This window comes from Galendromus occidentalis, unplaced genomic scaffold, assembly GCF_000255335.2.
Source record: "Galendromus occidentalis unplaced genomic scaffold, Mocc_1.1 scf7180000077442, whole genome shotgun sequence".
NCBI classification, from domain to species: domain Eukaryota; kingdom Metazoa; phylum Arthropoda; class Arachnida; order Mesostigmata; family Phytoseiidae; genus Galendromus; species Galendromus occidentalis.
The window spans coordinates 822466-893337 of NW_003805430.1; the positions used below are offsets into that span (position 1 = coordinate 822466).

The 70872-nt window shown below is 52.7% G+C and overlaps 2 protein-coding genes across 2 annotated transcripts in view; one reads left to right on the forward strand and one right to left on the reverse strand.

The window, feature by feature from the left end:
• The first annotated feature begins 1474 nt into the window (after window positions 1–1474).
• On the forward strand, window positions 1475–48230 carry LOC100902021 (beta-1,4-galactosyltransferase galt-1). The gene is made up of 11 exons (XM_003743282.2): window positions 1475–1697; window positions 1918–2341; window positions 6814–6960; window positions 23814–23973; window positions 28821–28973; window positions 38464–38584; window positions 43060–43241; window positions 44179–44274; window positions 44517–44640; window positions 47581–47663; window positions 47817–48230. Exons 2-11 carry the CDS (start codon window positions 2022–2024, stop codon window positions 47964–47966), a joined length of 1536 nt encoding a protein of 511 aa, XP_003743330.2. The 5' UTR covers window positions 1475–1697; window positions 1918–2021; the 3' UTR covers window positions 47967–48230.
• A 15052-nt stretch (window positions 48231–63282) lies between these two features.
• Window positions 63283–70872, reverse strand: part of C3G (C3G guanyl-nucleotide exchange factor) — a 7970-nt gene continuing 380 nt past the window's right edge. The window contains exons 2-13 of the mRNA XM_029111478.1: window positions 69696–69877; window positions 68735–68907; window positions 68399–68629; window positions 67993–68139; window positions 67342–67761; window positions 67059–67264; window positions 66548–66888; window positions 65708–66066; window positions 65198–65380; window positions 63847–64401; window positions 63553–63693; window positions 63283–63403 (exon numbers count right to left, since the gene is read on the reverse strand). Of these exons, the coding sequence (XP_028967311.1) occupies window positions 63283–63403; window positions 63553–63693; window positions 63847–64401; window positions 65198–65380; window positions 65708–66066; window positions 66548–66888; window positions 67059–67264; window positions 67342–67761; window positions 67993–68139; window positions 68399–68629; window positions 68735–68907; window positions 69696–69877 (3059 nt within the window). The remainder of the gene's footprint in view (window positions 63404–63552; window positions 63694–63846; window positions 64402–65197; window positions 65381–65707; window positions 66067–66547; window positions 66889–67058; window positions 67265–67341; window positions 67762–67992; window positions 68140–68398; window positions 68630–68734; window positions 68908–69695; window positions 69878–70872) is intronic.

Below are 70872 nucleotides of genomic sequence, written 5' to 3' on the forward strand. Positions count from 1 at the left end.
CTGAGTTTTGAAAAAAAGTTTATTTTCAAAACATCGTAACTCCAAAGACTCATTTCTCCGCGTGTAGCCACAGAAGGAGAGGGAGGACGGTGTTATATTTTTTTTCTGAAAGCTCTCACCAAGAGCTTTCGAAAATGGCCCCACAAGCCAGGATCGGTATCCTGTGGGATAAACTACAGGGGGAAGATTGTTTTTGGGTGTTTTTCCAGAGTGGAGTTACGATGTTTCGGAAATAAACGATTCAATTCAGAGTGGAAGCAATCGGTCCATCGAAACAACATTCACAAGCGCACTATCTCTTCCTGTGGAACTGGGAAAAGGACCCGAATCAGCCACCTCGAACGCCTCTGCCCCGATCCTAGGCACACGCATGGGACCAGAGCTCTCCCGGACATGTCGAACGATTGGGGGCGAGCCCATCAATCAGAAGAGACACGGTCTCCGTTCCCGGAAATTCCCGAGAGATTGACTTCATCATTGTCCGCAGTCTCATCAACTCATCACCGTCCGCTGTATCCGTCCGGATAAGTCAGGTCCCACTTTCTGAGATACATATAACCTGCCTCATTCGACTGCTCCTATGCTCTGACGCATGGCGAGGAAGGAGGCGGAATGGCATCGACGAAGCCTCGAGAGATGATATGCGCGAAGAGACAGCGCATGACGAATCGCAAGCCCGATATTCCTTGCCGATCTAACGCACCTTCCTCTGGATGGTGGGTCTTGACGCCAAGACCGAAGATCAAGCTCCGCTCACATAACCCTACTTATTACGTAAAGGGAAACGTGAGGCAACCTTACGGGACTCGCGTATGACCTTGTTGAGATTTTTCGCCGGCATTCTACCTCACAGATAAGTCTTCGAACGTCATCAGCTTACTTCTTTCGACCCCGGGGCCAACCCGCCTGGAAGGATCATTGGGAAAATCATGTGTGTGTATATTAACGGATATGCTGCATACGATGATGCTGTGAATCCGTTCCGCATACTAATTTCTGCGGAATGAGTATCGTCGTCTGGAATTAATTGTCCGAGGGGATCACCTGGGGGCCCACACAGTTGTGAGCTCTGGCCCCGAATGAGACTGAGTGAGTTGCCTGTTGACGGATCGTAGTTCACCAGGTACTTCAAGCTAGACTTTTGCTCCGCAGACTCAACAGTGTATACGAATCGGCGGATAGATAAACAGCGGTAAGCGTAGGAGTAAGGCGAATGGAACATAAACTGCAGGAGACCGCAGACAGTCACATGGATCTGCTCGGCGGCTCCGTCTAATTCTTCTGCTGCCAGAATGTCATCGCTGAACACATATGTGTCCAAAGTTTTAAATGAGTGATCCCCTCGTGGCTCGGCGAAGGGGTATAGACTTCTGATTACGGATCTGTTCGGAATGAATGTGAGTTCGACGCTTCGGTTTCTGTTCGATCGTACCTCGTCCGTTCTCAGTCGTTCCGCGTTTTTTCGGTGATTGATCATTCAATCGACTCGAATCGAGTTTCTGAGGGATCGGGGACCAATGACGAATTCCGAGCTGACTAATTTGCCCGAGACAAGTCAGGACTAAGGAACCTGCGTCTTCAATAATCGAGCGAGCTGAACGAGAGCTTGTGCTAGCATCGCAGACTCTCAACGGCCGTACCCTCCTCCACTCCGACGGGCTCCTGGTCCCTTCAAGGGGCTCGAGGGAGGGTGTGGGGTGCGTGAGCCCTTGCCTTTCGGGCCCTTTCTCAGAGCTCATATTAAACCAAACAAACATGGCTGCGCCCAGTATGGCCCTGCATTGAAGCAGCTGTTGTTGGTGGAGGTGCACCACGGCTGCGGCTCTGCGCCCCGGTTGATTCCGCCTGATTTGTAGCCTTCGTTTCCGCGTAGGCCTTGGTTATCCCACCGATCTAAAGATGGGAATCTGCATAAAGATTTACAGTGCTCAAACTCGTGTTGCGTGATCGAAGGTGCTGAGATGGGACTTGGAATCGAATGAAGCTTTCGTGCCGGAACTCCACGGAAACCGCTGAGAAAGATGCTACTGCCCGGGAAAGGAAGTCGCGTGCTCCGACGGCATGTCCGTCAAGCCATGAGAAGAGCACGTCAAACCTCGGAGAGGAACGCACGATCTGTTTATTTCCTCGGTTTCTTCTTGGTACTCGTGGTTTTCATGTTGCTGGCTGAAGTCGTCTACGTCGATCCCTATACGGCTGTCACCTCGTACGGAGGACAATCGAAAGATTCCTCGTGGCTGTACAACATCGTGCCTAGCCTGGGGAACAACTTTGAAAGAATTGAAGAAGTCCACCTCGAAATGGATGACACCGAAAGCCAGAAGCTCGACAGGTTGTACCAGTGAGTAACTTTGCGCCTATGATGATCTGCGCTATTTCCCCGGCCTCGCAAAGCAGCAACATAACATTATTGCGGGAATCCTCTGCATGTTTAGAGAGATGGGAAATTATTTACAGAAGCTCGAGCATAGGTACGCACTGGAGATGCTCGTTCGTCGTGTCCATAATTATTCAAAAATCGATTCTCGCTCTATTCGAGTGGAGGCATGCCTACTAGTCAATCGGGGAGTGTTGGGAAACACGGAGGCGCGTCAGGGATGTGCTCTGGAATAGGCCAGAATGAAACGATCGTTAGCCCGTCTGACTTCAATCTTCATAAAACAACGATCCTTCTGATGAACAATGCTGCTGCTCGCACGCGGCGCGCAGCGAAAATAGTGATTAATGGAACTTTAGTCCCCGGGGGAAAAAGAGGCCGAATGGAACAACATTTCTCTTTCATGAAACTTCTCGCACAGCTCGCTGATTCCTCCTGTTTTGGTTCCACCTCTATTTGCTCGTCGATTTGACCCACGGGAAAAAAGGAAATAATTCGATTACCTACCTACTATTCAGAACCGATCCTCGATCGGAGGAAGCGGGGGAATCAGGTGAGGTAGGTGGAGGACTCAGACGGGATCCAGATGGGAATTCCGGACAACTTGAGCAAGCTTTTGGGAAACATTCCTCTCGTGAGACGATCCTGCGTCCCGCGGTTTCCATTCTTCCTCGCGATCCCCCGACGGATCCCCGATCGAAGCCGACGTCGATACTCTCGAGCGTAACAGCAGCAGCAGCAACACTGGCCGGGAGATGAGGTCTCCGACGGAAAGTTTGGCGAGACCCTTGTTGGGATCTCAGCGGGAAAATAGAGCGGCAGCAGTCCACTCTGCTGACAGGAACCTCGTGAGAGGAAATCTCGCTAAGCCAATTCGGCGATTTCGGCACTGTCGGTGCCTTGGCGACTTTTATGGGTTATAGACGGCCGTTCCGTCGACCGACGGGTCAAACATTCCCTCTCGGTCAATTCCACTGAGGTGCTGATCTCTGCTTTTATATGCCGCCATTTGAGACCGTTACCGATAGCGAAATCGGTTCGCTCTAGTCCCCAACATGTACTTCGAGATTCGGCATCGCGTATCGACCGCAGAGAAACTACAGCTTAAGCATGAATAAAGAATACGACAACGCCTCAGTTAGCGCGCGAATCGGATTCACGCGATTCCGCTCTGAGAGCTCCTCGAAATTCATGGGGACCGCGAGAGCTCTCGCAGACTCCACCGTAGGAAGAGAAATTATAGAGCCTCGGCTTCCCAAAAAAGCGAGGTACGCCGCTCCCGGTTATTGACGTCTCGAACAAAAATCCGTCAAGATTCCGATGATTCCCGTCCTCTCGCTCTCCGCGTCATTGTAGTACTGGTTGTGCGGCACGATTTCCGTTGGATTTCCGCTTTTGAGGTCGCGGTATCCTCGCCTTCAATCTTCCCGCCGCGCCGTACTCCTGTGATCCTATAAATCTCAATTCCGAACCCTGGTCCTGCGTCAATTCTGTGGTGCGCCTCCGACGGCGAATATGTTCCTAATCTACTGCTGTGAACTTTCGTGATCAGAAATCGGAAAATTGATCTTCGAGATCGCTCGGAGGTCGACCTTCCGATGTCGAGAAGCTCTGCCACCTACGGCGAAAGTCGCTCTCCCGCGCAGGAACCCTGCTCTCGTTCTGTTCGGGCATGCTGACACATGATCCTCCATCGATCACCGGACCGGATGAGCTTTGAAAGGCGTCTGTTGAGAGTTCGCAATGCGTTTCACTCGATTTGCATAACGGCCAGGACGCACAGCTCGGCTCCGCGCACCTGATCGAGTGATCTGTCTCCCATGCGTTCTTGCCTCGGCGGCGAAGGCGGCGGGTTCTACAGGAGCCGGCTTCGGAAGACTCTATAATTTCCTCCTTTGTTCAGCGGACCCTCCTTCGAGGAGCCTGGACGGCACCGGGATAGCTCGTGCGAACCTTGTTCCGTCTTGTCGGCCTTTGACGGCGATGGGGCCGGCTAGGCGGCCAATTAGCTGATGCGACAATCTCTCTCACTTGAGAGAGCGGTTGTTTGTTAGCGAGTCAGGTAGGATTGCTTGGGTTATGCAGAATCGATACCTCGAGCGCTGTTCCCGGAGCGTCGGCGCTATTCATGGGAATCGGAGGACACGGATGCGCTCGGCGGCAGTTCCGACCCGGTCCGAGTGAGGGGGAAGTGAAGCTGCGGAAGCAGGAGGTCTTATTTGAGGAAACTCAAGACATCAGATGAATATGCAGATGGTGGCTGTGTAAGGTTCCGATATCGGATCGATCGTATCGGGCTCCGATACCCTTATGACTCACTCGGGCCACCCTATTCGCCATCTATCGGGGCCGACCAGTGACCCCTCGAAAGTCTCGATTTGTATCGGTCTCAATCACGACCGAGAAGGTCATTCGATGACGACACAACCGGAGGGAGGACGAAGCGGAATCGCGGGAGAATCCGCGGAATCGGGTTCGTTCCCCGAGAGCGAGAGCTCATGTATTCCAGACGTAATCAATCTCGGAATTGAAAGCAGAGTAAGCTCCCCCTAATGGCTCCTTGTAAATTAACGCCCCTCTGATGGATGTCTCGTGAGATTCCTCGGTCTCGGCTGAGAGTCCGAGCAGGGAGGACGAGATCTTGATTTTTAAGCCCCAAACATAAGAGTTCGTGTCTCGGCGGGAATACGTTTCCTTGGATATTTTATCCCTCCGAATGCGCTCCCTCCGACGAACATTCCACCCGAGGAGACAACAGCCATTCGTCTTGTGTGACAATTCCGAACCGCCAGCTCCGGCTCGGGTGAGCTTCGATTCTAGCGCGAGAAAGCGGAGCAATTGTTTCGTTTGAACTCGCTTTCGAGAGCATTTCTTTCCGGATTCCGCTTCCTGATCGGCCTGAAATAGTTCCCCAACGAAAGAGCCTGAACGAGGCGATCCCCATCGGATACGATGCATTCCAATTTCGTTCGCGGCCGATAATAATTCGCAAAGCAATCAGGACTTATGAGCGGGCGCAAATCTTTGAGCTCATTACGACTTGAGGGAGCTGTTGGCCTCACCAAACGCCATGATTGAGAGTACGGGTCAGCGATTAACGAATTCGACGTGCCGAAGACAGAGTTCGGGGGAAACATTCCGCTTTGCCGCCCTCGTTGTCGATGCGGACCGGCTTGTTTCATAATTCCCGAAGTTTGGTTGCTCACGTTCTGAATGCATAAAGCGCTTTCGCCTCTATTCGTCACCGCCTCGAGAGTGGATTCCGCTTTTCCCGAAGATTCGTCACGACCTCGTTCCCCGAAAAAATGGATAGCGTTTTCCGGTCGCGCGACCGCAACAGAACATTCAATCGGTCGAATCATTCGTTGATCGAACGAAACAAGGGTCTCGCGAACTCGTAGTCAGTCGATCGGCTCTGATCCCAATGGTGCGGATGAACGAGAGCCTTCCGATATTCCCAGAGCTGCGACTCGAGCTTAGGACGATTACGAATGTTCGCCAGCCGTTTTGGTCAATAGCATACACTCGAACTCGGCTCCCTCCGGAGACGGCGGAAACGCTGCGAATCTCGAAGCGGATTCGCTTCCAAGTGAATTTTTGTTGCACTTCCGTTCGCTTCTACTTTGGCACCGTTTCCGGAAAGGCAATCGTGATCTCTATCTTTGTGCGGCCTCGTCTGCTTCGACGCGTCCGGAGAACGGGGAGGAGAGTTTCCTTCGCGCCAAACTTCCTTCACTCTAAGTCAGTTTCGGAATCAGTCTCGACTCCTTGGGTCCGAGAAGAAAAAACGAGGGCAGCGAGAGGGCGGATCACGGTGCACTGGGCGCGTACGATGTCAGACATTTTCTAAGCGAGAATATTCCCCGCGTCGAAAGGTAGGCAGGCAGGCAAAGTCATTTCATGCGTGGGAGATCCGGGCGGATCAAATACGGGGTCAAAGCTCCGTGGCATCCGCCCGTAGCGAGTCGGGCTCCGGACCCCATTACCTGCGCAAAGATAACCTTCCCAGACGAGCATGCCCCGTCGGATAAGTTTTTTCCTTCGCGAGCGTTCTCCGAGAAGCCTGCGGTGGATCGGCCACGACTGTCGGTCAAGAATGCGAAAATTCATTATTTGCGCGAGTGCTCGAAACTTGCAGACGCTTCTAACGCGAGAGCTTCTCTCAACTTCGTGCTCTCGTCCATTTCACGAAGCTGGTTGTACCCAGTTTTGAGAGACATCGCTCAAGAAACAGCGAGCTCGACGACTCGATACAGCTGTCGGCGGGGAGACGAGGGAATTATTCATCGTTGACATCACGGGAGCCGCAAGCAGGCGAGGTTTCGAGCTTCCGAATCTTTCATTTTTCCGACGACATCTCTTCGAACGAGATGTAGACGCCGAAATTTTCCAAGAGGATTCCTTTCTAATCCGCCACGTTTTCTTTTTTCTTACAGAGCCGCGAAAATCGATCATTGGCAGAAGATTGCAAACACCGCGGATAAGTTCTTTGTGTTCAGTGCTTTTATGGATCGTCGGAGGAATGTGATCAAATACGTGAGAGTTATTGCCGTTGCCAGGACGAGACTCGCAGACCGCGTCAAGTAAGTACCGTCTCGTGTATAACGTGTGATCGTCGATGGTAGCGCGACAATCAGGACTTTATGATCGATCTGCGATATCTCGTCCAGAGAACGCTCCGTCCCGTTCCCTCGGTGCTCGAGTGCGCAAGAAAATTCAGGCCGAAAGCACGATTCTCCTCTGCCTGACTCCCGACGAGAGATGCTTCCGGATGAGAAATCACCCGGATGGAGTAGCAGGGAAGGACAATGACTCGACTCACTCGACCTCGGCGCGGAAATTCCTTTAGGTTGAGAGAATGAAGCACCGCCAGGAAGGGGAATCAGTTCTAGCTCGGAACGGCTGCCCCGGGAGCAGCCCAGAGTGGCCTTTTAAATGAAGACGAAACCATATCGCAAGCCTGATGGTAGAACGCTGCCTTCAGGCTGGAAGCCGGCAAAGCTCGCCACCGGCTTCGGAGGAAGTCCAGAAGACAAACGAACGGAGGAACAAAGCGAGGAATCTTCTCCGTTCCCTCTCACGATAGCCCAGCCACCACTAACTCGTCCTAGCCGGGTCCAGCCCAGATCACTTCACTAGCCGAGCCGACTAAAGGAGATGTGCCCTCGAGGGCTACTACTGTAGGCAGCACTGAACGGCAGCCACCGCCTGTACAAGATCCCGCGAGCACTTTCCCGCCCACTCCGAGGATACAATGGAGGATTGGTCGACGAGCGAAGTTTTTTTATGACGCAGCCGCTTTCAAGAACTACGAACGTGATTCCGACAGCATCGCATAGAGTCGACCCCAATAGATCCTAATTGCGATCGTGAAGTCCAGTTGAGGGAGAAACGACGCCAAAGTGGACTCGTCTCCGCGAAACGGCGGAAGGTGACACAAAGAAGGAAACAAGCCGAGCAGATGTGGCGAGAACTCATTCCTCTGAGTGCTTGAGGACTTGATCGCTGCGGGAAGTGTCTGCCCAGTGAAGACCGGAGCGGAGAGAGCCGACGGAGAATATCTCGAAATTCTTCTCGGAACGAAGGCGCAAACTTTCAAGTCGTCAATCGCTCACAATCCTGGGTCTCATCCGAATCATGCTCAACTTGACGTCTCGCTCTAATGGACTCGAAAATCCGATCGCTTCCCTTTTTATTCCATGATTCCGGAAGAGCTCACCGTCGTCGTGCGGCTCCCCGTGTAGCGAACGTAATTGACTCCGCTCCCAGGGTCCCAGCCCCGTCATAACTTTGAGAGTCGATTGGCAGTGCGGAGTCCTCGGGGGCCGCGAGCGATGCGAGACCTATAGGCGTCGCTTGGATTATTCACGCATTGCAAAATCCCCGGAGAGGATCGGCGGGTTCAGCGCACGGGGAGCGAAAAGGGGAACTCCCGCCACCGCACATGCGAAGTTCGAGCAACAAGCTGCCGTGCGTGGTCACAGGAGCGCGCCGAATCTTTTGCCGCTCGCGAATTCTTCTACTTTTGACTCGAGAGAGCTCCAAGCATCCGCATGCTCAGATCTCGGGAGGGTGACGACCGCAGAAGAATGCCTGCAGAAATGTCGGGTCCAGAGACGCTCGATCACGTCGATGTACGAGTGATAGCGTCGATTCTCCAGGACGATTCATAGGGAACGGCGGACCACCGATAGATCCCCAGATCCCCGAGTCCTCCGAAATCCACGGAATCCATCCCATCGAATGATGATGCACGGGGAAACAGAAGCGAATAGAGCGGATCCGGTCCGCCGGGGATCGCCTGACTTTTCTTGCTGTTTCGCAGTCGGATCGATGTCCAGGCCGCATGTCAGCGCGTTGACAACGCCGGTAAATTGTGTGTTATCATTGGCGGTTCCTTGATCCTAATAATTGAGTTCGGGCTCGCCCGGAACACAGGAATGGATCAGCGGGAACGGTCAAACGCAGAGCAGCTTCCATTCCGGGTCGTGTGCCGTGTGTCATTTCAACCAACCAACCAACCAACAGTCCGACCGAGCGACCCTATCTCCTGTTGTCTTTTTTTCGACATCGTGTAAGCTTGGCGTTCGGTCTCTCAGCGAACGTGCCTCGCAGGGTCGATAGGCGGCCGCCGAGCCGACTGCTACTAGTCGACGCAGAGACTCGCGCTACACGCGCTGTCCCAACGGGAGAACGAGCGTTGAGAGGAAAGACGACAACGGCGAAGAGAAGAAGAGAGGGAGACGAGAGGTATTTTCGATATTACCCTCGACAGGCCTGAATCAGCTTTATTAAACTCTCGACCCGACGCGTACGCTTGATTAAAATTGTATTCTCCCAAGGATCCTTTTAGGATGACGACGAGAAAGACGACCGAAGGCCTGTAGGAGAGGGAGGATCCGGGGGGTTTCGCGATGGTCACGAGATGGGGCACATAATCGTTCCCCTCGCAGAATTCCGTCAGCGGCCGAGCGCCCCGCGCTCCATGTCGAATCAAGGGTCTTTGGATTAGGAGCCTCCCCGGTCGCACGGAAGTCCGAGCCTGAACCCTCAGTGCGGGCATTCTTGCCGATGGATTCGTCGACGGGCCGAGAGGCTTCTCAGCTTCGATCGGGAAGACGTCTGCGATCGAGTGAACTCCGTTCGCAGTGACAGAGTCGCGAGATCATTCAGGGAGTACGAGAATTCGCATCGAGACAGTATCGTCGGCGGTTCTCGGGTGGTAGTCTCATGCAAATATTGAGGGTTTCCGATTCCGAATTCACGATGATCGAGATACGCTGGCGGCGGTCGATGCGGCGAGCAGCTGCTCCAGGAAACCGGCACTCGAAGGAGCTCCGAGCAGCCCAAGTGTGGGAGCCGGGAAGAGTGATTCGGACGGGTTTCGGCTGAGCAGGCGGCACGACCGCACGATGAATAAGTGCACGAATTCATTACAGTGCACGTCCAGAGGCTCCTCCATCTCCCCGGATTAAGCGGCCAATAGGGAGCCTGCGTGGGCGCCTCGACGTGTGGAGCGCCCAGCTCAGCCTCTCGTAGCTGCTCGGACGTCTTTTCAGACGCTGGAGGCAGCCCGTAGGCAAAACCGTCAATCAGTGTCGTTCCACTCAATTTGTTCGCACAAGGACACACTGTCTACATGGCGTTGTCCATAGACGACGACACCAGCAACAGCAGCAGCAGCAGCGGCGGAATTGACGACGACCATGAGATCAGCTCATACTGTCTGCCGTCCTTGCTTGTGGTGTTCGGTCTTCGATACACGAACTCTCTCCCGGCCGAGGCTTCTGCCCGTCCGGGTAACGGACAGCTAGCTGGTCCAGGGATCTACGAAGAGAAGTTGATGCCCTCCTTGAGCACGGGACGCTGTCGAAGTCCTGATTACGATCACGCTCGAGCGAGTTGGTCTTTCTCTTTTAGTCGAGTGAGCTCTATTCGTCTTAGGCTCAGTGTGGGCCGATAGGTCTGACTGAGCCCGGAGAATCTCGCCTGCCCGCTCGCCATGACCGCCGTTGCCGTTTGCGGATGAGGTCAGGGAGGCCATCTTAACGACCCGCCGACCGCCCGAGCGACCGACCGACCGACGCGACGGTGGTCGTCTATGCAAAATATTTGTTTGCGTGAGGCGCTAAGAGTTCGCGCACCGAGTCGTTATCTCTAACTGCGGCCGGAGCTCTGCGGGGAAACAGAAGTGAGTCGCATCCAAAACATGCCGAGAGGAATCACGTCGAGTGTTAGCCGCGTATCGAGCCGGATCGGTGGGAGCCCCACATTCAGAGAAAACCTTGTGTCGTCTGAGTTCCTGTACCAGATAAGAATTCCGCACCGATCTTTGACACGAATGTTCGGAGGGAGCAGACTGGCCGGCTCGAGGCGTCCATTCATTGAACGACGACGACGACGACAGGGAACGCGACCACGATGGAGCATCCTCGTAACCTCCTCGGGATAGCGAGGGGTGAATCCTGATAAGAAGAGGCGACAGACAAAAACGACAACGACGACAGCTCAGAAAGGCCGCGAGGCCCTTGCAGCTGGAGATAAGGTCTGGAAGAGGCAACTATCGGCTTCAGTAGGACGATGCTGAGAACGTTTTTAGCGTTTCCGAAACCTCAACGTTTTTTTGTACTCCCTCGAAGTCCTTCGACGCCGAGACCGCATCCCGAGTCGGCCAAAATACACGGCTCCTTCAGTCTCGCACGGTTTCGTCTTGAGGGACCCTTGTCGGGAGGGACACGATTCATCAATCGCATTCGCGAGGGAATGCCGTGCGCATTCTTCGAATTAATTCGTTCTCTCATTCCTGTGGCCACGATTATCGCTCTACTTGCAAGCAGAATTTCCAGCAGCTCTCTGTCTCTCCCTGTCGGACGGGACGGCCGGTCTCTCGCCGGCTGCATTTTGGGGAAAAGCTCCTCACTGCAAGAAGGGCTCGTTCGCTTGTCCTCGTTTGTCGACTTTTCTGGGAGGTTCTCCCAGACGGCGAGCGATGACTTTATTGCCAATATGCTTTTCCTCTCTTCATTTTGGTCGGACCTACTCTGAACATATAATATGTATGTGTTCGTTTCCCCCTCTACCCGGTCATTCCCGCTCCCCCGATGCAAATTTTGCAGCCCCTATGAGACCGTATATGCACATCACGTGCGGGGCCATAGACTGCGGCAGAGTCGCGTTCGTCCTCGCGCCTTTCGCCGGTCTCTCTGCTCATATCTCATCGGAATCAACGATGAAATAGCACTATGGATTGAATCGATTCAGGAACGAATCATCTCCAGCACCATGCTTCTTGATGGTTGGGTCCTAATCCGAACGAAGTGGCGAGTTTCTTCGCCATTCGGTGTTCTTCTCCACTGCACGTCCCCCCCGTGTGCGCTCTCTTGCCACTGTTCGATTCCGTCTCGTTGCTCCAGCATCAATTGCGTTTCTCAACGTGAGCAATCGCCATTACCATCGGATCGCCTGTCATACGTTACGTTCTTCGTACGTGCGGTGTTGCGTGCCGCGGCGAGCGTGACTCACCGATGTGTATGGCGATGGAACAGTCTGTGACTGTTGGATGAGCGTTCTCGGGACGACGGCGAGAAGAAGAATTCAGAAGCATCGCGGCCCATGATCAAGTAGGAAGGGACGCCGGCCGCGTTTCCATGGGAGCCGCGCGACGTCAGCCCGCGCCGTCTTTGGTGGAGATACGCTATTCGGCGTTTGCGATACGAGAGGCAACGGCGAATTTTCTTTGGAACTCGAGCGGCCTAAGTGGACACTTTTTGTGAACATCTTGGCCTTCGGATCACAGATACACAGATACATGACTATCATCGCTCTACTGCAAATCAACTTTTCCGGGCTGGACCACACAGCCAAGGTTTAACGTCCCGAGTACTGTTATTCACGTTGCACGGATTCATATAGCAAATGTACTCAAGAGGATCAAGGCCGAGTACCTTCGCTTCCGAAAGAAATATTTTTCCGGCAGCAGGGATCGAACCCACACCGCCTCCCGCGCGAGAAACGTCGTTGCGGCATTTCACGAAGTGAAACGCACGTTTGCACTAGAAGTGACAAACGCGCCAACCACTCGACCACCCGTCGGTCAGGGAGGAAGCAACGCTCCTCGAATTTTTCGGAGGAATGACTGCGTCTGGAGTTGTCGCTGCCGCAGCGAGAAGAAAACTCCTCGAGTCCACCGAGAAGCTCCGTTACGGATGGTCAGATCGAGATAGAATGGGCGACACGTCATTTGCGAGATTCTTTCCAATTTCCCGGGGCGGCTCAAGCCGAATTCTGGGCTGTTCCAAGTCGGTCGGTAATGAATTCGTCGTTCCCATCTCGGATCGCTGAACAAGCAGAGATTCCGTCTGAGCACGACGACGCTCCAAGGGAACGTGAAAGGACAAGGTCGGAAACGACGCGACGCAAGAAACAACACCAACAACGACGCCGACGATGGCACTATGCGCGATGAGCCCCGGGGGCAAATGTTCTAGGCGGCTTCAAGCAGACATGGCCCCCCGTGATTCATGCGCGGGATAGTCGGACGACGGAATATTTCACGTAGATCTACACTGGCTACATGAGCGAACTCTGAGCGACGCGGCGTTAGGTACGTGGGCCGTCACCACACTGGCCGCTGGCGCTGAATGAATCGTGGTTCGACACGTTTCATAGGCTGATCGAGGTGGGAATGGATCCTTAGAATGTAAGGGAAACTCCAGAAAGTCTTCCTCGGAGAGTGAGTCAATTAGCGCGCGAAAGAGTCCAGTCACCAGAACGGATTACAGTGCACAGCAAGCTGCCTCACATCATCACTTTGCAAGCGCTAATGGTCAACAAACAAGATGAATCGGACCCGACCTGATACAATGGATTGTCAAGGACGGCAATTGAATGCCGCGATGATTGGCGAACTTTCGCTCAGGATAGGTAGAACAATTCTTCGATTCTAAGCGCTCAGGTCGAAAGTGTCCGTGGGTTCGGTCTCGGATTCAGCGGGAGTCGTCAGGGAAGAACTATAAACCTCTGAGCGCCATGCGCCGTCTGAAAAACTTCATTCGGTAGCGAACCCAAACGTACGTAAAAAAACAGCGTTTGCGATCTGTCCGCAGTCGGGTAAGTGAGGGAAAGGTGAGCCGATCCAAATTGGAAATGAGAGCGTCCAGGAGGTCCCATCTGGAAGCGGAATAGCAAGAACTTTTTTGGGAGAATTCCAATTTTGCGACGTAAACCGATGGCACAGTGGCGTCTGTCGACAGAGATGTTTTTGGTTTGATGAGGGAAGATGACGTAGCTCGTTGTGGACATTCTGAAGGTCATTCGCCCGCCCGAGCCCATCCGAACTCCCCGAAAACCTTCAGAGCATGTTTGAGACTCGAGAGCTTTGGAGAGCGCGAGCTTGATCTGGTTTACTTGATAAGGTACTCCCAACAAGTTTCCTCTCCATCTGTTCGTCGAGACGCGTGAATCGAGAAGATTTTCGGTCCGATCACTCCACCAATTCTGTTCCCGAAGGATCAGCAAGAGCTTTCCTCTCGGCTCAAGTGTGGGTTTAGACAATCGGATGGGCGGACGAAGCGTATTCTTCATTTCTCGTGTCGTTTTTCCGTCATTCGAGCACGGAATTGGAATCTACATGGAATAAGTAAGACGAGAACGTCGATCTAGTCGACCCCATAGCAAGAATCCCTCTGTCCCACGATGGACTTCGCCTTCGCGCCTCAATTCGCATGCGGTGGGACTCTAACCAGCACCAATCTCTGGTTGTCGAAAGATCGCGGCTCGCCTGGTACAAGTCGCTGACAACCGTAGCGTGATTCCCGCCAGAAGAAAGAGGAAAATTCTGCTTCAGCCATCCAGATGAGCCTCAGAAAGTCGGAGCAGTGTTCTTGACCATCCGGATCGTGACCCTGGATCGGGAAGGGAGAGCCGAATGCAGTCCATTCGGACAACATCCATCTGCCAAACTTCGGAAAGAGTTCATGTAGATCGTCGATGGTAATTGCCGGCGCAACGATGTTCGGCCTCTCGTTTAGCTCAGCACTGTGATTATTGTCGACTTCCTCCCAACATGTACGAGTCCCTCCATACGTGTTAATTGGTACTGCGTCGGTTGCCCTCTCGCGGATATTTGCCCCAGACCTCTGCTATTTCTCTCTTTATCGTCAATGATTCGCAGATTTATGATGCTGAGCGTGTTAGAGAGAACCTGCGTAAATCATCATAACTTCTGGGCCTGCCGGACAGGACAGAGATCCAACCCTCGGAGTTGCCGGTATCCTTCAAAGGGTAGCCGATGCGTCTGCGTTTCGTTCCAGCTGCAACTGCCATTGACGTTAGGGACACCGCTGGTCGCTCATTATATCTCCGCCTACTTGTTGAAGTGAACCAAAGGGATGTACGTCCGCTAATTGAGGATGGTGACATTAATCAACTCCTTTGTTTCTCTGACGATGACTCCACGGGGTTAGAGTTTTTGTGAAGCGACCGCAAAGGACGCTCTGCGACCGCGGCCCCCACCACCAGAAGTGGGATTCGGTTTTAGACGCTTCGTTAGTGAATTTCCGACTCAACGGCTGCAAATCGCGCCATTCCCTCGCCACGCGCGTCCCGCGCTCCGTTGGACACCCAGGAACGCCACCGACTCGTTTCCAGATTATCTATGGAGCGAAGCGCAGTTGACAAACCATCTCTTCTCAAAGACTTGTCCCGGACCCAATTTAAGGGCACCGAAACGCTCTCCTCGCTCGAGCTATTCCGGCTTATTTGGAGCGTTCGCTAGTCGTCAGACTTTCGTTATCAGGCCGGATTCTCCAGCAGATTCTCAGACACACTGTATGAGAGTCGTTCTCTATCTTGTGGGCTGGAGCGCTGCAAGGAAAAAGCTCAAATGCGGAGAAACTCTCGAGATATTCAAATGTCGGATGTTCTAGCATTCGGAACTCTTCTGAAGTTATTTTTTGTAGGGGAAACGTTCGCCGTTCCGTACCAACGTGCGTCGGAGGAGCGCTGGCGCTGCCCCCTCAGAGACTTCCCATCGGATGTGTGCGCGTTGAATTTTTATCTCTACGCGGCTCCTATCGGAGAATTCCTCGATTCCAATGCATGTCTGTGTTGACTCGGATACCTGTTGAATAAGGGCTGTGCTGAGCGTCTTGGCGTCACGTCTCACTCACTCAGGGTCTGTACGTGGGACTGTGTGATTATTGCTGAGCGCCGGCCGCGATGCTGGACGCGTTCCGCCGCGGGACTGCACGTGTTAGTCTGCGAATGCATATAATACATCAGCATGGAGTTTTTGACGGGGGCACGGAGCGGGCAAGGGAACACGATCACCGTATCGTTCCCTGATTTCCCCCCTCAGCCAGTGTTGACACGAGGAGCCTTTCTCGCCTTCTAACGCGCCTTCATTTTCCAACGGGGCGGCTGATGGATGGAATAATTCATTGATCAGAGAGAGGCTCTTCTTCTCATTTCTTGTCGATGTCCTCCGACCGGCAACTTGACGTATCGACTGCCCGATTCGTCCCACCCCTCACAAAGAGAGAATGACACCCATACCTCGACGGCATTCGTGTTGTTCTCCTAACGGTTGGGACGGTCGTCGTATCCAGGATGATCCCGTGTAGCTATTATCGTGTAGCCGTACCGTGTGAAAGGGATAAACAATACAGAGTAATCGATGGAGCCTCCCACGCCCCTAATACTCGGTGGTACTCAATTTCTCGCCGCGTGCGTCTGGGAAGCGATCGGAGGCGAAGGTAATTTGAGCAGCCAACGAAGCGACGAAGGTTCCACCATTCGAATAGAGATCGGAACAGCGATCACAGAACTTTGTCTGGCTCTCATCTTGCGTAGGGCAGGGGAGCAGAGCGTCGTGGGCATTATATTACGCTTGACCCCCCTCCCTCCCCAATGAAAAGTGGTCGAACTTTAATTATTGTCTAACTGCGTAGACCAGAGGTTCCCAAACTTTTTCTTCCGCGGAACCCTTCGCGGAACCCCTAGTGTTCCGTGGAACCCTTCCTCATTTTTCAAAAAATTCAAAGTCCTGTCAATTGCTCTTTCCTTTCAGCTATTAGAGGAAAAACCACTCGTTTGTTCCGGACCAGACTTGAATGTTTATTGCTTGAGTCAATTCTCGCGTTTAGGAATGCTCATCTAGCGGGAACGTGCCTTGTGCAACGACTTTCGCAGTGTGCATTCGTTGCCGATCGATGCGCCAATTAGAACGATCCCCTTCGGGATTGAGGAAGACATTTGGAATCAGGAAAAGAAGTTCCCCACAGGGCTACGACACATAGGGCCCGTATATGACCGTACATATGGAAGCAAAACCTCGTCGCGGAACCCCGAGTTGCGCAAAGAGCAGCCCACGGAACACTGGGGTTCCGCAGAGATTTTTTCACGGAACCCCAAGGGTTCCGCGGAACCCAGTTTGGGAACCTCTGGCGTAGACTAGTCATAGAATCATTAGGGCAAGCCACGCTCGTAGTATTCCCGATATATGGCACGATTGTTTCGATCTTATTAAAAGTAACAATTGACGAGGCGCACGAGAGCTCCGAGGAAGCGGCCGAGGCCGCGTGTTGTGCACGCCTGGTGAAGGCTCCCGCTTGCGAGTCTCACGGGCTATCCGATCGGTGCAGGAGGGCCCCGGGAATTGCTGCAGGGGATTCCCAAGTCCCACCGCTTGATCTAGCGAGAAGAGTGGATCGGCCCGACGAGGGATTGCGTCGTGACGAGAGCTCGACAATGGGATTGCGTGCAGCTCGCTATTGGATGGAACCCTAAGCTCGATCGAGAACGCGGTCTGAATGGACATCCACATCGCTTCACCTCGTCCAGGGTGAGCGGGACAAGAGCGCGCAGCGCATGTATAACGGAACCATCGCTTCAGTGCCTTCAAATTATCAGCAATCAGCACTCGAGAGTGAACAATCCTCGTGATCCGATGGGAGGGCAAACTCGACTGAGGGTTTTGACCGATAAACGGTCGAGGGGATCGCGCGTCACGCTCTTCGCGTATCGAGAGTATTCAGGAACGTGTTCCTTCCGTATCGAACGCCTGCTTCTCGACACGTGATCGCTGGCCTTCCAGTCACGCGGCTCCGGTGAAGTCCCGAAAGGCTGCAGAATTCCCTCAAGAGACAGATACGTTTTCCCGACCCTGAGCGGGACATTGCGAAGCAAGGAGCGGAAGATTCGAGGGATGAAAAGCGACACAAAAACGGCAGGGGAAGGACACAGCAAAAGTTTGAAATAACTTCCAAGTGAGCCTTTGACGAAGGTTGCGCAGCCGGCACAAACGGAATCGAGGACATGGAGCGGACATCTCTGAGCCAACCAGATTCCGAATGGAACGACAAAGGAAACGCTTTCGGGAGCAGCGCACGGAACACCGAAGACGAACCAGGGAGCGACCGCCGCATTGTGGAAGCATCGCCGAAAATGTCCCTGCGCGGGCGGCATTCTTAAAGTGTTGCCGGATTCAAGCAGCATACAAGAAGAATGAGTATCTGGCGACGGGGTCTCGCAGACTGGTGATCACCACAGAGGAGCCAGCTGGAGGGGGACCAACGATGAAGAAATCGGGCGATGTTTTGGTGCTAGAATGTCTCGGAGCAATGCCGAGTCGAACAGTGGAATTCGACGGAGAGTGACTCCGATACCTATTTCCCTTCTTTTTATATAAGTAATCATTTTTGAACATCTCTTTGATTTGCCTTCTGATTCTCTTGCCCTGTCCGAGTCCCCTATCCATCGAGTTCATCTTGTATACCGATTTGATCCATTCCACCTTTTTTTGCCTCCACGTGCTGGGAGCGAGGAACGAGGATCGGCTGTCCGGGCCGGCTGTCGCTCTCCAGACACTCGATCCATTTTTCGCCGGATCGGACGACGGATACATTAATTAGGATGCCTGGGAAGCATCAGACTCGTGTAGGGAACCCTGAGCACGGCTCATTTCGCTGCGATGGCGGCTCGCGTTGGCGGAAATATTGACGTAATAACTACGTCTAATCGAGGAGGAATTACAAAAAGGAAGAAGAACGCAGTAATACTGCTCGGGGTCAGCCTCTCCGTCGCGGAATGCGACTGGCGAATCGCTGCAGCTGACGAAGAGACGAGCCGTTATAACTGTACGCGGCCCTCGCGAGGAAATCCTAGTCGACTCGTTTTCATTGCGTGGGTGTCAGACTAACATCTGCTTCCCGGATACTCAGTCAGTCAGACGAGGTCGTGAAAGGTCGTCAGAGTTCCGCCTCGAATGATTCTGTCCGTTCCATGTCATCGTATGGACGAGTTTCTTGTGCAGACAAGGGGGGCTCGAAGCAGTGAGCCGAATACGGACATGTTCATCCTTCTATTGTGGCCCGGGAGCTCGGATCCGAATTTCCCGATGATAACCGAGTAGGATTAGGTGTAGGCCCTGATACACGGTCGAAGCGTACGTTAGATTGGACGAATCTGGCCGAGTTTCTTGAGTGTTTCCAGGGGAATAAACTTTTTGCGGAGTTCATTTGAGGATGACAGCCAGCAGTTACGATGTTGTCATACTTCGTGTGCTCGCTGCCCCCCCTCTGCGACGTCATCATGCCGACCATGCTGCCATCCTCGTGTATGGACTGGCTAAGATTGAAGCTGGCGAGGCGTCTTAAGCCTCGGGGGCATCGCTTTCCGAAGCTGCTCTCGTCGTCATTCCCCCGGCTGTTTTCTGCTCGCCTGAGAATACGAGGGCACTCGAGAATGGACGCATGAGAGAAGAAAACTCCAAAGCCGAGATCCTTGAAGAGCTCGATGAATTTTTGAACGGCAATCCCGACGTGGGCGGATCTTTGGCGCGAATTCGGCTCGGAGCCTGAAGGCTGGCGGGTACGAGATCTGACTGATAAACTGACGGACGGACGGACCGACGGACAGACTGCCATACAGGCGACGGCCCGCGTCCGCTTCGCTCAGAATTCTATTACGAAAGAGCTTCTGGGCTGTGAGCGTCCGGCGGGAACAAGAGTCGACGAGAAAGGGAAACGGGACAAGGTCCGAGTATCTCTTCGGCTTGTCGTGTTTTGTGAAGGCTCTCCGGTTCCATCCTCGGAAGCGGACTGAGAGAGCAAGAATCTTTTGGGATAATTATTGCCCGTACTCCCGTCACGATCGATTTTCGTTGTCCGAGGGGAGTTCCCCGATGCATCGCAAACAATCGACAAGAAGGAGGGGGCGAGCCGGCGATCGGGTGAGCGAGCGAACGCTGCTAATTGCTCAGGTGAAGCCCATTGACATTCCGAAGAACAATCTCTCCCGGTCCCGGCGCTTATCCAGCGCTTCCAAAGTCGCATTCCAAGCACCTCGTCAGGCGTAGCCGATGGAATATTCGGTTTCGGACTCGTATCGAATTACGCGGATGTCATCGCATGGGTCCACCGAGAGGAATCAGTCGTCGAAGATGTCGTGACAAATTCGGAGACGAACTTCTGACTGCCGAGCGTTCACATTGTATGATATCGCTCCGCAGCGAGGCTCCGTCGACCAAACGCGGGCCACGGAAATGGAGGACACGGGGAGCGAGATAAGAAAGACAGTAACTCATTCGGAGCGGAAAGGAATCGCAAAAGATATATGGAACGACGCACCGAGCATGAAAGACGGAAAACAAAAATTGTTCCTCCGCTCGTTTGTCCCCTCACTTGACCAGAGCTGCTACCCGGTCTATGAGAGCCGCTAGCCAACTGTTGGCTCGTGCGCCACGACGCGGTCGCCGTATCAGCGATTCGTTCCACCTTCGGAGACGCCCTAGGCTGCGGAACAAAGGAATGAAACAGTCGATGGACGGCCTCCGCTAAACACCCGTTCTCGATTCGGTGGTGATGAAAGCGCAAGAACTCACCGGCGGAGCAGCTTTTTCACGAAACGCGAATCTTCGCTGAGCCTGATTGGAGGTTTGCTTTTTGCACGCGGGAGCGCGAGAGAATGTGACAGGCAGACGGAACGAAGCCCAGAAATGAATCGAAACAACCGGTGAACAGGAAAGCTGGAACAAGAAGCAAAACCGCCGACTCCTGCCACAACGAATCGGAGTCGTATTTCAAAACTCTGTTCCGAACGAACGTCCTCGCTAACAATGTAGTAGTTGTTCGAATTCGTTCCTGCTGAGCCCCGATGTTCCAATCGAAGCGCCAGGAAACGGACGAAAATCGCGGAGAACGATCGATGTCCTTCCGAGAGAAGTACCAACTACTCGAGGTCCGCACCATATTCTCACGACGATCGGTCGACGAGCTGAGCACGCTCGGCTCCCCGAGAAGAAATGGAAAAAATCAATTATTGACGAGCCCTGAGAGTCTCCGCTCTAGATACTTACGTCAAGACAACCGAGATGATGGATTTCGGGCGAAGAAGGAACCGGCGGCAGGGTTGATGAACTTCCCTTCCCCTTCCCCTTCCCTCTCCCGAGTTCCCAATATCTGATTGTAGGGTTCGGTCGTCTTGCGCACGATAAGCGCCCCTGAAGCTCCGCTATTCCGTATCCTGCACTAGATCCACGAAATCGAGACAAGGTGTCGCGGATTCATCCTACAGGAGAAGAACTCCTCGGAGAAAAACATCCAGACTTTGCGTTCGGGCGGAATTTATGCCCGGGCTTCCACAAAAGCTTAAAGCGACCGCTTGGCGGGACACCCTCCGTGTTCTGCTCTGATTGTATTGAGGCTGCACTCTCAAAGGATCGTAATGCACTGCTACAAGAAGCTACGCGAGGACTCCACTACACTACCGGGAATTGTGCTGACCGTGCAACGTCACATAGTAGTATTGCTGGAGTGGCGCGAACGGAATGGCCGATGAAAGCCCAGAAAAACAACGAGTCGAGAGGAAGAGTCCGAAGAGGATGTCTCCCTCGAGAGCACTGAATTAAATCGGAGCAAGCCCCCACGCGGATACGATATTCTCCAGTACATGTCGGATCAAGTACTGGGGCCGCGGACGCGTCCCGAAAATGACCCGTTTTCGCGCCGGCGTCGCCCGGCAGGCGGGCAAGCACTGGATTGTCCAGCAATATCCGTGCGTTGAGTAGAAAGCCAAGGAGCCGCTTCCACGGATTATTCTCCTGTCTGGGTTTTTCTCGCTCAGACCGAGTCTCTCCCGTATCATCTCCCGAGGATTTTGAAATCATGGCGCTCGACACGGAAAGCTCTGACGACGCCGTCGGGTCGGGATGTGGAATTGTTATCGATCGCCGCCGAGCTCACAATCAGGCGTATCGAAGCTTTGCCTCCCAATCCGGGAGCAGAGAACGACGGGGAATGCAAAGATTTAACCGGTGGGATGCCTCGCGACGTCTGAATGGCTCGGAAGCCACAAAACATGGAGCTGCCAAGGTCCTGTTCAGAGAGACGTCGCTCGAGCATCGGTAGATTTCAACGGATTCCAGTACATCAAGTGTCGGGATACGAACCCCGTACGCTGAATTCTTATTATAACGGAACCGCACGATAAGGAGTCCGCGTCATGTTGCTCCGAGGGACGCAGAGGGACCGTGGCAGTGCAGAATAGCGAGTGAAAAGAAAAATACAGAGCCCGCTTTCAGTGTGGTATCGCGTATCGCCTCCGGCTAAACAGGATGCCAACTCCCGGACCGAGATATCTCCAGATTTGTCGGTGATCGAAGGCTGACTACGTGTAGAGCTCCCAGACGGACAGAATACAGTCCAGAACCGACCATCTGCTGAGGGCACGCTCTAGGAACGCAAATGATCCCCTACTCCTTCCATCCAGGTGGGAGAGCGCTCCCCGACCTTCTTTTCCGCAGAGCACCTGCTTGTCCTCCCCAGGGGCATCATCCATTGACCGCGCACCTGTCACCTTAAGCAAGAATGGCTCCTCAGCTCTTGGCCCTGGAGTACTCCGCATTCTCCTACGTTCGATAATTCCTGAGCCAGATGGGGTAGAGACATTGCGAATGGACGTCTGCCATGTTGGATGAACAATCTGCCTCGGTTCGCAATAGGCGCCGGCCTAGAAGCTCCTCGCCGAAAATTGACGCTTCTGGAAGCGAGGCGATAATCTTGTGGAATTGAAAACCTGGTAGAGCTCAAACCAGGAGTGTCCTTCTTGGACCTACGGGTCTCTGGGAAGCAGGACGGTCTCAAGGGAATTCGCTTCGAGCATGTTCCCTATTCCCTACTCCATGAAACGGTTCGAGCTAAGGCGAGCTGCTGACGCGTCGTATACTTTTGAATCCAGGGGTGTTGTGCTGTCATGCCACCATTCCTCGCGAAGTCCAGGGAATTCTATCGGCGTTGGGCTTCTCTCTCTACTTTCAGTCCACGCTTTCTCCGGCTTTGCAGACTGCGGACTGCTGGTGCTCTCCCTTCTATTCTCCGCCGCGTTCCTCCTGCGTGACCAATGTAGGGAAGACGTTGCCGAGAGTACCACTCTGAAGCGGATGCGGCTGCTGACGCTACGCGCGACATCGTTCGACAGATCGTGGGGCTGAGATGCTCCCCGAAACGCACGGGCGGCCATCCCCGTTCTGCTTCGCTCCCGACCGCATTCCTTTCAGAGCCGGCTTCCGTGGAGCCTTTCCGCCTCTCCTTTCTCCTGCGTCATTTTCGTCACGAATTCGCCGACTGTCATCGCGCCGAGCTCTGCGAAATAGTTCCGACTACGGTCGAGATCATCACGAAAAATACTCTCGGCTCGCGGCGTGCTGTGTTCTGGAGCCATCTGATGAGCTCGCTGTCTGAAGTTTCACGCTCTCCCGTATTCTTGTACATTGAGCTGGGTGATTTGGTTAGCTAGTACCTATGGACTAGAAGCTCTCCCGTTGCATCTCGGTCGGGTGCCAGAACCCCTCGACGGGACCGAAGTCTCAGGGAGCTGTGCGACGAACAGCTTGCAATAATGAGAGTCCGCGCTCAGCGGCGGCTCCCTTGCTTATTAATTGAGCTGCACCGGAACTCCCTCCAGTTCTGCTTTTCCGCACTCTGTCATCCTGGCGTTGTGAGCGAATGAGGCTTCGCTTTTTGGTCGGGTCGTTCTTTGTTCGGCCGTGCAAACCGGTGTCCAATGATGCGTTAGCAAACAATGATTCGCTCGTGCACTAAAGAAACCGCCTGACCCCCTGTTCAGCGCAAACAACAACAACAACAACAGCAACAATACGGCAGCGGCACCGAATGGATTGATTAATCAATGGCTCGATGTCTTACACCAATGCCCCTGTGGAGAGAATGCCCGAAAAGCGAATTCCGCGGAGCCCCGTGCGTCCCAGGAGCCAGGGAGCCACGCTCGAGAGCTGTGTCTGAATCGATCCACTCAAGATACCAAAGAAATTAAACGACGTGCCGATGCAATGGCTGTCACTCGTCAGACGGTCGCAGCATCGTTCAGGAAATAGCTATCCCGAAGGAGTTGACCTAAAGTATTTCTGCTCCCTTTTCAGGTGTGTTTTTTGGTCGCAAAATCGCACATCTGTAATTGCGACAGTCCTCGCGTCGAATCGTCTGATACGAGAGAATTGGAATATGAGATATTCGGCATTTTTCCTGTTGTGTCCCATCCCGTCGAACTCAGGACTACCTAAAGACTACGTACCCTATGCTGTAAGTTGGGTCCCCTTTCACTAGTTCGTCTCGTCGAGGGACTTTTTCCCTCTCTGATGTAGAGGGTACACGCCACGCACGAACGTCAACCGTACACTGCTCCGAACAAGCGACGAAATCGCGTGATCGCGTCAGCTTCTTCGATTTAAGTTTCGTGCTTCCCCCGAGTTACCTTCCGCAGAGCTATCGCCGAAAGGGAAAGCGAATTCCGACAGGTCTCGACATCGAAGAGCTTGATGGTCGGGAAAACATTCTTCTTCTTCTCGGATGTCCCGATGATAGCTTCCATTCCCGCCGTATTCTTTGCTCCGAACCTATTCTTGGCGTCTAAGGGCGCTGATCAGAAGCGGGAAACTTCGTGGACCCCAGAGCGGCTTTCGTAATTCAAGTGGTCCGCATCATGGCCGGTGGCCAGCGGTCCGCATCTCCGTGACGGGACTAAAAGACTGAGTCTGTGTATCGACGTGGAGAGATCTACGATTGCTGCCCCTGTCGACACTCCACAGCCCCGCATGTCGTTCGTGCAGACAGGGCCATGGGGAAGGGAAAGGAAATAACGATGAAAGTCAGAAACCTCTTCAACAGTGCGCGAGCCACTCGGGAAGAACCGCCTGAGGAGGTATCGAAAGGGGGATAGAAGCAAACGAGAGGGAACAGTCATATGTCTCCTAGTGGCAGCAGAAGAATCAAGCGGAAACTATCCGAATTTATGGTTCGAAGAATGCCCGGCACAGAGAGAGTGCCCCTTTCACCTATTTACGATTCTGGAGGCAGCGAGTTGGCCGAACGAAAGTCAAGAAAGACAACCGGCCTTGCCGCGTGGGGGGAGAAGCGGTGTCTGCCCGTTCACAGCCTCCGGTGGCCTCTCGATCATTTAGCTGATCGAAAAACAAGAGGCAAGGCCCGAGGAGCGGAACGATGACGTCGTGCCCGACGAAAATGAAGTTGAAGTGGAGTGTCACGTATCGTGTTCTCCCTCCCGAGGATCCGTTCTGCAAACGCTAACTGACTGACAGACTGACCGGTCTTGCACGTCGCTCGCGAGCGGCTCGTGCTATGCCAGGACCCAGAGTCTTCCGTTATCTTGATGCAGGCGGACGGGCACCGGTACGAGCAGGAGAGTAGGAGAATCAACGAGCGAGTAGTGAAACAGACTGCATCATCACCTTCAGCTCCGTTAAGGAAGTCGTTCTCTTCGGCAGCACATTTGCGGCTGCCATCAAGCCCCGGACAGACCGTGCTGCAAGGTTCCCCGCTCGGCTGCGAAGTCTTTATCCTTCACTATCATCTGTGCTCGCCTTCCTCCTGTAGTGGAGTGATCCTCTTTTCTGTTTTTTTTGTTTCTCTCCCCGAAGTCTGAGCGAGAATATTCTTGGAGACCAAGCTCCAACAGGCGCACTGTCGCCCTTCCGTTGCGGGAACTGTGTACCCGATTGGGTTTTTTGAGCCGACCCCGTCGATGCTTCCTTTTTGATTCGAATGTCCCGAAATAACTCTCCGCCGGAACGATTCGCCCACAAAGCGTGCCAGCTGCACGTGCCTCTCCGCCCCCGTCCGCTCGCATTCCGGAATCGGCACCGACAGCTGTCACGGCTCGAACTCATATATCTGCATGGAGATCAGCGTCAACAGCTGCCTCGAGACCTCGGCCACATTTCGTCGAGTCCTGACCATCGAGTTCCGGGCTCTCGGTTCCTAATCAACGAGGACAGAGATCACAGGCTACTCGCGGGGATCAACCGTTCCGTACGCGGCTCATGGAGTTTCCACGCACGTCATCCCTGGTGCAAAACTCATACGTGACCTTTCCGAGCTCTCTGAGCTCTGACGAGGACCGCTCCCTCCTCGCGGAAAACACATTGCATATGTCTGTTTCTTTGTGCGCGAGGATATATCTCCGAATGCAGCGAATCCCACTCGAATATTCACGCGAGCATACGAACAGCATGTACATACGAGCTCTGTCGGAGAGAAGGTCAGGAGCCTCACGAACATGTGAACTTTTCTTCCAGGCCCGCCATGCGGCCTGTCCCACCTGATTACACAGCTCGACAGCCAAATCGTTACAAAGAAAGTGATAGCTATTCCGGGGTAAACCGGGGGCGCTGAATCCGAATTTCGTAACAGATTTTCTCCATCAGGTCTAGTTTTTCCGAAATTTCAATTTTTCGATTTTTTGCCATTTTTCGTCTTCAAAAAATTCTAGCTCCGCCCCTGAGTGGACTAGATCGATGAAACTTTGGTGGCGGATAGACCTCGGTTGGGGCTATACCTGGCCGAGTTTTGGTGCGATTCGTAGCAGTGGTCTCTGAGCTAGAGCCATCGGAACTAAAAAAAGAAGAAAAAAGTGGGAGAGGGACCTCTTAGAAAGCACTTGACGGAAAAACTAGGACCTTTGAAGCGGTCTGACCTCGACAATTCGATAGGGGAGGCTTTTACGAGCATTTTGAGACCAAGCAGAGCAAAATCGGTCGATCCGTTCAGTTTTTATTCGCAAAAACATTGAAAAGGGTCTCGCAGGAAATGTGCCCCTTTTTGGAAATCGCTTCGGCGACCAACTTCAGAGAGCTGTATCTCCGGAACGGTTCGTCGTAGAGCGACGATCGAAGGCGCGTTGGAAAGCTGAGTCTGAGAGCTTCCATTTGCGCTAGTCAGATCGGAAAAAGGATTAGTTGGGACGGAGATATATGACGATTTTCATTGAATAAGCCCAATTGGATTCTACCATCATTCGGCTTGCGGAGGCTCCATCTAGAGGACGGTATGGAGAGGCGTCAGAGTACCCCGGGGAGATCATTCCAGATATCTGGCGACTTACTCATGGATTTCGGTTAAGCATCCGAAGCAGGGCTCCGGAATGCTCATCAGTGGGCTAGTTTCTGCGAGCCTCGAATAAGTAGAGTCCATGATACCATGACTCCACTGCGTAGTGGAGTCCCCATTACGCAGAAATTCCTTATCGTGCTAGGGTCCGATGCTGGGACGAATCGCTGAGCCCGAGTCCGCGGTCTACCCATGCTCATGTGATTACATCATTGCGGTGATTCATCGGCTACACAGCGGCTTTCTTCGGCTCCGTACGACCAATGGTACCTCCGTTGGAGGTACCATTCTCTAGATGGAGACCTCCGCAAGCTGGATGGTGGTAGAATCCAATTGGGCTTATTCAATGAAAATCGTCATATATCTCCGTCCCAACTAATCCTTTTTCCAATCTGACTAGCGCAAATGAAAGCTCTCAGACTCAGCTTTCCAACGCGCCTTCGATCGTCGCTCTACGACGAACCGTTCCGGAGATACAGCTCTCTGAAGTTGGTCGCCGAAGCGATTTTCAAAAAGGGGCACATTTCCTGCGAGACAATTTTCAATGTTTTTGCGAATAAAAACTGAACGGATCGACCGATTTTGCTCTGCTTGGTCTCAAAATGCTCGTAAAAGCCTCCTCTATCGAATTGTCGAGGTCAGACCGCTTCAAAGGTCCTAGTTTTTCCGTCAAGTGCTTTCTAAGAGGTCCCTCTCCCACTTTTTTCTTCTTTTTTTTAGTTTCCGATGGCTCTAGCTCAGAGACCACTGCTACGAATCGCACCAAAACTCGGCCAGGTATAGCTCCGACCGAGGTCTATCCGCCACCAAAGTTTCATCGATCTAGTCCACTCAGGGGCGGAGCTAGAATTTTTTGAAGACGAAAAATGGCAAAAAATCGAAAAATTGAAATTTCGGAAAAACTAGACCTGATGGAGAAAATCTGTTAAGAAATTCGGATTCAGCGCCCCCGATTTACCCCGAAATAGCTTTCACTTTCTTTGTAACGCGAAAAAAGTTTTTTTTGTCGAGCTGTGTTATCATTTCGCTTCCGAGTCCGGTCATGTTTCGGGGCGGTGTTCGAATTTTCCAATGAAGGAGCAAGAAGGATAAATTAAATGATATCGGCCAGCTCTGGCTTCATTGGGATGCGGTAGAGTTTCCTCTCTGTCAGAGTTCTAGAGGAAGGAGAACGCGCAGAGAAGAGATGGATGGATGAACCGGCGGAAGGAACGAATGGCATTGATAGTTGGAGGAAGTTCTTCATTTCGTCACGTCAACCTTCCTCACTTCGAGGTCATGGAGCAGAGCTTGGAATAGACCGCTTCGGAGCGTATCGGGAGAAGAGAAAATATTCTCCGGAGGAAGGCGTCGTGATACGTTGTAGTCTGTTGTCCTACTCCGCCACACATTCTCGTGGCACTCGCCTCGCTCCATGCGATCCCGTCACGGCTCCCGTCGGATCAGGAGGAACGAACGATCCACGAAAGCAATTTGAGCTACACGTGAAGTCGTTATGGCATTTATATATGTATTCGCTTTCGCCAGCACTTCTCCTTCGCGTAGCAGGAAGTCTGCGAGACTTGGCTTCGATTCGACGGAGCAAACGTCAGGACAGTAGACCGATCACGGCGGTGCCGCCGACGTTGAGGGGAAGTGAGCAAGCAAGAGCCCTGGGGAAAATCATCAAACGACAAGCCATACATTTATTGGTTTTTCGATGTCGTTTTCGCTTAGAACACGGTCCTCACGTCGTCGGTCGGAAATCGTAACCGATGACCAGCACGGAGAGAGGCAGTGCTTATGGCTCCATACAGTGAACATTCGGAGCCCGGGCTCATGAGCGTTTTTCTGTAGATTTCCCCACCCTCCACTCCCGCTCGGTGTACACAGTCTGCAGAGCGTTGGGTTCCCTTTGCAGGATCAAGATAAACTAAATGCAGATTGTGTGCGACTTGCGGACCCCTCTGGCTTTCCAGGACGCAACCGGGGCTCGAGGACCCGAGGGAGGTTTCACTTTATTATAATAATTTGCTGGCTTCCAGATTTCGCTGCAAAACATCCGGGATCCTGTGAACTCCTTTCCGTCCAATATCGTCCTCGTTCATGACAATGAGCATCTCCAGCAACAAGCCCCGGACGAGCGCAAGGGCCGCATGGCAGTCTGCGTAAAGCCCATCCATTATAATTATGATCAGGTGGGTTCCTCGTTTATAATTTTTCACTCGCTGTCGGAATTCACTGCTTTATCTCTCTTCATCCGATCAGAAGCCTTTCAAGACGACCTAATAGGATCTCACGTGAAGAGGAAGAAGAACCCTTGTGAGAGATTCATCGCCCGATCCGTGGTCGAGGAGTCGGAAAAGCGCCATGAGACTGTCCCCTCTGGGGAGATGGACTGTCGGTATCTCTGAGCTCCTTCATGGAATAACAAGGAGCACGCTGGGAGATGTCCGGATTCGCGCGAGAAGTCGGGGTAACGGCCATGCAATACTGCGGTACGGTGACCGTCAGTGCTGATGACGTATATTTGACAAGCGTGGTAGCAGATAACGGGCGAGCAGCGGTAATTCTTGTAAAATCGCTCCTGAAATGTGGAACAAGACAAAACTCGTTCTGAGATGTGTCCGTTGCAGTCGCGTCTACTCCCTCACGCTCTACGCCGGCCGGAATGAAATTTCCACGGGACGTCAGCAGCCGAACGTCCCCTCAATCATTTGTGCGGGAAGAAGAAGAGAGGACTGTTTCACCTCATTTTTCATTTCTTCATTCCCCGCGTCCAGTGCTCGGGAGAATCATCCACCCGAACAAAGTTCTAGCAAATACGCTTATACCGTTCCTGTCTCCGAGCGCACGACTCGACTGAATGTTCCTAATCATGATCTGCTCACTCGGCGGGCTCGACTGACGACAATTTATTTCTTCCAAAGAGAGAGGATGAATTATTTCCGGCAACCATTAAAAGTAACGACTGAATGATGTAGAGGCTGGGCCGTGGGTACGGTACCGATGTTTTTCGATCATTCGAGGTTTTCCACTATGTGTGATTTGGAGATGGTCAGCGGCGGAGGGACTCGATTGACTCTCCTCTTTCCGCTCGAAATACTTCTTCTCTTGTAGGTACTCATTGGCGAGTCACTCGCGGCAGCGGGCGGATAAGTATGGACAGCAATGAAATACTCCGCTCGATGCCTTGATCGGGGCGTCTCTCCAGAGTTCCGGCCGTATGAGGTGGGGAAAAGCAAGCGGCCGCACAATGAAAAGAGCCCCCCCCCCTGCCGGCACCAGCAACCCTGGATTAATCATTCTCAGAGCGAATGAGCTCGTTAAGACTGCGGTGTTCCTCCACGGGTCCTAACCAGCCTCTCTCCCGCCGCTGCGGGCGGAGGTTGACTACTCTTTCGACCGCCGACGTTGTTATGCGTTGAGCATCTCCTTCCATCCTGATGACCCCGCGCTTCGTAGAAGTGCCCGGAAGTTATCGATCCCTTTAGTTCTCAAAGGATGCGGCGCGGTTCAAGACGTACTGTTGAGAGCACCAAGCAGTGTTCGAGGATTCTGGGAACGGATGAAGTACGAGAGTAGGTACAGGAGCGGGTCTCGCCTCGCTCGAACGAGGAGCTTTTCCTGGAGCCAAAAATGCAAGGATTCGCGTGTTTTGTCGGGCTGAGCTCCGAAAACAAATATGAAACGCCATTCCGGCAGAGCGGGAGGATCTTGGGAGCATTGCGCATATCCGGGGAGGCGAGCGGCTTCAGCCGAACTGCGGGAGCTCCCGAAGCTGGGGAAAAAACTATCCGCTTCCAGGTTATGATCGACTGCAGCCAACTGCGTGGCATAGCGGCTGATAGCCCGCCGTACGCACTCCTGAATTTATCCCCGGCTCGGGCTAGACTACTCAAGATTACGCTTCTAACAACACTAGACGTGTTGCCGACGGCAATTTCCTGTCGTCGCTCGTTCTGGCGGAGCCCTCTCCGAAATCGCTTCGTACACGGTTTATTTTTCGAGCGTCAATACCGTGCACTGTTATGGCCCATTGGCAAAAGTTCTCCTTTCCGCTCTCGATCATTAGATGCTCGAAAAAGGACATTTCGAGCCTTGCTGTGGCGCTTCAGCTGACATAGTCGACGCAGCATCGAGGCTCGTTATGGCTGGCCACCACTTTTAAAAAGCTTTTAATAGCAAGCGAGCGAACGACAGTATACGAAGGTCGGAGACCAAGAAGGCGACAAGAGGAGTGGAGTGACGCCGCGAACGGAGCCGCCTGGATTCGCTCTTTCAGCGGGAAGTCGTTGCGAAATATTTGCGCTGCCTTGTCACGCAACATTATTTTCGCGGCAAGCTGTGCGGGTGGCTGGCCGGAATACCGATCGTCTCAGCGGCGGCGTAGAGAGTGCATTTCAGACTCGGCCGACGGATCTGCACCCCCTGTGAGCTAACAGTCTCGGGAAGTCGGAGTTTGTATGTTCGACTGTATTCTGGAGGTCAACTCGTTGAGGGAAACTGGTCCCTCTCCGACGAGTTCCAGCTGTTCTTGGAGGCTGACTGGGGGCGAGATTACTCAGTCAGTCGCTTTCCGAGAGCTTCGACCTGGAGTGACGATTTTCACTCATGGAAGAAATCATAAGAAGCCCCCACAAGGAACATCCTCGTCGAATTTTTCCCGCGCTCCTCCTTCTGACTTGAGAGAGGTACATGCATGGTCGACCGCTGAAAGATCTCTCCGGAGACCCGAGAAGTTGAAATAATTCTCTCCCAAGATGTTCAGCCCTGTGCTGGTAGGAGATTCCCGAGGCGCAGAGAATGCAATGATGCCTCTCCCTCGATGAGGATAAATATGCGGTCTTTCCGGTTGTCGACGGCAGCCGCCTCGTCTGAGGTCACGGAGAAAGAACTCCTGTGTGCTCCCTGAGACGCTAGCTGTCGAGTTTGCTCTGCGCATTGCTCGAGGCCATCGATCCGCGAAAGACATTTTTCAGACTCCACGAGGTCTCGCATCGGTCGAACAATAGGCCGAGCCCGGCTCGTTGAGCCGGCCGTCCGACGCGAGACCTCGTGCGGTTGAGCAACGCATAACTCCTAATTCGCCCGCCAGCGAACTGAATCAGTGGTGGAGGCTTTCCGACGGCCTTCACCGCCCGCAATGGCATCGATTGAGCTTGTCTCTTCCAGACATCGAATCTTTCCGTTCATTGTTTCCACCCTGACTCGAGAATTTTCTTCGTTTTCTCTTCTCTCGAATGACTGCTTCGTCCCACCCTCGTTCGTTCGCGACAAATTGCTGTTCCGACCGTGCGATTCCCGACAGCGGCGATGCCGTTCCTCCCGGAAAGCAAATAGAATCCCGAGAACGAGAGGGACGAAGTGCTCTCTTGACGGGCAAGCAGGGAAATGCGATGTCGCTGTCTATTCCCGCGATGAATGTTGTTGCGGCAACTGCATCAGAAGCAGCGGGCAGGCCACTCGAAGAAAGCTTGACACGACTTTTTCCCTCGTTGCGTTTCCGACCACGAGCTCAAGCAGAGCGAGGGGAGAGGCTGAGGACCGAAGCCAGACATCGAGCTGAAGTGCTCGGGCTCCCCGTATCCATTTCGTCATCTTTTCTTGCTCGTGGTGAAGCCTGAGAACTGTGATTCCGGAAGTAGTCGCGTCGGCTCGCATAACGAGCCTTTCTGGATCCTCATGGTATCCTTAGACCCGAAATCCTGTGGAGCTCTTTGATTCCGAACAACTGACACTGGACGCGGATAGGCGATCGAGAGAGAGCGTCCGACTTCCTATTCAAACAAAATCCCCCCTTACATTCTTGGAGAAACCGCGCATCGGAGCTCCCGATAAATTATGGGTGTTTTTTCAGCTGATTTTGAGCTCCTTGTGGGCAGACGGTTTGTGGATCGGGCCGGCGCCAAGTGAGAACGCGTAGCAAACTTGGCGACTCGCTCGCTGGCACTCGTCCTTACGCCTGGGTGCGACCAAGTGACTTAGAGAGACGACTGCACGATTACGGAGAATTCAGTGACTGGCTCGACGCTACTGGGCCACCCTCACGCTGTGATCATCGTCCTCGTCACCGTTGTTCTCGTCGTCATTGTTGTCCTCGTCGTCAAAACCTTCGGCAGCATCATCAACGAGAATGTCCTCTGTCTGACATTATGTCTCTGGCTGTACGTCGACAGCGGTGACGGAATAGTTTACTTGACGGCGACGAGAATCTGCGTCGGAACAGTCCTCCTGAGCCGGTGTGAAGCGAGGCCCAAAATTCTCCCAATGACTTCGGATTTTCTTCGAAGAGCGCTGAGGTTCTTGTCGAGTGGATCTCGTACTCAGGCATAGAAGTCGACTGGGGATAACTCGGGCAATGTTCTCCGTGTAAAATAAGAGAGAAATGTGGAGGAATGCCTGGTCCCGTTTTCTGAATGAATGTCCTCCTGCGGTAGGAGTTTCTGGAGAGACCCAATGTCGTCCAGTCGGATGGGAGCGTTCAAAGAGCACTATGCGAAGAAAATCGAGTTCTTTCCGTCGATCTACTGCTCTGTAAGTTGCTCTCATAGACACTACGGAACGTATGATCCCGTTCTCGTAGAAACTCCTACCCGCGAATGAGAAATGCGGGTGGAGTCCCATTCGGGCGTGGTCTGAACCTGCCTTTAAGCCACCCTAGACAGTCGAGGCGGCGGCGGCGGCGGCGGCGCAAAAGGCTTCCCTGAAGCATCGCGTGGAATGAAAGCATCAGCAGATGCAGATCATTTTCTAATTGATTCAGCCTCCCGCGGAGCGTTCCATCTCTGCTCGGAACTTTGGTCGTCTCCACGAATTCATTTGGAGCTCGACTCCCTCCTGTTCTGAATGGCGGTCGAATGTCGGCCTCCTTCCGAGCAACCAGCGACATTGAGCCATTGAGACTCGGGGGAAGTTCAAAGAGCGACTAGTCTCCTTTCGGTCATCTGCTGCAGAGGAGTCCAAGCTCGCCGCTCGGACTCAAATCAAATCATTGTGCTGCGTGTAAGCTTGGTCCACGCAATGTATGCGAGAGAACTCGTGCATGCACTAGGCCTAGGAGAATCAACTCATACTCGCATCCGCTATCAGAAAGTGACTCTGCTTTGACAAGCGAGTCATTATGCAAACCGACGGACTTGCCCCTTCCATGTTCCTGTGGAGATTTGGACATCGTCCACGTCGCATGCCGAATCAGAGGAGCATGCTCCCAGAGTTAGGAAGGTTCGCGATAACGATCATTCCCAACAATTCCCAACTCGTTGGGAGAAGGTCGACTCACGGGGGAAGCTCCCGCAAACTCTGATTATCTCCCCTCGACGAGACCGGACATGGAATCCCCGAGGAGAATACTCTTGGAAGAATAGCAGGGAATCATATGTCGTCTGCATTCAATAGATTTATGATAATACCCACCGACCGGGCTTTCCTGCTGACCCACGACGGCGCGCTCCGGGGAGAGAGCTCCAGAAATTCAGCTCAGGGACACGGGACCGCGGGTGGCCCGGGAATAATTCCGTCTTACATAAAGGGAGAAGGAATTTCATCTTCTTCCCCATCCATTAGCAGGCGAACCAGTGAATCAGTAGATCGGGGCCTTAGCCGAAGTAGAACCGGTAGTTTTGGCCGCTCGAAGAACTTCCCTCATCGGTCCGATGCCTGCGCAGGATATGCGTCGAGCCTTGAAATTTTATTCATCATCCTTCCCCCGGTCGGCTCGGTCGATAATAGTAATCTGATAAGTTCTCATCGCAGCAATCTTCATTATTCTTGGCAGACAGCGGCACCGAAGGTTCCCTCCGAGGGGGTATCATATCGCAAGGGAAACATAGGGCAAGACCGGTAGAGAAAGTATTCGTTTCCGCCCACGATCCGTTTGTGGGGAAGCTCCTGGCTGCAGGTGAATCACGTGCACGAGCCAGCTTGGCAACTCGAAGGCTCGTGGCTTACGGCGCGCAGGAACAGACATGCTTTTTAGCGTCGGTCGATCGGTTGGTTGACTGCTCGGCAGCTGGTTGGTTGGTCGGTCTCGCTCGCGCGCTTTCTGTGAGCCGGAGTATGCGCATAAAAGCCCAAGTGCAATTCATTTCCACGGATTGTGTACACTAGCGACGGGTGCGAAACGAGATGATCACGCCTAAGCTCATGCTAATGACATGCAGTCTTGCACGAGTAGATCTTTGGAGATCCTGCTCGCGCCGCAAGGCAAACAGGCACCCATAAAGGCGTCCCTACGCTCGCGGTTCGCGGACGGCGCCGTACCTGCTACGTCTCAAATGTTCCGGGGCGGCTAGCACGGGGAAACAAGTCAAGAAACAAGACCATCAATTCTAGATGGGTATAGCCCCGAGCGCAACTATCGTCTGACGATGAGTCTGTCAACACAAATCGGGCTCGAGCTCCGTGGGATGGAGTCCGGCCGGAGACGGGAAGCTTTCCTTCTGTTCCTCCAATCACGGGCTCTGAGCCGCGGGTCCGCGATCTCCTTGCGACGGAGCTTTCCCTCTCGAGACCTAGACGCGATCTTTTTTCTAAGTCGAGGCAAATACCGTCGTCTGGGACGGAGGAAAATGCCACCAGAATCACTTGAGGCGGGAAAACTTCGACTCAAACAGGCTTTAATGGACACGGGTCATGCCTTCGGAGCAGCTGCTCCAGCTGTTCGCTTCTCGATCCAATGCATCGATCGAAAGGTTTATTGATCTTTCCACCCACTGATTGTTTGTCAACTAGAGCACGCTGACGGGCAGCGCTGCTGATTCCCCTTTGTCCACGTCGACTGAAGAAGGGCTATTGCTAGTCTTGGCAGCCTTCTGCCTCACTGCGTAGCTCCGCCATCCGTTCGGAAAAGCTTCTCTGGGAGCAGAAGCAACGAGGGGACCATCGATCATTTGCCCGGAACGAATTCTATCGGGAATGAGTTTTGCTCATTGCTTCTGCTAATGATTTGATTTTGAGAACAAGGCCCTCTCAGCTGCCTTGGGTGCTGCTGCTGCGAGTGCCCTTTTCGCGTTCGCAGACTCCGTCCAACGTCTCGCAGACTTCATTTGTAAATCATGGCAGTTCCGACGAAGACACTTGAGTGACGACGTGTTTCAAACGGAAGCGACGGGCGCTCACCGATCTGCGTACATTAGGAGGCTTTCCATAGGAGAACCGAGTTCCCGTTCGCAAGCCGGCGTCGAGTGATATTCTGGAAATCGAAAGCTCTCGCTCAAGTTTATCCGAGTCTTTGGAGAGGAACGCAATGCTATCCCGTTCAGCCGGATGCCTTTGCTCTGTTCTCCGGTGAGCCGCTGTGAGCAGCCGTTTGGGATCCTGGGGGAATAGCGGCGGCCTCACGGCGCTCCTGTGTTCAGGTTGGCTGCTGTTCCTGCCGCCGCCGGTCGACGTCGTCTAGTGACACAGACTGGGAGCGAAAACAGAGAGAGAAGAGAAAAAGACGCTTCGAGCGGCCCAGTCGAAAGGCTCGCAAGACTGCTGGAACCGGACCGACCGACTAACCCAGTCAGTCTCCTCGCTACAGGAGACCAGATGCCGGACCGGGGGTCCAGGGCCTGAACCGGGGAGAGGGACATGCTTCACGGAACGGGCTCGGAATGGAGCCCGTCCGCTGTGAGTGAGTCACTCTCGGTCGCGTTTGGAAAAGCAATGTTCCCGACGAGCGACAGCCGGTCACAGCGGTGATGATGGCTGGAGCAAAAAGAGTGAGCCACCCGGGCTTTTGTGCTTGGACGGAGCGACCGTCATGAGCGGACACTTTTCCCGTCCAAATGAAAATCCAGCGAGGCTGGCATTTCATTCAGAGAGCCCACTCATGGCGGAATGCTGCCTTGCCTGCACCATCCATACCGCAGACGCAACGGTCACGGCCGTCAGAGCGTGTTGGCCAGGTCACTTCATCCGGAACGCCTCATCAAAATCGCGTTCGGCATGGAGCAGCTCTTGTCTCGTGGAACGGAATCGTTATCAGGCATACTGCTAGCTACGACGGGGAATACGTCACGAGAGCCGTCGACTAGGAGCGCGCTCCAAGTGTTGCCTCCGGGACTGGCTCACCTCATTTGGAACACGCAGTCAGGATACGAGCGCCCCCGAAGGCGGAATGCGGGCAGTCGCTTCTGCGGAAAGCACAAGGAGCCACGTCCTCGGAACAGGAAACGAGTTTCGTTCGGGCATGATCCGACTACGTTGCCGCCCTTGTCCGTGCCTGTCGGTCCGTGTGAAGGGCTCTCCTTTGCGCGGCCGTGAATGGCGCCCACTTTACGACGCTCGGTGACATTTCGATGTCGTCGAGAGGAGCCATCATGGCCATGGCGGCGCCGGCGACGACGTCAATGAGTGTGGCGTAGTCAGCACTGGATCAGATGTCCCGAGTTACTCGTGCCCGGAATGCCTCCCGGACAAAAGGGAAAACCCAGATGAAAGCGAGCCAGCTGATCATGGTCAAGTAACATTTCGGAACGACACCGACGCGGCCATACGGAGGTTCACGAAATGGACGAACGCCAGTCCAAAGCTCGGGGCGAGCCCTCCTTCCAATCGTTCCGAACTCCGTAACGAGTCGTCTTATTCTTCCTTGTGACTCCTTCCGACCGAGACACGTGATCATCCTTCCACGCATTTTCGGACTTCTGCGGAAGCGACTGTTCATGACACGTCCCTTGTGATGGGCGTATCCGCTGCTACTGGTCTCTTCCACCTACTACAAGCAAGTGACTCACATGGGAGATCTTTGATTGGAAGACCAACAGCCACGGGCAGACACGCACAAAGGTCTCCGGCCAGGCATCCGAACAACGAGCGATGCGGCTCATATAAAGACGGATCGACAGACGGGACCGCAGGAACGTACTACAGACATGCGAGCAGACTATCTGACAAGAAACAGAAAAAGCGTAATAATGTGTTGTATAGCATGACATCCGGGCTGTCGAGTCATCCTGCTCGGAGCTCCAATGTTGAGCTGTGGTACGCTGGGACAACCAATCGATTGCTCTGGTGGTGTTCCGCATCGGAGTCAACTTGCATGGGACGGAGATGTGCCCCAACATCTAGTGGGAATGCAAATGGAGATGAAGAATTATGCTCGAACCAATATTCGAAAATCGTGGCGAGACGGCGGATCTTCGTCTCGTCCGATTGTCTGTGACGGCTTCGACCTCGAGTTCGGCGCGGAGAAGAATCCCGATCTGCCGAAGAAACGAGTCAATCCACTCGACTGTAATTTTCCTTCCGTGCCGTATGCCTGGCTCGCTATTGTAGTTTTCACCGGGGTACCTGACTCGAGAGTCGGATCCACCTTTCTCTCGACCTCGCCTGTATTGACACTGATACGAGCAGATCCCTACGCGAGACGGAGTTCGCTATCATGAATCATTGGAGAGACAGGGAAGGGACGAATTGCCTCGATGCTGAACAATTCCGTTGGAAAGGTCACGATCACTCGACCGATGAATTTTTCACCTTCAGTCGAGAGAGTGACACACAGTGAACGTTCAGACGATTGTATCGATCCAGGTAGTCCAGACTCGGTGCACGCCTCCTCATTTGCTGGCCCTTCCACCATCACGCGAACTCCTCGGACTGCGAGGAATCAGCATCAGCAGAGACCGATCAAAGATCACTGTCAGTATCTATTTGGGGGACAAATTCATTTCCTTACGAGCTCCCACCCTTCCCTTCCAGTTATCGAAGTTCGCCGAGTTCGTCGAGTTGCACCGCATTCTCGGTTATCAACATTTCTTTTTCTACAATCACACGATGGGCCCTCAAGTGACGAAATTGGTCGAGCACTACATCGAGAACGGTGAGTACGATGATCGCATGGGACTCTTCCGCGTGGACTCCGATAAATAATCATTTCTGATTCCTTCCTGCTGATGGCTTAGCAACCTCTGTGGAATAAACGCTGTCCAACGACGAGCTCATCTCGATGAGACAGAATTTCGTTGCCCCGCCGTCAGCACCCACGTGCTAACGAAACTCATTCCCGGAACTTGTTGCCGATTTCGAGCCGGAGAGTGCTTCATGGCCACAGTGTGCATATTTGGGCTAATTTGCATACTCCGTTGAAGTTCGACGCGATAAACGCTCGTTGTTTCCATGCGTAGGTTATTCGAGCCACCGCTGTTACGGCAACTTGTTTGCCGACTCTCGCTAACGCCGAACGCATCTGCGAAGCTTCTCGATGGGCTTGTTGCGTCCGTAAGGTGCTTAGCGTCTTAATGAACAAGTATACAATATTGAAGTAGAGGCTTGCGGCCTTCCTCGACAGCACTGACAGGCGGTGACTCCCCGACGAGGAATTCTCGCTCCTGTGTTTACACTCGAGCTGAGGCTTTTCCGCGCGCAACTTCATCAGCGTTTCCAGTTGGCTTCCTACCTATCTATGCGGCCCTGTGGTAGCCTCGAATACGGACGAACACGGTCACGCGCGACCACAGGCAAGACTTTCGCGTATTCACCGCTCTGGCGATCGTAGCGACGTCGCCGACGCACGACGGGACGATGGAGGGGAACACAGCTGATTCCGGGACGAAAAAGCAGACAATGAGCGCTTCCGATTGATATTCTGATCCCCGGATCGAGATGTGAGGCGTCGAAAAAAAGGAAGACGACGCTCAGCACGAAAGGATCGCTTCATTGTTCGCTCCAAATCCCCGAATCTTCGCCGGATCAAAACCTTGACGATGAGATGTCTGAGAGGCTTGCCCGGGGATGTCGTCCCTCTTGCGCACCGATCGTCGGCACTCCGTACCCGGGGAGGCTCGAAATCCGGGAACTTGAAGCGCATCCCCCGGAACCGAAGACCGTCATCGATCGGAGTCGACTGCGCGCAACATCAATGGATGAGCCCCGCTTGAGTATTCCTCCGGCGGAACCCGGTCCTCCGCCGGCGGAACATGAGGCATTCAGAGACTAACTCGACAGGTAGCTCACAAGCAACTATTTCCGCTATCGACATTCGCTCGTTCGCTGCGCCTCCGATCCCAACTGTTCCGGGACCTCGACGTGCAGCGTCAAAGGAAGCTATCTGAGTCAGTGAGTTCGCTCGGCCACCTACCCGCACAACAAGGAGAACACCGTGGAAGCGCCGGCTCCAGGGACCGGGACGAAAAGCCGATCCCAGTTGGTACATACTACGTACGCACAACATACTAGCGAACAAGAAGAACTCTTGCCCGGGAACACCATTGCTCAAGGGAGTTCGCGACTATGACGTGCTTAGTGTCTGTTCGACCCTGCGCGCCGTTGTCCGTCAGTAGCCACAACTTCAGCGATGCGATGGGTGGTCACGTACCTAGGGCACGCTTAGAACAGGCCTGTGTGCGAAGGGGCCACCGGTCGTCAGCCAACACAACGACGAGCTAGAGAACTTTCATAATCGCCTCATCGCGATGACTGCCAGGCAGGAAAGCTCGGTGGGTTCGGGATCCCAACGACGGACGCTTCGGTGCTCGAACACCTTTTCGAAGGTATAAGATCCGCCCCCCATCGCGCCTCCGTCAGGCGAGTTGGAACTCGCCATCGTCATGAGGTCATCGAGTTAGTCCCTTTCCGCTGCAACAACCTCTGATCCGACCTTGATGGACGGCAGCGCTGCCTCTCGATGGTGGGATGAACGGTCTGACCGTAGCCGTTATCCCCAATCGCGTTCCTGGCTCGTCCGAGTCGGTAAGGATGAATATCTGAGTTCGTCGCTGTCACGATGACGCAGAAAAAAAAGCGGATTCCTTCTTCGGTTTGGAGTCGACGGTTCCGACTCGACGGCCTCGGAGCTAGACGTCAGATTATGAGACGACTGCGTCCCCGGGGTGCGACCGTGGGTTGGAGAGAGGAGCGTGTTGACCTTCTTTATGCGGTTCCCTGATCCCATCGTGTCAAACACGCTTCTGCTCTCTGAGCATAAATGTATTGCTGAATACGAGATCACAAAAAGGTTGTGCGATATTTCGCAGTTTGCCGCTCTTTGTCGAACCCGAAAATGGAGCACGATGGGGTTCAGAAGGTCGGAGTTTCCCTTCTTCTAGTCACGCGAAACTTTGTAGAATTCTCTCGACGTAAGATCTTGCGTCAGAAGTCCTGGAATATATTGTATGCAGTTCGCTCATGAAAACGTGTGAGCCTGTTGCAAGAGTTGAAGGCCAGCACCCGAGGTCGTCGGGAAGAATTTTCATAACGAAACTGTCCAGCAATTTCTTCGCCAACGGATTTCCCGAATGTTCTATGTCTCGCGATCCCCGTTACCCCGGGCTTCATTTTCGTCAAGACGTAATTGTTTCCCTTCTAACAGTCGCATCGATTCGACGGACGCTGTCAATGTGTCGAAGGAAGTAATTTGTTGGGGAAGCCAAGCAAACACAATATTTTCTCGAGAAGAGTTCTTTCGTAACCCTCATCGTCTGGACACTTGACAAGTTCCCTCTGCTCTAGAACAACCGTCAGACGACAACAGTCTACTCCTGTTTGGGCACACGAACGCCTACTATCTCCAGAAAGTCGCAAGGCTCTGCTCCGTATCTCGGGGGTATTGAATTTTTCCATTCATCTTCCCGGAGAGTTTGACCTCATGCCAGCGGAGGCGACAAGAGCACGGAGATCTCGGGAAGTGGGTTCGGAACTTTCGAAGGGGAGCGGCGGCGGATCCCCTGGATATCCGTTCGGCGGAATTCCCAACATAGAGAATTTCCCGGTCCGAATTCGGCTGTGCCGGCGGACGCCGAGGATACGAATAGCGAGACGAAGTATCGGCGCTTGAGCCTCCCGTGGAAACGATGACGTCATCAGGAAGAAATTATTCCACGTCGGGTTTTCCCTCCGGGCCAGATGCCGTGAGCCGACAAGATATCCTCATTATTATGGACAGCTAAGGCACGTACACAGCTAACGGAACAAAGACTTGAATGGCCGGTGCTAGCGAGGAATCCTTTTCGCTTTCGGAGATGTTCGATATCTATTCCCATTCGTTCGGTTGCTTTTCTACACGCGCATCAGCGAAAGTAGCACGGAGCATAAATACCGGATTAGTCGGGCCGAATTCTCGTTGTGGGAGCTGCTCTTCGAACGTTCGGCTGCAATAGCTACCCCTCTGCCGTCCGATGAGTGTAGAACAAGTTGGACGCGAAGCTTCGCGTGGGAGAAGAAGAGTAATCTGCTTCGAGTCGCCCCGTAGAGGCATTCCTAATCAGTCAGGAGCCGACAATGACATCGTCCCACGAGCGCAGTTGGTGGGGTCTATTGTGCTCCTTGTTTTTGGAGCTTATCAATACTTTCCTCATTGTTTGCGTCTTTTTTTTTGCTCTGGATGCCGGCTTCGCTCCGGTATCCGCAGATATCTATCCTGCGAAAATTAATCCTGCCTGTATTGTTTCACTCGAAGCACGCTACGGAAGCTGTCACTAGCTTCAACGAAACGAGCTCTGAAATCCGATACGCAGAGGAGAATAGAGATCCGGTGGGACAGCTCCCCCGAATCGGGGCACTCGATTAACCATCGCACCTAACTGACTCGAATCCGATGATACGTGTCGAAGCTTCCGAAGGCAACTGCTTGAACCCGACAACGATCTCTTTGTTCAGAAAGGACTCAAATCGGAAGAGCTCACCCCGTAGACTACGAGAACTCTTCAACTGCATTTATTCAGAGATCACGTATCAAGTCGCGAGAATCGCAAGAAGAGAAATTAATCTAGACCGGCGTGGAGCATTGAGTAGCAGTCAATAGGTGTATGAGAACTCCTCGACTTGTTTATGGTACAACAAATGCTACCTAATCACGTGATCGCACATTTATCGGCAATGAAGCTTTGCCATTCTGCGGAGAATCCTCATTTTTGATAGCATCTTTCCGTCTGGCGACGAAATACGGACAACAATCGGAGTTTGTCCCCGCTCTGCTCGTGCTGGGATCGTAAATCCTACTCGAAATTCTCGCAGAGTCGTCGGCTGACCGATATCTTGAGCTGATCACACCGTGCTCGGGAGATCCGAAGTTTCCTGAACACTCATTGGACGTGCAAAACAAGCTGGAGTGTCTGAATATCGATCGACTGCCAGGGAATCTGATTGCGGAATTATTTAATACTCCAAAATACTATATTCGAATCTCAATGAGACGCGTTCCTCTACGTTCGTATGCGAGACCCTGATCAGCTCATCACAGTATCGGATCTTGCTTCGTTGGATGCGACCGCAATTTCCGCTGCAGGAAGGAACTCGACACCGAATTTTTCCATTAGTGATTGCGAGCTTACTCACTCAATTCCCGGTTTCCCGTTTCAGGAGTGGCTACCGTGCTTCCTTGGCAACTGGATCTGATCTCTCAGAAAGAGATCCGAACGGAAGGTCTCTTCGCAGCGCTGAACGATTGTCTATACAGATCCATGTACAGATTCCAGTATACAGCTATGGTGGATTTCGATGAAGTTATTGTGCCTAAATTCAGACCGAACGCGACTGTTTTGGTAAGCGTCCGGGTATCCTACGGGAATTATCGCGGGTGATCCGGGCACGGATAAGTGGTATTGTCGATTCTCAATCCGGAATGCGTAGCCCCGAATTAGAATCTGAAACTTGATATGTCACCTTGACCCTATCAATTTCGTGAACAATTCTGTGAGTTTGCCATTCACCACGTGATGCATGCCAGCGATTATGAGTTCGGAGAGGTTCTCGAGACCGATTTCTGCACGTGCCTTCGTAGACTTCCGTCAGCTCGAACCACGCTCGCTGCAAGGCCATCGATACCGACGTATTTTCGTCGGAGACATAAAGGCGAGAAACGGGGCAGCTTTGTTCATTTTTTATGCCGAGAGAATCGAGCTACAGTGGCTCGGCACGAGCTAACGGAGGTGCAACAGTGCGCTTAGAATTGACGCCTTGTCGCAAGAGTGTTGTAGGCAGCCCATATGCATTTATATGAGATCCCCGTATAAGTGGCTCTCAAAGTTTACGGCGTGGGCATTTCTGAGTTCCTCCTGTTGTGGGTATAACATCCGTGAGGATTTCGCACAGCCTCGAGCGGGTTGTCGCAAGCTGAGACTTGAATACGTATGGAATATACGAGGAAGTGTCGCCGGCGGAGAACCTCAAGGCAAATTATAGAAGCTCATGTTTGGAAACCGATTCTCAAGCTGAAATTCCCAGCGGAATGATTTCCCGTGATAGTTCGGCGCCGGCCCCTCCCGAAGATACAATACAAACCATAGGTTCGGGAAAGCAAAACAATTTCTACTTTCCCTTCCGAAGCTCATATTTTCCTTGAGGATTTGTTCACGCCCCTTATTGACATTCGTTGTCCGTTGGCTGTTGTTTGTCGAACGCCCTCTAGTTTTGTCGCCAAAACGGAAGCGGAAAAATCGTTCCGAGAATCTAAAACAAAAATCTCCCTCCCTACCGTAGGAATTATTGCAACAGTTGAGCGCAACGAATCCCACCCATGACGGTGCATTCTCCTTCCAAAACGCGTTCTTCTACCTTCAGTATCCGGATGGGGAGGTGAGTTGGTCCTTTCTGTCATCCCCGAAGCGTTCAGTGGATTAGGCTCCAAAGTTGGTTGTGACGAGGGAGCCCCAGAGATCAGACACCAACGATAATATCGCTACGTAGACTAAGCAATAAGCCCGAGAGGACTCTTGGGAGAACGGCTCGAGGTGTCCGCTCAGGAGAGCGGCCTCCCGGGTAGCTGCTGAGTGAATATCTCTCCTCGGGAGATACAGCATAAAGCTCTCTTATCGCAGGTACCGTTCGCGGACCCAGCCGGAGAACTGCAATATTTGCGCAAAACCCGCCGGAAGGGTAAATTGCACAACCATCGACTCCGCTCGAAGTACATCGTCGTTCCCGAACGAGTTCAAGAAGTCGGTGAGTCTCCTTGCGAATTTCCGAGATATACCGTCCCAGAAAGGATATATATCCACCGTGCGCATGATCCTCCGCTCTTGGAGGATGGAGTGACTTTCAAGGCGTATCGATCCAGGGATGGAAGCCGACGCTAGAAAGTAAGAGCGGAGGTTGAGATCGATTGAGACGAGCTCAGACCCATCCTTGGCAGGCGGGAAACGGAGCTCTGTGACGCGAAATCGGAATTTCTAAATTTGATTTCCCCCGCCGCAATCTCCGGCATCGATCTCCTCCGAAGTCCCTTGTAGCACTTGACGCGCTTTGGTGTATGTACGTGAACCGGAAGGGAAACTCGTGTCAAACGTTAGTGGGCGCGGTCGCATGCGCTTGATGGCGCGGCACGAGACGCGTCTATTGTCCTCTATTAGCAACTATCGTTGTCAGGCATCCCGGTCGACGTTGTTCTTTGCCCTCATGGCTTCGGGGACCAAACTTCAGAAAGCTAGACAAACGAAGCGAAGGGGCAAGAAGACCGTGTCAAGCTCCTGTCGAGCCACCGGGTCGCGGCTTTGTTCTTCTCAGGCGTATGGCCGCTTGTGGAGCTTTAGATGGACTATTCCCGGCTTTCTTGTTCATCTTCCGCTTACGTGTTCATCGATAAGGCGCGTTCTGTCCCCGTATGTGCAGAGGAACCTAAACACTTACCCTTGGCTTGCAATGGGGACGATTAGTTGATGGCGGTGGCGAACGATGCCGCAGAGAGAGGTCATGCCACTCGGTCATGATTAATTGCTCTTCTTTCAACCATTTATCCCAGATGGGAGGGATGAAATGAGATGACCGTTGGCTCTGTCACATCTCTCATCTGGTCTGTCATAGTTCGTCCTTCATCTTCCGATCGACCACGTGCCATGGTCTACCCTGTCCGCGGGTTTCGTCTGGTACTCACCATCATTCAATCTAACGTCGCGTCGTTGAGTTAGCGTCACGAGACGCAGCGTCCCCGAGCCCCGGGGTTCTCAAGGCCGTACTGGAATCCTCCGTGGAATCTATGACTCCGGGAGCCGAGATGTCTCGAATTATTGTGCTGGTTCGGGTCAGGTCGATGCCGAGAATAAGAATTTCTCCCCGAATATTGACCAAGAGACCTCCCGCGCTTCCACTCCGCCTTGTCATGTCTCATCGTCATTCTGACGGCTATCAGCTCCCTTCCCTCCGCAGATTACTCCCCACGTCGGACATCGGCGTCGGGATCGTTTATCTCAAACGCGGTATCTATCCCCGTCGTTATGGCTCTTTCTTATCTCAGGTCGTCCGTTACATTTTCCATTTTTATCTCCCTCCTGTCTCTTATTCTCTCCATCTGAAACCTCAGTGACCTTTCCTTATCCGATCTTCGTTGGGACCTATCCGCCAATTCCTCTCAGGCTGTCGTCGCCTATTCCTTCTCATCGATATCAGACGGAGAGATCGTGGTAGGTTCTTGGGGCATTCTCTGGATCGTTGCCGCGCCCTCTCATTGGCAAACCACTGACACGGATCGTCGCTTTGACGTTGTTGCCGGGGAACCCGGCACCGGGCGGTAGCGGGCAACGCTCCGTTGCTCTCTGGGGTGCGTCCCAGCTCGTCGGCGGAATCGGAGACGCGACGTCAACGAGATGTTATTGCGAAGTCAAATTTCGTCAGACTTCGATATTGGTACGATTGTCAGCTTCGATTCGGCAATGTATCTGTCAGCATTAGCGATCGAAAAAGCCGTGCTTCCATTCTTGGCTACGACCGTTCGCTGGATCTCTTCTACCGCTCTGATGGAACCGATTCGGAAAGTTACCTCAATGCCTCCGCATGGGAGCTGAAGCACCCCGAGGAGGAGGGGCTTGGAGCCGCGGAAGATCCGTCTCCAGCGACGCCCGCGTAGGATACATTCGTTGAGCGTGAGCTCCGGGGGCATCGGATGTGAATAGAAGCTCACTGACGACGGTGTTCTACATGGTAGATCAACTCGGAACAAGAGTTTATCAAGAGAGTCTTCCATCTCCCCGAACACAGTTTCTTAGATAGGAGCTGCCCCGGCTTTGTCTGCGATGGACTTGAATGGAAAGGTGCGGGTGTAGAAGGGCGGCTGGACGGAGTTTTAGAGTGCAACGCCCACGCTATAGACAGAAAATTTATTATCGATCTTAAAAGCCGGGAGGGAACACTGTCATAAATAAGTATGCTGACCGCTGAGAACCCATTCTTCTGTAAGGCAGGGCCGGCCGTGGATCGCTCAGCCTTCCACCCGGTCGGACTGAATGGCTCAAAGAGATCTGCAGGTCTATGTGTATCACGTCTGCTGAGAGTGGGCTCGGGAAGAGCTCGGTACAAAGCGAACGTAAAGGAAAGCTCGAACGAGTCACGAGACTGCTGACACCGACCGCGCCTGCAGAATAGGGCTGGCGCGCGGAGTTTTTGTTCGACGGTCCCCACGGCTGAATCTTCCGAGTCGTCCATTCTCGCCGCCCGTCGAAGTGGATACGTCTCGCGTGGTCCTTCCGCATGTGTCGCGAATAAAATATCAAGAGGTCGGCTGACCGGATCGCGATTTTCGCGCATAGAGAATTCGAAACTTTTTCATCTCTTCCAAGTTCGATGGTAGCTACGAGATATCTCTTCGCCGAGCTTATTCGAGAACCTCAGTGCGCGTGGAAACGCACATTATTCACACTCGAGGGAACCGTTGGGATATTCGAGTCCGTCTGACTCCATTTAGGAGCTGCGGTATGATCGATGGGACGGCCGTTAATTTTGATATTGTCCCTAGAGTATCAACATGGAAAATTTTCGCTTGCGGATGCTCCATCGGCCTGTGGTCGCGTCTCCAGAGTGCCCGTTATTCTTCATGATTCTCCTCGAACAGTCGACTTCGATCTGATTTCGATTCTGATCGCTGAAGCTAATTTCCTTGTTCTCTTGTTCCAGGGAACCATTTCGTGTGGGAATTTATGCCCGACTATCACATGTTCAACGTCAACCCGACCGCAGGCTTCCTCCATCATTATCGAGTGAGTCATCGATGAGGCATATTCCTGACATCTGTGTCACTTCCCGTTGTCCTGAGAGGGAGCGGGACCGTTTGAGCGTTTCCTTGGTCGAAGTCTACGGCTGTGATGAAGGTGTTCAGAGCGCGACGTAGCTGATTGCAATGAGTGTTTCAGGTTTGTGAGTTCGGAGGAGATGGGTGCACCGTCAATTCTTCATCAGTGGTGGACAAATCTTTACATTCCTACGCGGAACGACTGATCCGAGCCTACTCTGAAGCCATGGCTGTGGTTCATCCGGCCAACTACACCAAGTATCTACAATAGCTCGATCGACTACGTTTAGATATTGTTGGAAAGTGGACAATTGACATGATTGCTATGTGAAGACCCAAACGATCGTATCAGAGAGTTCAGCGAAAAGGTATCGGATCATGACACGACTACCAGTGTAAGAGTCTGCAACCGTCAGTTCCTCGGGGAAACGAATGATCGATCGATCGATCCTTCAAAGGTGGAGACGGGGCAGGGGTATTTTCTTCTGTCAGAAGAGAGCAGAAACGGTGTATGATAAAGAAATGGTTGTACAATAAAGATGAATGAATGTTGGCTTGATGATAATTTGTCTAAACTCCCCGTGTTTTTCTTCCGTTCCTCGGATCCGATGGGTCTGATCTGATTCGGAAGCGATGAACGAGTGCTTCTCGACCGAGAGTTCAGACACAAGAAATTCCAGGGGAATCTGGCGCCAGCGGAATCTCCCCTTGAGAAAAATCCTCCCTTCGCGCACCCGCTTACAGAAAACCGCGGATATGAATATGGGGGACCTGCCTTCAAATGAGGCGCGTTCGACGGTCCTAGGAGCGAGTCATCGACGTTTCCCACGTCGGCGTCGTTTTATCACATGAAATATTAGCGTCAGACAGCCCCGCGTGCTATTGTGGTGGATAAAAACGTCCTGTGACGATGGGTAAAAACTGACCTCGATAACGCGTTGGAATGTCTCGTTAGCGCCCGTGGGCTCGGGACGGGTGAATCCAAATCGAATGTTCTTCTCTTTGTTCAAACTCAGAACAAGCCCTAATTCGTCCCCTCCCCCTTCTTTCGTCCTTTGAGGTTCAGACCGGGGAGAATCGACTCATTGTGCCTCATTTCCCATTGCAAATTGCCGGTGTCAGATTCACAGGAATTCCCGTATGATTTCCACACGAGTTCTCTCCCATACGGCAGGTCCCTCCGCAGGAATCGCCGTCCGTATGACCCGCCCACTGGCGGGCAGACTTCTTAGGCTCAATTCGGATTTTTATCAAGCGAAGAACCTCTCCCCGACTCACGCTGTCAATATGAGGTCTCGGAGCGGAATTCGGACGGGATGCTGCTTTTTGCAATAGTCGAAGTCGGAGGAAAGTCCCGCGACGGGTTCTGCATTACTCTCCCGTAGGGCTGCTCGCCCTCCCGAAAAACGTGCTCGGAATTCAGTGTCACCACCGATCTACATCAGGAAAAATTGCAGTGAAGCTCGGTATAGAGCGGGCAGATCTCCAGCGAGCGGGAATGCTCTAATAGGACGTACCGTAGCAAAAACAAACTTCGGATGTCTTGGCATTCTACGGCTTCGACTGAATCTTTTCGCGGGATTCTCGATAAGCTGGGATAGCTACCATTGCGTGGGAGGATTCTGTTCGACGGTGCCACGTGTGATCGATCGTTGCTTCCCAGCTCAGCTGTTGCACGCGCTGGCGAGGGTCTGTGGTGATTCGCACGCGCCTCTCCTGCCGTCGCTATAGGTCCTTATCTATCTTGAATACGAAGCTTCCAGGAAAAGTTCAACGGGTCGAAGCTCGATCGTCCGTAGCTCTCGAAATCTGGAAAACCTGTCGAGGAGCACGACTTTTTTGCCGAGTCTGCTGCTTCTTGCTTCATCTAGTCCGTCGATCCATTTTCGATAGTACCTCATCAAGCAGCTCTCGTCCGTCTGCGGTGTCCTTGTCTGCCGGATCCCACGCGATAGGCCCTCCTGAAGAGAGAACAGGACGGAGAATGGACGCACCAATACGACTGGTGGCCGATCAAACGACCAGACGAACACACTGACGTACGGACAGTCGTACGACCACGCATATATTATTCGTGCATACGCGTGATCCATGTACCGACGCGCATGGAGAGCTCGTTATATAAATGGACGGAGCATTCCGATATCAGAAAGGCCTTGGTGGCGAGCGCTCTGGTAATTGGATAGCTGATCGCAAGCCGATCGATAATAATCGAGAAGGAGCAGTCCAGGGAGTTGTCAGAGGATTTTTCTGGCTGGTGGAGGGTCATCGACTCGATCCTAGCCAGGTCCCTCGTGATTGGACCAGAGACCGGACTGATCGCATTTCCCCCGATAAGTTCCGATGGGTCCTCTTGACGGACCAAGCATGCAAGTCACACCGGAGCGGAATGGATTTTAGGAAGTTCATGATGCGGCCTTGCGCCTAGCTTCATCGCCGTCGCTCCTTTCGATTGATTATTCATCCGAAAGCGGAGGAGAGAAAATCTATCGGAACGAGCGCGGGGAATATGCTTTGTTGTCAAGCGTTTCGCGTCGGAGCCCAGTCGCTCAATCAAAAGCTCTCTTTTTCTGAGCTCGTCCGAGCCCCATTGATCACCACTTGTTTACTACCCCATCCAAGGCCGTCTAAGCAGAATGAGGCTCGATAAAACTGGCAGGGTATTAAGTATCTTTCTCGAGCGGAATTCTCTTCGATACGAGCTATCGGAGATCGCCCAGCCTCATGCAGAATCATAGCCTGGCCAATAATTATTAAAATCCTCGTTTTTAAATCGGCGCTGCGCAATAAAGATCTCTCTTTCGATATCAAGGTCGGTGGAAGCACGTCACGCGTAGCTGCTGGGTAATTGAATCTTTATTCAGCGTCGTAAACGGCCGGCGGTCCATCGTCAGGCTAAGGTGATCGAGCTCGCTTTGATCAGGAAGCGTCTTAATATTTCCCTTCAACGAATTTTCGAAGCAGTGATGTGATGAGAATTCTGCCCGTACCTGTCATCGATATTCTGCTATCGCGCGGGAATGCATATATTTGTCCTCAGACGAGCCGAGCCTCCAAAAAACTTTCGGGTGCGAATCGATGACTCCGCACTATCCGCGGTCCCATGCGCACTCTTCGGACTCTTTTTTCCTCGTGGTGGGGAAAGTAATACATAATTCTCATTCGACTCCTTGATACACCGCGACTGTTCTAGGTTGCCGAGACGGGAAAGTGTTGAGCGGGTATTGTATCACTTCATGGCGTTGCAGCGAAAATAAAAGACGACGTAATCCGTCAAAGTTTGATGCCAAAATCCTGCCACGGCAAAAGACTCATCCTTCTCCCCGGGGAGACTTTGAGAAGCTCTTCCGACGCAGACTCCCAGCATCCTCGTACTAAGCGTTCTAGTCGAGTCCATATTTCAGTAAGATGAGCCCCGAGTAGAGCCTTCGTACCGAATCGTCCATGATGGATGACATCCCCGGAACGTGATGGTTGCATAAGTTTCCATAATGTTCACTTCCCTCGTCCCCTCCCCCAACGGAGCCGGGTAGCCCTCCGCGAGTAGACGGGTTCCTGCTGGTGCTGCTGTCGCCGCCGCCGTTGATTGAGCTCGCTGAGTAACCGTGAAGGCTTTGTTCCCATACTCAATCGCCGCATTTGGATCGTCCGGCCTCGCCGTGGCTCGGGCTCCACGTGCGCTATCGGTCGATAGCGGAGCTCTCCGAAACGTTCGCGCCTCAGCCCTCCGAACGCGTGGTCGTTCGACCGCTATGCACGCGCAGGACAAACGGTCAGCTGGACAATTTACCGCAGCGGCCTCCGCCGCGAACTAATAATAGGATGATTCCAGCAATGCCGATGAAGGCGAGTCGACGGCAGCGGCGACGAGGTCGCTGTCGGTCCGCACGCCCGCTGGCCGCTCGGTCTTGTTTGAGGCCCTTTGGCGGACCCGCAAAGAACGTCGTCGCTCATCTCCTCTAAGTTGACCAGGCTCTGAGCGGGTAGGTATTTTCGCCCATGGCTCCGGAAGCCGGCACTCCTCCCCATAATAAAGCCCCCCGCTTGACTACGAATGACGTCGTTGACTCTGACAACGACGACGGTCCCCATGACCAAGTTCTCCTGACTTTAGGAATTTCGTCATGGATCTGTCCCGTTCGTTCCCGGCTCCATTCTCTCAAAGATCCTGGAAACGACGGGGAAGGGTTGAAAGTTTGCGCGGACAACTTTTCTCCGTTTTTGTCCGTTCTCGGGAAGTCTCTCGGTGAGGACAAAGAGGGACCGAAGGGCGGAGAGATGGAAATGAAGTAGAAGCTAAAAGAAAGAAATTGCCAAGCGGGAATCATTGAATGAAAGTTGAGACGGAGGAGAATCTGACTTAGTGCTAGTTGAAGGCTGCAGCAGACGAGCGAAACTGAAATGTCCTGAGCGGAAAGAAGATCTCTCTATTGTGCTGACTGAACAAAGCCATGCGGGACGGGGTAATAGGGAAGACCGGGCGAACTCGAGAGATTGGACAGCCCAGCATGGTCAGAGCACTAAAAACATATGACATGGAACAGCGGATATACGTAAATGCTTTCGCTGGATGTCCGGATCCGGGATTTCACACCGTGGACGCCCTTCGATAAAAGGGAATCGGGATGGGCCTTATCCCTAACCTGCAGCGCACAAACCTGCTCCTGGCAACGGCCGGCCTTCGTGGGGAGGTTTGGAGGAACCTACGCAATCTCTCGAATCTCACCCTCAGCATATGAGGACTTAGAATATTCGTGTATACTTGAACATACGTGATATACTTGATTCGAGGAATCGGGCTGGAGCTCGCAATGCGGCGACGTGGAAGACTCCTGGAGCGGAACACAGCTCATGCTCTCAGCTCTTTCGAGAGTCGTGTCCGATTCCCTTGCACCTTGGGAGAGCCTTTCGGATTCTCTCTTATTTCGGGATTCCTGAAATTCCATGGTCCGACGACGTAAAAAGCGTGGACAGCCGGACCGGTATCTCGGCGCTGTTTACGAGCGTTGCTCCGCGCACCCGGCTCTCTCATCAGCATGCAAGAGCGCACGCGCATAACTATTCGTATGGCACCGTAGACAGGCTCGCAGGCGAACAGAGGCGTCTGACGACGAATTGTTCGGCGTGCACGCAAACCTCACTCACCGACGCCTGCGTCTGGCTGTTTTAGGCGATTGTTGTTTCCAGCGGTATTATTCATGGGGGATTCGCTGGATCATAGCAGAAAAACACGCATGTCTTTCCTCGCAGCGGATGCTTTTACGTTTCCGTGTTGGGGTTCCGACCCTGGGCTAACTCCTCTGACAGAGACTAGAACCCAGCCCCGACAAGGAACAGCTTGAGCTCGTTCGATATCCGCAGCCGCTTGGAAGTCTCAATCCTCAGAGGAACTGAGAAACTGTGTCAGGATCTCTTGGAGCCCGTTTCGTCTGTTTTTAATAGTAGGAAAGCGCCGCCGGTGTTATAATGCAGGCTTGCTCAACCGAGAGATCCGGCTTAATATGGATAGACAAGAGTCTGAGAGACAAGGAAAGCGTTGGCAGAGCGTTGGTCTGCCATTCCACGAAGGAAAAATAAGAGCACTTAAGAAGACGCCGGTTCGAGGTGGGGTTTGTTAAAGTTCCGAATGAGCCCCCGGCGTCGGAAGGGAGACTCACTCGAGAGACATTGAGGCAACGGGGAACTCGAGTCGTGAGGACGGAGAGAGTATGGCTAGAAGGAACAAGACAAGCGAGAACATGAGGTAAAAACGGCAGGCACATCAAATTGACCCGGGAGCGGGACATTTCTCTTTTTCTTGTTTCAGGCTCTCAGAGCGATTGCACTTGGAAGTAGTCTATGGGCGCCGAGAGAATGGGAGAGTTCCTCCCGGGGTCGCCGACATTACAGCTCAAAGGTCGCATGACGGGAGCGATCCTCGACTCCACACTTGGGAATACGACGGGATACTCCGTGCACGTAATACTCTGCTGAACTAATCGCAATCTTCTAAAAGCCTGGACGATCACAGATGCAAGTCAACCGCAAGGTTTGGCTTTGCCCGGTCCCTATCGAAGGAGGGCCTGCACGATAAGGACGAGATCGGAAGTCTATCGATTGATTCATGGCGGTCCCCGGAGAAGGAAAAAAGCGGCTCCGCGATCGGATGAGTTGATAGCTTCCTGACCTTAAGAGAGCAACACGCCGCGCCGCCCAAACGAGCACGGTATCCTCTAGAGGGGAGTTCTCGCCGTAACATCGATCGTTGTCTGAGCCAACACAAAAATAGGCATCGAGGAGAAACAAAGTAACTCTCCGAATCAGCACTCTTTCAAGCTCCGCGACAAGCCTCAGCTATATACTCGGGTGTGAAGTGTGAAGCACCGAGTCCTTAACAGTTTTGCGGGCTGCTAAGGAAGTCAGTCGAGCGGGCGCTCTCTCCTGCCGTCCCTGTCTCAGGCCAGCTGGGACAAAGCACCTCAGAGACTTCGTCCGAAATCGCCTTGTCTAAGCGCTTCAGCTAGAAGTGCGATCGACTCCTCACAGCTCGACTGCTGCGGTGTCTGGAGATTATTGTTTGTAGTTTGCATCAGCTCGCACGCTTCGACTACGTAAGTATGTACGCTTTGACCCCGAGGGCGACCTCTATAATTAAATTACCTATTCAAACCCGGCTCATCCGCTCTCTTAGAGAGTGGATTCAGAGTCTCTCGAAATCGAGAATTCGGAAGCCGAGTTCTCCCTCGCCACGGAGATCGGCGACCCCGCGGAGAATCCCATTGCACTGAAATTTCGTATTTTTCCGAAAGGTCGTCAGAAAACCTCTGGAATCCTAGCGCCGTCGAAAGTGGAAAAACGTCATGAGAGAAAGCGGCCCTCTGGGGAAACGGGGACTTGGCGTCTCCGAGGCGAGCGATAGCGAGGAAGTGCCGTGAACGAAGCGACGGCCCAGGGAGGCAACATCGCCAAACGAACGACATTTGCGAAAATGGAATAAAGTTTCCATTGCGACGTGAGCAGCCCCCTCCGCCTCTCTGTCTGCGCCAGGAGCAGCTGGCGACGGCTAACAATGAAATGAAGCCACTTTACTCCGCAACGTTTTTCCTTCTTCTCTTTTTTTGCCTCGCCCTTCTACAAGCATCGTCGGCATAATGTCGTAAAAACGACGGATATATGGTTGCAGATGGATGAACGAATGAATATACGACCAGCCGTTTCATCGAATTCATCAACGAATGAACTGATGGATGTGGGAATGATGGAAAAAGCTGATGCAAAAAGTCCACGCGGAGAACTCCGGGTATTTGTAGCATGTCAGAAGGCCGCTCGGATATGAAGTTCTAACCTCGAGACTATTCGTGAGCTCTCGTACGAATGATCAGGGCGCGTTGACGAGAGAGCCCATGGGACTCGAGATATGCAGGTCGAATAGCGGAAGCCGAGATCTTGTCGCGAAATATGAATTTCAAGAGAAATCCCAATTTCCCCAGGATTGTTCCCGAGCTAGTTCGCGCACACCGATGATCACAGCGGGGCGGTTCCGCTCGGCCGTATCTTCGAGGATCCTGGTCACTTCCAAGCGATGGAGGACAGCTTCCTCGGTCGGACCCGAGTCGGGACAGGAGTTCCGATAGTAAGCCAGACCCCCAAGTCGCCCTCAGGCACCTCTTATGGCCACCTGCCGATTCCGGTCCGCGTCAAAGTCCCATGATAGCCATGAGAAGATCAGATTCCGGGCTCCAACACCAGGGCTATCGCTATCCTGTTCCTCGCTTCCAATGCAGGCCTCATAGAGACCGCCGGCGGCAACAAGTCAATCGGCAAAGCACTGTATTACGGATGTGTTGGTATTTTATTAAACATCGCAGCTTCCCTTGGCTGGCATTGGGACGGAGCCAGGCGAGCCAGTAGGATATCGGTTGCTTGGTCGGAGAGACATGCGGCGCAGCGGAGTCCGTGACGTCGCCCACAAGCTTTGACGCATTACCCGGCGTACACCTGCCACAATGCGTACAGAGCGTTGGTTCGTGCGTGGCCGAGATGTGGCGAACTGGCAGCCGAGTGGACTCGCCTGTATGAAGAGCAAATTACACGAGTCGATTGCAGTCCTTATGGAATATCAGAGCACCTCGAAGCGTACTGCTGCAAAATGTACACCGGCCTTACGACCACAAGCCCACTGTCAGGTGGCTTATTCACAAACAGACGCTCGCCGCGCGGTGTTAGTCGACGGTCACGTTTATACGCAGACTCTACTCCCCTTACATGAGGGAAAATTGAATCCGTGTTCTGAATCGACTGAGGGAAGGCAAGCCGTGAACGAAGAGCAGTCGATGCAGAAAGGCAGACCTTGTCGGGCTCGCTCAGACCGCTCCTTCGCCTTGGTACATGGTAGGCGAGATGTCCGCACTCTTCGGATCATGAGCGAATCTCGCATGCTGTGCGTTCAGCCCATCCTCCTCTACCGAATGGGAGCCGTTCTGGAAGCCTTATTCGCATTCCACACGGCAGCATCGACTTGCTGTTTCGACGAGAACCGGAGTTACTTCCCGCGCGCGGATGAAGTTTGCCAGGGTTATGATCATCACGATAATTATAGCTCGAACGGGCAGCGACGAACGGCTGATCAAGAGGCGTGATAAACAAACGAGTGTCGATTGTAACTATTTATCTTGCTGCCCTCCATTATCTTGGATGTGTTTCCCGTGTCGAGGTTGCCCTAATGAACGCTCGATCTATGCCCGAGGAGATGAGTTCGCAGGCTGATGACCTCCTTTTTCGGTCGAATTCTAGAGGAGAAACACTGGAGGGAAAAGAGAGCAATTGCCCTTCTGTTCCCGGGAAGCCAAGTTTTGCTCCATCGACGAGATCTGCCATCGTGAAGCTGATGATAGAAATCGATTTCGTCCAGAATCGTATTTTATCATAGCTCAGGAGCGGCATTTTCATCAGCCTCACGTTCATTGGGCTTGCTGTCTTGTGGCGCGCACGCGAGCTATTCTGCAGAGCCCTCTGAAATTGCTGGGAATCCGAAAAATAGTCGCTCCGACGAGCTCTAATATTATGCGGAATGGAACGAATCCGCGCTATACGGTACACCGAAACGATGCCCACCAGCGGAGAGCATCATTTCAGTGAAAAGCGTGTCGTTTTTACGCCTACGTTGGGAAACATCGCGGACTTGATGCCCTGGGGATGACCTGGAAAATTTCCGGAGCGACGAAGTCAATGCTCTAATTGGCCTCGTGTAGGTCGTACACGAAAACGAAGCCTCGTTGCTAGTTTCCTAATCAATGGCGCGGCCGAAAGGAGCGAGTTCGAATCGTCGAGAGCGACGAGCGAATGCTTCATCGGGCGCTCCACGCAAACGGCCGAAGACATCAATCGCTCGGCCTGAACGAGCGTTCATTTAATATACGGGCACCAAGGTGACCGGGGACGGAGCCCGAACATTCATTTGGATTTCGTCAGATTCTGAAGCTCCAGATGGGTCTTCGTCTCTGGCAGAGCCACGGACTATCGGGACTTGTTCGGCAAGTATAGATCAAAACGATGTCGCATATCCTAAATTATCTCAACAATGGCGACGCGCCACAGCTTGTTTCAAGAGTACATTCATGGACGATGAGTTCGGTCATGAATGCGATGTATGCGACCGTTTATGATTCGAGCGCGACTCGAAGATGGCATCCCCTCAGATAGCGATGTTTTTGAAAGACGTCTTCCCAGACCAAGAGAGGGCAGACTTCAGATTATGCCCCAATTGTTTCAAGGTTTGTCGAACTAATAAGATTCCCTCCGAGAGTAAGAGCAACGGGCATAAATACCCTGACGGTCCAATGAATCTACCTAATTTCGTCCCAATCACCGAATGACTCATTCCACCCCGTTTTCCTTTCATGGAGATTCGTCGCCTCCGCCATGAAGGCTCTCATGGCATTGTTGGCCAGATGATCAATTTGCCGGTCGAGGTAGATACTATGGTGCGGTGTCTGCCGCGGTCTCTAGATGACGACTACGCGTTCAATGTCAATTATCACTATTTGGATGCAGTGGGAATCACGGTTCAAAACGGATATGGGTGAGGTTTCCACGCCATCCCACCGGTAGTACGTCGGGACTACCTGCTGTTTTTTGAACTATGCAGAGTATCACAGCATCTCCGCTACACCGAAGTTCCCGGGGCCTCCGTGCGCCTCCCTGACAGTGACCCTTCACTTTCACCTCCGTCTAGAGGTCATTTGAAACTTATCCCACACCGCCCTGGCCGAGTAAAGAGAACATCGATATGCACTTTTCCCTTTCAGCGAGAGCCACATGCGCCTAAGCTCAGTCAGACTTTCTTGAAAAGTGAGCTGCTTCCCTCTTGGAAAGTCCCCGGATTTCCCCTCGGAGCTTAAGCTCCTGAGATCCCATGCTGATCCCACCTGTTTCCCGTCTTCCGGGAAAGCTTAATCTTGTCATGCAGCTCCCAGCTCGAGTTCGGGCTCCCCTCATAAATCAGCCCTCCTCCTTCACCTCGGCGCTGGCCCTCGGATTCCTCGAAGGCTTGCAGATTCAATTTGATCGCAGGATCGGAGCGGTCGATTTAAGCAACAATGCCACCATTGAGAAGTTGACGGTCAATCAGATCAAGATCCGTGGTGGGAGACTCTCTTGCGGACACCAGCTTGCCTGTAAGAGAAGTGCATCCCCTTGTGTGCCCTATTTGAGTACGGGGTATTGCTCTTCCGAATTAGACTACGGAACAGATGATGCTTCGTACGGGCATAGATTTGAGGGCCTGAGGAAAATCGGAGGAAGTTCAAGTTCAGTTCAAATGCATCGAGGGGCTCCATTCGTTTGTCTCTCTCTCGGATATTCCCGCCTCGAACCACCAAGAATGTCTGCAGACTTCTTCGCTGGCCTCCTAGACGAGCTTCTCGTTCACTGCCATCGCGGTAGCAGCTGTGCATTCGCGTTGATGCGATCCAGTCGCCTCCCATTCCCTCGCACCTGATGAACTCATCTGTGCTGACACGGCTTTCCGCGTATGTAGGAATTCAGATGCTTGACTAAACGCTGGCGCCAAGGGACGGCTCCGGAACTGTTGCGGCCTTTGCAGCTTGGCAGCGGCGTAACAACGAGCATTCCATGATTGGCGGACTACCTGAACTTCTAATGCGTCTTATATGCTCGGATAGCCTTTCTCACTCGAGGCGCGAACGCTCGTTTAGGAATTCCGCGGACCTACTTGAGTTGAGGCTGAAACTTCTTCAATTATGAGGCTCAGAAGTTCAACTTTTTAATTAGGTGCCGCCCGGGAAGATCGGTAGCCGCGGCTGGTCGCACATCTTGTTTCGGGGCTCTCAGATCGCTTTCCATGCTGCGAGCTCGCGAGGCTCAGAGGAAGGAAGGACCTGTCGGATTCTCGACGAGCAGTAGCCTCCACCGGTGGCGTGCTCAGAAGGGAAGCGGACCCTGGCCTCCTCTCCCCTACTGACAACCTGAGTTTCATATTACCTCGGTCGCGTTTCGGAGTGATATTCATTGGATTGCTCCTGATTCATGAATTTTTCCATCTCGACTCGGGACTGGGCGCGAAAACTCTCAATCAAATCATCATCAATCATCATCATCATGGAACTGTTCGGAAGCGACTCTCGGTAGTCATCGAGCTCCAAGGATTGGGGACAGCGTTGCGAGTGGAAGTCGCGGCCTGGAGCTTTCGTCCTCGGAGCGATTGCCTGGACTCGTCGAGCACCGGGCTCTTCCGGTTGGATTTCTCACTCGCCGGAGAGATGGCCAAGAGCTCACGGCGTCCCGCACCCATTGAGCCTGAGGTGAACTAGCCCACGAGAATCCACTTACTCGCTCACCGAGCTCGCTTCATGGGAGGAAAGCGCCTCTGCGAGGAATGGTCGCCGCCGTTTTGGTTCCAAGGGATCTCTCCGTCGGCGTCGATGAAGTCCGATGCCGGCTACCGGCGAAATTTACTGTTGAGCAGGAGCGATGCCATACTGATATCCCGGCTCTCAGACTCCGGCTCCCTGGCGGAGTTGAAACGCCTCAGCTCGGAAGAGATTGGAATGCCTCGTCAAATGCGGATTTTGGAGTTCTCCACTTCATCGAGTCCTTCGCACCTGCGAACATCGAGAAAAGGGATTGCGGAGCTCACGTTCCGTCCAACCTGATCGCACAGGCCATGGGGAAGTTGGTCGGGAAATCAGACCGCATTACGTGACTCAATGAAAGAACCTTTTGCCTCGATCGGAGCAAGTACGTCCGTCTGTCGGCCGCTTTGTCTCTGTACGTGCACGGATGCCGTTCGTTTGCTTGATACACTGCCAATTATCCGGATTGGGAAGTTCTTCCCTCGACTCCGCGGTCTGTCTCCCTCCCGAGCCGCTGGCTTCAGATTTCTGCTGGGCAAAATCCTCCTCTCGCTAACGAGATGAGTACTGCAATTAATTTGAGAGCGCTCAACGAGTAGGAACAGAAATCTCTTCGAGATTCCTCAGCATGGCACGCCCTAGCGTTTCATGATGCGTTCTGTTGAGGTTCGTACGTCAAGGAAGCGGGCTACAGGCCCGAGTTCGCTACGAGGCGTCCTCGGACACTCAATAAGGTCGCTGAAAGTTTTCGTTTCCCGCATGGGGATAGACACCGTGCACTTTCGGATAGACGAGCTAGCCCGAATATGAATAGGCCGGATTTCCACGTTCTGATTCGTCACGAAATCATCATGGAATGGGTCGTTGATCATCGATCGTTCGACTCCCTCCGTATGCGTCTATGTGATTGTACAACGTGCATGCTCTTGGGCGGTTTATTCTTCTGCCTCCGAGGGATTGCCGTCAGGAGCAGAAGTCTTCCCGACGAAGTACGACGCTCCTCGTGTAGAGGATTATGTCATCGAAACATGGATCAAAATGAACCTGAATGCTTCTTGATTCCACCGATGGGTAAGCGAGGGAAGTTCGGATAATCCATCGAATCTCAGCGTATTTAGAACAGTTCCAAGAAAAAGAAGTACCCATCTTCTTTTATTCAACTCACAATTTATTATTCATCCCGACATCGAGTATGTACATGAACATACAGAGACAATCGTCTACTTTGATACATCGCTGATCAAATTAAGTACAACATCTGCTTCCCCCCCCTCCGTTTTCTGGTATTCTCTCCGACCTTCCCCGATTCGCGAACTCGTTTCGAGTCGAGTCGTTCGTAGTCATACTCCAAGGAAGCTTCCAGCTCTCTCATCAATCAATAATCGCGTGTAGACAAAAATCGACTCTTTCAACGAGGTGGCTCTTCTACCATGGGCCGAAGAATGGATTCCCTTACAAACGAACGCACAAACTTAGAAGTTGACGAAGCTAAAAGCAAAGGCAGAAACATCAAACATCTATCAGAACAAATACGTTCGGATCGTGGATTACCCCGATGGGAGCTGTCCGATCGGCCCCGAACGCAAAAGCGAGTATTCATTTTTATCATTCGGATGATCCAGCTTGCGGGCCGACCCTGTGTTGGGTTCTGGATCGTAAGTGGACTCTTATTCAGTCGGGGAAACTCTGGATATATAAATATATATAGTATATATATATTACTGTCGATGTTCGATTGAATTATACAATAAAAGTCATAAATATATCATCGAATTATTTTCATCGGCTCCATTCACTCCATATTTCTGAGCGAACAGCATGAATGTGATCCTGGCTAAAATCAGGCGTAGCGAATACAAATAGCCTAATCGAATAATCCATCTTACGTCGATCGGCGCGTCTGGCGCCCTGTCTGAGGAAGTTGCTCCGTTATTTCCAGAAACTTCCGCCAAGCGGGATCTATGCCTAATTTTTCCTAGAAGCATTCAGGTCGGAAACGCCGAATATATATTCCCAGCCCTTTGACGGCCAGGTCTCGGGGCATATGCATTTTGGTGGCATTTCTTTGGTGGAGGTTGATATCCTTGAACAGGTGATTTCGCTGTATAAGATGCCGCACGAAGGTTCGCCCGAAAGTCGGTCTTCGCGCGCAGTCGTGATAGCGTGTCTATGTAGACGCTCCGCATGGTACATCGGTGAAAGAAGCACATAGGAGTAAAATTGCACGGCTAACTGCACATAGAGTTTGGGCAAGCGAGTTCGGAAGGTCTTCCTCGGGGATCGCTGTCCGACGCTGCTCTGGAATTCAAGGAGCCTTGTCTATTGAGCCGCTTTCGATATCCACTGTTGTTGAAGGAACTTCGCTGTACATCCCTCGCCGAGCCATCGTGGTCGTTGCAGAAACGTGTTTCGCAAGACAGTCTTCCTCGGTCCCGATTGCTTTTGGTGTATCCGGATCGAAACCGCTGCCGAGTGTTTGAAGATAAAATTATCTGTTCTCAGGAAGCCGTTCCATTCACGAAGAGCACCCTGACCGTTGTGTTGCTCGGGTCGGAATCGTCGGCGGAACTCCAATCGCGAGTTTTTCCAGAGTCGGCCTCTGCAAGCCCCGAGTTTTCCACGTCTTTGGAGACGGGTGCTCTGAGCTGAAGCAGAAGCTCGTGAACTTTCTGGTGCGCGCATTGTCCGTCGGAATCTTTGCCCTGGCCTATCGATGGATCGACAATCGTGGCTCAATCAATGTATCGATAATGACCCCAATGGCCGGATGAGGAGTTCTCCGGGTCCCGCAGCTTGCCGAGAATATCACGATTTACAGCGAGAAGCCTGGCTGTGTCCTACTCGAAGGCCCTTATCTTCTCGAGAGCCTGTAGTGTCTCGCGGACTTCTCGAAGAGAGGATGGCAGGCCTTTAAACTCTGGCCAAATGCTTGGTTGTCGAGCTATTAGGCCTGTCAGGGTTCCGAAAGGAGCCGATTTTATGCCGCTCTGATCTACCGACGGAGAGCTTGCGCTCTTCGGCCAGATTTGATGGATTCCGAGATTACGGAAAAATATGCGCTATTCGGGTCCCCGCATCCAGGCTATCGGCAGAGGCAACGAAGGCCATACTCACGATCGATTTGTGGAACTATCTCGCTTCCAGAAAGTCGGAATTCGAAGCTTTGACACCGCGACGTCTTGTAGTCTTGTGGCGCTCGGGGGCGTATAAAGGATTTTTTTTGGGAGAGGCCAGCAAGGTTTCTGGGAGGGGGGCAGAATCATTATGATGATCCTCATAGACCGCAATGTACGAAGGCGGCGTTTTGAGGGGGGCATGGTCCCCTTGGCCCCTCCCCCCCCCTATATACGCTACTGGTAGCGCTCAAACAGTTTTTCCTCAGATATCACTTCAGTCTAAAAGGATACGACGCAGCCCTGCACGACGGACTTTCTCTTGAAAGCTTGCCCGCAGGAAGTTCCCGACCTCACGTTTGGCCTGCGGCGAAATTTCCTGGCATCACTGCTCTAGCACCTCTTCAAGCTGAGTGCTCCACACTCACGCAGTCAGTCAGTCGGACTCGGTCACCTTCGTTCCCCTCGCGCAAGATGAGTCAAATTCATCCCATTTCCGCTCGCATATAGAAAACAGCGATCGACTTTTCGTTGTTCCATGGAGGGCAGTTCCGATGAAGAGAATATGTCCCGTTCTCGGTATTCGGCTCACAATTGAAGTCTGTAGTTTCACTGGATAGTCTTACTTCTTCCCTCGTGGTTTGATTGTCTCCGAGATCTGCCACATGGCTTCCTCGGACAGGTAGTCTTCGAAATTGTTGAAGAAATCTATGATTTCATCATTGCGACGTATAACGTAGGGCCTGCAATGGGAACGCATGCCGAAATGAGTTCATGGCAAAATCCTCGAACCTTCGTCGGAGGTCGCTCAGAAACCCTCCGAGTGATCGATCTGAGCCGAGATTAGCCGAGTTCACACTCTCAGTTCGGGGTCAGTATCCGCTGCACTCACTTTTTCTTGAACTTTCGCATCGGTTCAAGGATGTTATACTGTTGCCAGCACTTGAAGAAATTGATTATTTGGGCGCCGTTGTGTTCGATGTAGTCAGTGTTGCCTACGTGCACGAAAGTCAAATCCTGTAGGATCAGACCACTGAAATGTTGGAATACGGTGTTAGGTCGCGCCGTTTCCCGCTTCCCGGAGATGGAAAGAGATTTCGTTAAGACAGAGTCGGCAAAAAACAGTTTCTGGACCGGGATCGGAGTCAGGCTTTACGAAGGGCTTGGAAGAAAAATCAAATCTTACATGTAGGGTATGCAGGGTGGCTGAGTCTCAGCCACGGCCTGTCGATAGGCTCTGAATGAAGAGCTGCTATCAATAAGAACGGAGAACTCCCTCAGCCCCTCGACTATGGCCCTCTGCCAGTCTAGTCTTCGTAACGGGGCCGAATCCAACGCAGACAGCAGAGCCAAGTAGGAGTTGAAATTGTTCAGCCGACGGAGGGCCTTCATCATTTTCAGGAACTTGATCACGCAACGTTCCCGTTCCCTTTGATCGGGCTGTTGAAGTACGCAGCTTCTGGCCCAATAGCTCATATTGTTGAATCTCTCGGTGAAGCGAGTGAGGTTGGGGCTGAACTCTTCCTTCTGCTCTTTGGCCCAGATCAGGACCTCGGGTATGTCAATTTTTTGAAACAGTTCGTTATCAAGTAAGGTCATTTGCTGCGCCAACGCTTCTGACTTGAACGACAACAGCGTATTCCCGCGGGACAGGGACACGCTTCTGAGGTTCGCGTACAGCACGCATTCCTGAGCACGTTGACGAGACATATGCTTCTCCACGACCTTCTGCCGTAAAGCTCTGCAAGGAGAAATCCCCTCGTCATACTTTATCCGTCGGGAACGAACGCTCAATCGCTTATGCATGATCTGGCAATTCATGCCCGATTCAAATGGTTGCATCACATCGACTGCGACAATAACCTAGAACGTCCCCTACGTGATGTCATAACACGGGACATAAGGGTTCTACGACCCAGTCGATAGGCTTACTTAGTCACCGCGGATTTGTGGAGCTAAACCAAGTACCGGCGCGAGAGTGGTTGGCCACATCGTCATCGCCTTTCACAATCGGAATGAAGCCCCGATTCGGCTCCGCTGAAGCTTTGCGGTGCAAGACAGAAACTATCGATAATAATGGCGACTCGGCAAGGAGAGCTCTTTTCTTTTCCCCAATAGAGGATTCCGAGACGAAAACAGATAGCTTCGAATGTTTCCCCGCGAAAAAAAAATCGAATGTACTCACAGCACCCTGCAATGACTAAGGGGAAGGATTCACGTGTTATGTACTTGTCTGACTGATTGTGAGTGAGGATATCTGAACGGAATTTGACGGAGATGATATTTGCGACGGAGCGCGATCCATCAAACTTCTAGCGGAGGAATTCAGCCGTCACGAAGCGGAGACACCAGAGGCGCGACTGACTTTTCGGCTAATCCGCGCTGGGACTCCATTCTCAGGCGTCGTTCTTCGTCGTCATCATCTCAAGCCTCCGTCTCAGCCCATTTCGCTCGCTGCCCGAGCCGTCGAGCGAGCCTAATCCGTGGACATGAGAAGATGAACGTGTGGTAAGGTTTGCAAATAAAAAGACTCTCACCTTGCCAGACTAAGGTCTCCTCTTTGTAACAACCGGTGGGTGAACCGCGTGAGAATGAGTAACAGTTCGTCGGTGGCGTCCGAAAGGCAGAGATCGTCCACAACTCGAACCAAGAGACTGAACGAGTTGCGGGCATACTTCAAACGCACCGCGTCCGTGCTGAACTGGATCAGGCAGTTATACCTGTGAACGGTAAATAAACCCGTTTGACCGTCTCCTATCGTACGGAGCAATGAGCGACGACGCTGATTTCTTAGAGCCCGTGGTTTCAAGCTTTTTTGATTAATTCTATTAATTAATATCAATCATGGATCAATATTCTCTTTCCATTCTTTCTTTTTAATTTTTCCCCTCGTTGGAAGAGAAGGAGGAGAATGGGAAGAAAAATTGAGAAGAAAAAACATTTATTATAATAATTGATAACTGGAAAAAACATGATAAGTGTTCGAAACCCCAGGTCCTACTGCTTCCGAAAAAATCGCAGAGAAAGCTTCGACTTGACCCACTCACCTCGCAATGAGCTTCTCGACCAAAGTCTGGGCAGGAATGAACGATCGATACGTCGTGAGGAAGGTTTCTTGAACAACGAAATCTCGACCTTTGTCGTCAGTTGTCTTGGTCGCGTACACGAGAAGGGCGTCCGGGGGACCGCCTTTGAGTCCGCGCAAGACGTCGTCTTTGCCGTCAGAAAACACGAGAAACGGTTCCACTTCGATGCATTCGACTATGTCGACGGCAGCGGTCGACATCGATTCCTGCAAAGTGGCTATACTGGAAGGCGGAGTGTTCTCCTTGGATGCCGGTAGGCTGTCAACAACGCCGCTGTCTTCCTCGCGAATCGATTCCACCGCTTCAGTTGAGTCCAACACCTGTTGAGCGCACAAAGCGATTGAGAAGCAGTTGGACGCGAACGTCGCGCATGCGCTCGGCAGAAAAGCGATGAAGCTCAACAACTCGCAGAATTTGAAAGTTTGTCGAACAGCTGTGCGCCGATGATGCCAGCGCGTGTCGAGCATCGAAAGTCGCTCCCGTACGTATCGACCGAGCGTCGAATTGACTGAGAGCCGTCGTGGGCGGCTGCGACAATCCAGGCAACCTTCTCGCCGGTCGCGCCTGATTGAACAATGTCGTCCGAAACGAAATTTGGCTCAGGTAAATGAGGATCGTATTACCATGATGGCAGGTCGCGAGAGCGAGCCGTCGAGCTGAGCACTGTTTTGAGGGAGCTTTGACGGGTTTCGATTGCACCAAGAATACCGCCGAGTCACCGATTCGAACGACCGAGCTTAACAAGTCGTCGATTTCTCGATCGATAGTAGTCTATTGTTATTGATTTTCGCGCGATTGAACAGCCGGGCGGGCGGGCGGACGGACGGACGGGTTAGCGAGCGAACTTACAGGACTGTTGAGGGGCGTCTGGATGGTATTTGGAATGCTCGCAATTTCCTCTATGGTAAGACTCTGCTGGAGCTGTGGTACCGGAGTCGATGTTCCAGTCGGCCTTTCGCGTTCTCTTCTCTTCGGGGGCAAAGCTGGAGGCTGATCTCCATAGAATTCTGACGACGGCGGGTCGTCCCACGACATTGTGAGCTGAGCAACCCGCGAAATTACGTGTTTACCCGCAGGAACGACCAGCGAAGAGCCTTCCGAGGGCAACGGGATCGGACCAAATGTTTGCATGTAGGCCTCGACTGTGGATTGAGGGTAAGAATCGTCAGTGTGTGTCAGTCCCGCCGCCTCGGGGACAATTCGTCGTTCGGGAGAATCGATCGTGAAGCATCGGCCGAGGTCCATGATCAGGTCTTCGACGTGACCGGATTAAATCTAAAGACTTTCCCCGAATCATCGCGGCGCAACTCACTTGTTCTCCGTTTTGGCGGGAGGGGTGGCGGGACTTCATCCCGAAACTCGATATCCTGGAGCTTGCTGACGATTTCGTCAGCTATTTCCGCGGGGAGCATTGGAAGCACATTATCGTATTGGGATGGAACTCTGGGCAACCGTTCGCCCGGCGGACGGCGCTGCTTGGCCGGTAGGGCCGGGGGAACGTCTTCTAATTGGTCTTCCCTGCGAGAGACACTTCCCAGTTTAGCATTCGCCTCTGGAAAAAATTATGCTCGACATGTGCTGGCTCATTCCCTCACCTTCTGTAAGCAGAGACGGATTTCTTGGTGTGCGTCTGACCGTTTTGCACCGTGGTCACAGTGGAGTACGAGGCTCCGCTTTCGTTCAGCTCATGGGATATGAGATGCTCTATCGAGTCGCTGCGACACATCTTCGTTGTGGTGGAGGTCTTCTTGACCATCGTAGTTTGGACGGAGCTGAACGAAAAGCTCAGACTCGGGTTCGAAGCTTCAGCGAAACTTCCAGGTAAACTATTATTCCAAATATCGTCTTCCGAATGATCGATGCAATCTACGCTCGATGCCCTCGACTGTGATAACGGTGACGACAACGGAGACAACCAGTCTCCCAGAGAGGATGAGAACGACGGAGCTTCCAGGAAAGCTTTCGTGGTTGATCGTTTCTTTGGCGGTAGCGGAGGCGCGTCGATTGAGTCCAGTCTGCGGATGGATTAGTATCGGGTCAGAGTGGAGACGGCTCATACACAGAAGGGCAGTGCTATGAGCTCGGGAGAGATACGTAGCCTAGAAACGTCTAAACCCATCCGCAGATCAGGAGGCTATTCGTGGCGGACGTGCGGGTAGAATATTTATTAGGTGAAAATTCCTCCGCACTATATGAACGTTCAAAGCAGAAAACGACGAGCCACATTCAGAGCAGCTCCAACTCACGAGGAAAATGGCAAGGGGGGCTTCGGAGGTGGCGTCAGGATATCGTCGGTCGACGACGACATGCCATGGCCAGGAGTAGCGGAGAGGAGTTCTCGTTCGCGTGGAGTCAATGGAATGTCCGGTAGGGAATTCACGGAAATGTTGGCACTGAAATATTTTCAAGTGTTCATACTTCGACGAAAAGTCACGCTGTCGGACGATTCATCCCAGAGATGGACTGCTACCATGCCCCCGTGATTTTTTTTTCACTCTCGCACAGCGAATGCCGAGAGCCCACGATGGGACACGGTTTCCGGATCGAGCGGGCCCGCCTAGCCTGGGATAATTGCCAATCATTGCCAATCATTTGCCGTATGTCTTGCAGGTTTGATGAATCCGCCACGTCAGTTCGTTTGGAATTATTTACCATTCGCTCTTGCTATGACTCAATCCGTTAGCTGTGTTGGGTCTCTTTCGGGTGAGGTTATCTTTATCGTAGTAATCGACTAGAGCCTGCAGCGCTTCCTGTAGAGACGAAAGTATTCTCTGAGCTCCCTCCACGCAAGCGTCCTCGCGACGCAACATCACATTATCGGACCACTCCAGGAGTTCCGATAGACACGCATGAACTTTATTCGTGCGTGACTGTAGCACCGTACTGGAAATAGAAGTCCATGTTACAGGAGGACTGTATTCATGCCCCGAGAGCCTCCCGATCTCCGAGAGATCTCGGTCATGCTCGGGCCTTATTGAAATATCTCACCTATCGTCGTTGGTGAAGTTCTTCTTGAGTAAGGTGAGCAGGTGTATAACTGTCTCGAGTACAACCGAAGCACTTCCGGACACCATGTCAAGGATGTTTTTGGAGACACAGTCCTTGAAGTAGCCGCAAGCATTCTGGACGTCACGCAGGTTCCGCGAAATCGACTGCGCTTCCTTAAACGACAATAGTCGAAGTCAAACCTTTATGTGAATGACTCGAACGATCGACTCAAAGACCGCGTTACACTCCCGTGATCCAACAACTCTCCAACTATTATCGATACCTCGAGCGTAATTTGATGGAATAGCTGATGATATACTGACTCGATCGAACGACTAGCTATCGGTCTCTTCCGGCTAGCGAGCGATGTCGCCGAAATTCATCCTCCGGACTGACAATCAGTCGAGCGACGTCCCTCGAATCATTTATACCTAGATTATTCTCTAGTCTTTCGACGAAGCGCCACCCGATCTGCGCGAGACGAATGACAAAAATATTCAAACACCCGCTCTGGAATAATGACACACTCGGCGGATAAGTCTGCGTGACCTCATGAACGAAAACAAATTCACGGAGGAGGGAGACCCACGAACTGTCGTCGACTCTATGATTGAATGTTTGCCCGCGCTCGTACTTTTCTATTTACGTTCACCCTACTCTGAACAGTTGTATTCTGACTGATAGCCATGATTACGGAAGACTACCAACCGAGCCATTGAACGGGAACGTCCAGCGCGCCATCGATCAAGCCGGACAAGGTCGTCTCTCGAATGAGCGACAAAAGCCGCTCATGCATGATTGTACGTGAATTCAAATTTTCATTCGGTAATAAGTAGTATTGCGGGGATTATCGCTAGCCACAGCGGGGTTAAATCCGGCAGGATCCATCAGATAAAAGGCAGCCATGCGAAGATAGTTGTGACCATATGAAGTAAAGAGTAGAGTGATCCGTGAAGCTTACCCTTTGAGACGCGTCGATCGGATGTTCGTCGAGCGAGGTGCTGAGGAGTTCTTTCGAATTGATTCCGTTCTTGCCTCCATAGCCTGGCCGGAGATTGCCCGGACGTAGCTGGTTGATCCTTCCAACAAGTTCTTGCTTGAAGGACCTTGCTCTACGGGCCAGACGACCTCCGCCCTTCCAAGCTGCAATTTCGATGGGATTGCTTCAATTGAGTGCCTCGCTCTTCTCACCCTGTCCACCCCGATCTCCTATTCAACAGCCCGATTGCTTCGAACGGGGAAACCCGGCTTTGGCTGTCGCTCCTCTGCTATCGAATCGAGTGGTCTCGCCCCCCCCCTCCCTCCCCTTCCAGCTTTTCCCGCTCTGGAAGCCCCATGCTGCCACCGATCCGGTTTTATTCGCCGGAGACGATGCTTCCCGGTGCTGCTGAGTCGAAGGTCGAGCAGAATCATTGAAAGTGGTACAATGTCTCCGTTGTCTGTGATGCAATCCGATCTCAACAGATCGCCCATTGAGGAAAGCCCGCCGCTCGTCGCCGTGCGAACGAAGGAATTCGTGATGACGACGTCGTCGACGACAGCAGCATCATCTGACAGCGAAACGAAAAGCAGCGAATGAATCAGCGTAAGACTCAAAACGACTTTCGAAATCCTGACGTGGTCACGGCATCGTCGGGCACGCGGTTTCAGCCATGACTTCTTATCCTGGGTTCGAATCTGGCAGTATCAGAGGGGTCCGAGGTATGTGCTGCCTCCCGTGGTCCGCGTGGGACCGATTTTTTGCCCCGACGGACGAGATAAAATTACAGCACAGAGAGGACCAATGAGGGAGATTCAATGTCCATTCTACGCCCAAGGTCAGCGAAGACAACGAGCACCTTCGGACAGAAACCGAATCGTTCACAAAGACCCTGTTGAGCCGGGCGACTCACAAGACATGATACGGCTCTGTCGGTGACACAAATAATAATAGAAAAAGAACACCTTGAGCACATGTGTCCCTCGTGGAAGCACGATCCATAGAAGCCGATCAGCTGAGCGAGCTCGAAAATCTTCGTCTCAGTGACAGTGGTGATTCGATCCTCGAGAAGAATTGCCCTCGTGAAGCTCGGAAGCATCGAGGTGGCCTGGAAAAGGCGCGGTCGGACTCCGCGTGGACTTCCGGAAAAGCTTTTTTT

Bases quoted from the DNA above. Each gene is read 5' to 3' on its own strand.
- LOC100902021 (XM_003743282.2), top strand. From the start codon at position 2,022: ATGCTACTGCCCGGGAAAGGAAGTCGCGTGCTCCGACGGCATGTCCGT. The intron at 28,974-38,463 runs GTGGGTTCCTCG...CTTCCCTTCCAG, and splicing joins TCCATTATAATTATGATCAG to TTATCGAAGTTCGCCGAGTT. The intron at 43,242-44,178 runs GTAAGCGTCCGG...TCCCTACCGTAG, and splicing joins GACCGAACGCGACTGTTTTG to GAATTATTGCAACAGTTGAG.